Here is a 72,089-nt window from a genome sequence, read left to right as displayed (position 1 = left end):
AATTGCAAATTGTTATCACTACGATTCAAATTTCCAATAAGACATTCATTTGACGGTCAATTCCATTCATTTCACGGTCAATCCCCTTCACTCCACAGTCAATTCCACACATTTGTACGGTTAATTCCATGCGAATCCCCCTAACCTCACGGTCAATTCATTTCATTTCGCGGTCTACATTGGGAAAGATGTGGTAATTACATAGGTAAATAATTATTACTTGTAATTACATGGTAAATACAAGTGAGCCCAAAAATCAAACAGGACCTTAAGTTCACTTACTTTGCAGTCATTTTCAATCCTTTCAGGATCGAGAATTGAATGATAATTCATCGCGAAAAATGCGAACCTTCCCTGGATGTGAGTAAAATTGACTGTGAAGTGAGTAAAAATCATCGCGAACTGAGTGGCATACATCCTTGTAATTTAAAACTTTGTGAATCTGACCGATAAGCCTATCATATTTGAGCTGGTACAATGGTGGATTTCCTACTACTCGGTCAAATCCACCATATACATGTGAACACTAAACGAGTTATATTATTGTGTTTGTTTTCAGGAAATGGCTTCGATAATCATCCTATGCTCATATGGTGGGGAGTTAGTTTGTGAAAATGATCGTTATACGTACAAGGGTGGAGAATCGAAAACTACAGCCGTATGTGTTGACATTCCATATGAACAGCTTCTATCGAAAATGTACAAAATTGCGAAGAATAGACCTGAGGATTACAATATAAGGTTGAGCATATTGTATCCTTGCACAAACCAATCAGTCCTTCCAGCTGTATTTGAAGACGATGATGATGTGAGAATGTTCTTGACAGCACAACTGAAGCACCCGGATCACTACATCCCTTTATTCATCGAGACAATGCAGCGCGTTAATGAACCAGTACTCGAAGACCAGGTCGATTATAGTGGGTTCGAACATGACACGCCAGCAGTAGGAAGTTTGGGTGAGGAACATATCTTCACTTACAAATATAAGTGTTCACCTTTACAGGTTCCTCTAAGCAGCACTCCGGTACCCGTGCCGGCTCATACACCAAACTTAATGACAAGTCAAGGTCATACATCAAACTTCATGACAAGTCCAGTGAGGCTGTCGGCTGACGTGAACCTCAAACTTGAATATACGGTAACACCTTCATTTACGAGAGTAGATTTGCCCTCAACATCCAACATCGAAAATGTGAGTAGAAGCGACATTCCATTGCCTAAGCAGGGTCGATCATTGGACTTCACCACCAGGCTTTCCATCGTGCCTTTCGATGATGTTGGTTTCACCAATGCGGACCTGTCACTGTATTCATGTCCTGTTGATGACCCGATTGATATAGTCGTTAACCAAACGTTCGAGGATAAGAGCCGGTGTCAGTATATTTTGAGCCAATTTGTAATCCGCAACAACTTTCAATACAAGGTGTTGTATTCCACAAAGAAGAAATTCACCGTGGCACGTATGGAAGATAAGTTTGAATGGAGGGTGCACAATCTAGGGTGAACGATGCGGGGATATTCAAGATTAAGACCTACAAGGAAAAACATACTTGTGGAATGTCATGGATGAAGAGCGATCATCGGCAAGCAAGCAGTAAGCTGGCCGGCGAACTGGTTGTCAATCGCATTGAGCAACGCATGGGGTTAAGGCCGAAGGACATAATATTCACAATGCAAGAGATGTATAATATTGTTATTAGCGATAATAAGGCATGGCGTGCTAAAGAGATTGCAATCGATCGCGTAATGGGGTTTTATGAAGACTCTTACAAAGAACTCCCAATGTACTTTCATGAGTTGAGGATGGCGAACCCGGAGACTTTGACTTCTCTGCTTGTGAATCAACAGACGATGAGGTTTGAGAGATGTTTTATTACGCTTAGACAGTGTGTCAGAAGTTTTCAAACATCTCTACGAAGGGTCTTGACCATTGATGGGACGCATTTAAAAGGTAAGTACAAGGGTGTTTTGTTTGTTGCTATGGCATTGGATGGTGACAATCACATCTTTCCAGTCACTTTTGGTATCGGAGAATCAGAGAATAGCAACAGTTAGAATTGGTTTCTTACATACATCAACGATTCATTAGGGAATTTACCTGGTCTTGTTATCATATCAGACCATCATAAAGGTCTGATGAAAGAAGTTCCACAGGTCTTCCAGGCAGCAATCCATGAGTACTGCGCCTACCATATATACCGAAACTTGGTGGATATGTTCAAAGACAAGTCATTGGAAATCTACTATTGGTAGGCTATAAAGACTTATAGGAGGGCTGATTTCGATAAATTCATACATGATATCGAACTTGCCAACCCCCCGGTACATACATGGCTAAGGAAAATAAGTTATGAAAAGTGGGCATCTTTGCATTTCCCAGGAAAAAGGTTCAATTTGGTGACTACAAACATAGTTGAGTGTGTTAACGCTCTATTCAAAGAAGCATGAGAATATCCAGTGACTATGCTAATAGAGACAGTCAGATTGAAAATTCAAGAGATGTTTTATAAAAGAAGAGAATCAGCCTCATCATTCGTTGGACCGTTGACACTGTGGGCCGAGAAACAAATAAAGGATCTCATACCGAAGGCACGAGATGTTCGTTGCCACGCAATTTCCCAAGATGAATACTATATTGTGGGAGACTACAATGATATCGTCAAACTCAATGAGCTTTCATGTACATGTCGCGAGTTTGAAGTAAAGGGTTTGCCTTGTTTTCATGTTCTTTCAGCATATATAAACTACAATCTTCTTCGTTACTCGTATTGCTCCCCGTTGTATACGGCGAGGACGAGGAATTATCAAATCACCTATGAAAATTCGGTGTACCCAGCACGGGACAAAAGTCAATGGGAAATTTCTCCTGCATTCAAAGAGTATTGTTCGAGAATCCGACCCCCGCTACAAATGAGGTCAGCTGGAAGACCAAAGAAGGCACGGATCCTTTCCCGTGGAGAGGAACGAACTACAAAAATATGCAGACGTTGCAAACAAATGGGTCATAATCGTTGGAGCTACAAATTTCCAATAACTTCAAAATAATACAATTTGAAGTGCATTTTTTGTAATACGACTGTAAATGTTGTATATTGAATACATCTGTTGCTTTCTTTGAAATTGTTAGAGTATATTGAATTATGCCCATTCACTTCATGTTGTGAGGGCACTTCATGGTCATTTCAATACATATCACGGTCATTCCTGCCTATTCCGTATTGATTCACAGTGATTTCGACACATTTCATGGTCCACTCGCCTCACTTCATGGTCAGTTCCATGCATACCATGGTCATTCCCGCCTATTCCATGTTGATTCATGGTCATTTCGATGCATTTCACGGTCATGCCCCTTCACTTCACGGTCATTCCTGCCAATTCCGTGGTTGTTGTATGATCTGAAGGAACAACAAGCATGGTTACTGGTTATCTAGTAAACAATTCCGTGTTGATTCACAGTCATTTCTAGGCATTTCAGGTTCACTCCCCTTCACTTCACGGTCATTTGCGTGCATTTCACGGTTCACGGTCATTTCCAGGCATTTCACTGTCACGCCTCTTCACTTCACGGTCATTTGCATGCATTTCACGGTCAATTCGCTTCAATTCATGATCATTTCCATGCATTTCACGGTCATTCCAAACAATTTCGTGTTGATTCACGACATTTCCAGGCATTTCACAGTCACGCCCCTTCACTTCACGGTCATTTGCATTGCATTTCTCCGTCAATTCGCTTCAATTCATGATCATTTTCATGCATTTCACGGTCAATTCGCTTCAATTCATGATCATTCCCATGCATTTCATGGTCATCCCAAACAATTCCGTGTTGATTCACGGTCATTTCCAGGCATTTCATGGTCATGGAAGGGTATTGAAGTCAGATGAATTTGAAGGCGCCATTCTGCTTTTAGCAGCTCTCTCTTCATTTGCATGAATATCCACCATCCTTGTGGAATGATGCTTCTACCACATCAAAACTCTTTTTAGATCTAGTTTTGTACCGAGAGGATACTTCCAATACTGACTTCTGCGTATCTACAACATTGCATCTAGTCCCAGTTATTTCAACATCACACGAGCTCAAAGAAGCACTTCTACTTCTTGCAGCTCCAGGTAATGCACCTCTTGAGTTTTCAATGAATTACCTGAAATAAGATATGGATTTAGTCTCCAAAAAAATCAAGGACAAGAGCTGAGAGGAAAGATAAAATCAAATGAATAAACTTCAAAATCTATCATTAATTTAGATGTTAATCTAAAGCTATTTGTAGAAACAATCAAGAGATTTGTAGAAACAAAATTGACGAAAAGTCATGCCTACTACAAAAACCAGTCATTGAGAATAAATACTCTTGAGATCGGATCCAGGTTTGAATTCATGCCTTTTAGACTGTAGTTAGAAACAGACAAGCACACACAAAACAGTAAATTTAGGTTGTACCACTTTTCTTGAAGGGCCGTCCAAAAAAAAAAAAGATTCATTTATAAATAACCACCTCAATTCCAGCAAAGCTTGTACAGTAGCTATTCTAGATTTTCTTGCAACATTTGTAGCCCCATTGACCATCCTTCCACCACAAACCCCAAACAGTTGTGTGGTTATTGATACAAACATCTTCTTTATACTTACTCCTTGGAAGAGATCTCTTGCAAATACACCATACTAAATTAGCTCCTCCACGAAAAGAAAAAAAAGGTTCCTCATAAGAGGTTGACCTAGACCATCAATTTGCAAATAATTGAAAGAAATTTTCTTTTTTATGATGATATTAATTAAAAACTTATAGCACAAAGTGTTTGGGGGGTATAATCAGTCTTAATCGAATGAATGGCCTGTGACAGGGTGGCATGGAGGAACAAGATTCATGTAGTTGGCCCCAATTAATATGGTTAAGGCTCAGATGATGATGATGATGATAACACAAAGTTTGAGAAGTGTCGAAAGAACTTGGGAAGTAAGTGTAGTTGTGATTTGGGGTATTCTGCATATGGTTCAATGTGTAATAAAGTAACACTTTGATGATTTGGTACAATATGCCCAATTTGTAATCGTATTTTCTTCTTCACCAAATATCAGAAAAGATCTTTTTTATAGTAAACTTATGTTCTAATATTCTAATTAATCAACGGGCAGTTCAATATGGGGTATCAACTCAACCCTCCTCCGTCACTCCAGCGATCTTTGAACTATCTCTCCATTTACAAAGAGTTCAGCTACAGTTCAAAACAAAGTTCAAAAAACACAACATAGGAAATTTCATCAATCTCGGTAGGCCTTGGTTATTAGAAATGTCATAGAAAAAATTGTGGATCTATGATTGAGCCCGTAAATGGTCTCATTTTCAATTCAAATCTGACAACTGGCAAAAGTACCAATGATGCCTACATAAATGAATCCAGGGATTGAAATGGGCCTACTGGATGAGCTAGAGAGATGAGTCACGTGCCTAAAACCACTATTAAAATATATGAGACTGTTTATCACCACAGCCGTACATTTGTCCATTGAGTTACAAATCCACTCATCAGGCAAGTCACCGCATATGAGAACAACAGGCAGTTCAATATGGCCATTGAGTTATGTCCCAATTGCATATATCATCACCAGCATTATATCTTCTGTTGTAGGCAGAAGGATTATTTTACAGCTAAAATGAACTTCATTTTCTCCCTTCCACCAAAATGGAGTGTATATGCAATTTAGGCCATTCAGACAGTTCACTGAACCTGGATGAAGGGTCGGGCTAAAAATCAGGCTATTTTGAAACTCGCGAGGGCCCTAGTGCAAATCAAGGGAGGGTGTTCCTACCCATATTCATTCCCCGTGATGTTGCCCCGCCAGAGTGTTCAGCTCATGCATCTGGTGCATGGACTAGGATGTCACATTACATAGGCTCCACATTTGCCTGGTACCACCATAAGCTGGAGCACACCTCATAATACAAAGCTAAGGTGATATTGTTTGTGGTTACTACTACTTCTTAACCAAATTAAGGTCATTAGGATATTTTTTTTAAAAAAAAAAACCTCCATATTTTGAGCAGGGAAAAAAGATAAGATCAGGAAATAAAAAAAAGCAATTACTACAATTGATGTTTGCCTACATGAGATTCTCCAAGGGGTTGTGATATGAAGGAAAGCTGCACATGAACAGTCAATAGCATGGCATAGGCAGCTCACAAAAACCTTCTGAGTGGTTGAATCCCAAAGCCTTCACTATAATATTGTGTTGCCAATCAAAGCCAACCTACTGTTTGTTAGCCTCTCCCCTTGAAACCAAAGGTGCAGGGATTGAGATTGGCAGGCATATATAAAAACAAAAGGAAAAAAGACCCACACAAGCATTAGGATTGAGCTTTACTTAAATATTTATCATAAGTTGCCAACTCACCCATTTCCCTCCCCTACCTGTTATCTACCCAATAAAAATGCCTTAATTTGAAGCTGTTTGGCAGAAAGCATGATAATGCAATATTTCTCCCTTCCACCAAAATCCTCGAATGCATTTTGTACCTCCTAGCAAACAGTAATAATATTGCAATAGTGAACTGTAATACTAGGAAAATATGGCAATAGTTTTGTCGTGTCCATTCAAAGCGACTAGGATGTATCTTCCGAATGGATTGAATGGCATATAATAGATATGTTTGGGCCTCATGCTCTGCCTAAAATGTTTTAATGGTTGGGCTTTCCCACACTCATGATCTTCAGGTATTTTGTGAAGTTGAACAGGTGCACCTTATGGATGGCTTAGATATAGTCCTACACCACAATGGACCCCACACACCGCATTCTAGAATAATCGTATTATAGAAATGTGTTGGGTGAGATATGTAGATGGGAGAAAAAAGAGGAGCTAAATACGTAGATGAGGGACAAAATCATTTGCAATGCCTGTTTTACACATCACATAATATACTTACTCAGGCTCTCTAGGCATATGCAATGTTGTCTATTTGAAATCCATTTGCTCCATTAGGTGTACATGAAAAAGATCACCTAGATAGAACAATGTGAATTGTGCCTAGAGCCATTAAGTTTGAGCGTTGTGGCCCCACTCTGGAGGCAGCAAGGGTAGAGCAATGCAAGAAACACATCATTTCATAAGCCCAACAAATTGCTAGACCACATATTATAATCTATCACCTACACCCAGTAGCATGAATGAGGCACACCTACATAAACAGGGCATAGAGACTGCCCAAGCAGAGGAAAAGCAAGAGGCTGATGCTGGATGACAGTAGACCTATACTACCTGCAACTGGATTGTTTGCATTGATTGTGTGACAAAAGGATGAATTCATAACTTCTAATTCAAATATAACCTTGCTAATTATGTACCAATGGGTCCAAGGCATTGCCTATTCAATTCTTTAGCATATTCCACCACCACTTGCATGTCATCATGAAAAAATGATTGTCTTACGAGAAGGCACCCACTGCATTGCAGTGATAGATAAACGCAATTCATCTACTAAATGCGTCTACTACTGAGACCCAATCCATTGCATGGTCCAACCAACATTTTCAATTGCTTCCTGTGAGGTGTGGCCGCCTAGCTAGCTAGCTAGCTAGCCATCTCAAAAATCTCAAATAGTTGAAAACCAAAATTATCATCATTCATTCATTGATTCACCATAGTCACAAGCAAAATTACTACCCCAAGTTTGGGTAGTATGATCATCGTCCAAAAAAAGAATAAGAAGCCCTTTACGGGCATACAAAATCCAAAAAATTTCAATTTATGTAATTTTGCAACTATGCATCAGGCTGGGCTGAAGGACCAGCACCATGTGGCACGGTGTTATCTCGTCTGCATGTGATCATCGACATCAGGTCATGTAGCTTCTTCTCCACTCGCTCGACGGCTTCTTTCGTCGCAACTGCGATCTTCTCGATCTGCGACAATCGTTGATCGTGCTGGCGAAGTTGTTCATCTTTCTGGCGAAGACGGTATATAATCGATGTTCGACGGTCTCGGTGGCCAGCATGACGATGAGTATGTGGGACTGGTGAGAACATCGGGTCACTGTGTTGGGGCCTCTCATCTCCAGTGTCTGCTACCTCAATGTCCATCGCATCAGTCTCAACTCCTTCAGCTTCAGTTTCGGCCATAGTATCACGTGCAGCGGAAGAGGAAGCTGGTGTGTCAATTCATGGTCTCATTCTTTTTATGTTTGTTTTAGTAAATTTACGAGGCTGTCAGGGACGGTCAGTGGTGGGAAGCAATCCCACATGTCGAGACAATAGACAGATAAGATGAGGGAATGGAATGTACACATCTCTAGTGGATTTGATTGCCACGGCCAGCTGATGCAACATGAGAGTAGGCAGACAGTTTCACTTTTTGGCTGACGGCATAGAGAATCCCCAACATGAATGGGGTAAGATCAGACCTGTTGGTGCTCCTGGGATAGACGTTTGTGTAAAAAATTGCATGAAGAATGCAGAATTGTGAAGACATGTGGGATGCACGCAGAGAGTTGCCCTCTGTCCAAGGAATGTCTTCGTCATTGCATACATGTTTTGTAATTTCTGAACGTGCTTCAAGTAAGTCGAAGTTGTAGTCTGCAAAGCCTTGGGATTTACATGGAATTCCAATTAACTGACCGATAATGGCAGGAGTGATGTGAGTTGTGGTTTGGCCAATGGTGACATCTATTACTGGGGGGACAGATATGGGGGAATGACAGTAAGCTAAAAACCTGTATATTTGTTCATTCCGTGTCACTCCACCAAAGTCAAGCATACGAGACCAATCAATGGCATCGAGCATTGGTACAATCCCATATGGAGCTAGACAAGACCTATCAACTTGCCTTTCATAGTCCATCTTCCTTCCCAAAAACTTTTGATGTACATCCTCAGGAGGTGGTGGCACATTAGGGATTAGAAGTTCGGGTAGCGGAATGTTTGTAGGTGGTGGAGAGACAATTTGGGTTGCGGGCTGAGCATTTTTTCTCAAACCGTAAAGTGCTCCACCAAAATGGCTCAAATGACCGTAACCGACTTCTTGGAGAGGATCCATCGCAGAGGAAGAACAAAGGAAGATGAAAATGGAAGGAATGAAATGGAACGTCGGCAGTGTATTTTAAATAAGCTCACAAATTCGAGATATCGAATCACAAACGATATATCAACCGAGAAACCAACGGTCAGGCAAAGGGCTTATGCCTTTTCAAATATTTTTTCAATCGAGAGTACTTCGATATATACTAACAAGTTATTCGATATATCGAATATTAATCGATAAACTAGAAAATTCGTTTAAAATAAGCATTAATCCCTGGACAGTTTTTGGTGTTATTCGATATATCGATAGAGTATCGATATTATCGACAATTCGTTTAAGAAGAGCAGTTCGTTGCTGGACCATTGAGGTACATTTTTTATATTTCAATATTTACTCGATATATAATTACTTCGATATATCGAAATATCGGAGATATAATCGATAATTGCACTAAAAAAGTAGTTCGACGCTAGACATTTTTTGATAATTTCCGATATATCGAACTCTAGTCGATATATCGATACCCAGATATATCGACATCTACTCGATTATATCGATAATACAATTTAAAAAGCATTTTGTCGCTAAACAGTGTATGACCATTTTCGATCAATCGAATAATAGTCAATATATCGGTCGGTTATAAAGATGACTTACTACGATTATATCGACTAGATTTCGATATAATCGACAACTTACACTACGATTAATCGATTAGGTTTCGATTATATCTAAATGTACTGACTTTCGATATATCGTGTTATATTCGATATATCGAAGTGTAACTTTTCCATTTTTTTTTCTAATGTGTTTTTTTTATTTTATATATATTTTTTTTTTTGATTTGCTTTTTTAGGTTAGCTTGTTAGTACACGCCCATGTCGGTACACACTCCATGTTATCCAAGTTGTGTTCATAGTGTGCTTCTTCTAGTCTCTTAAGTTGCAATTGCATTCAGTGCTTTTGACTTGGGGCCAAAAATAAATGAAACTGCAATTTGGTTGGCACTTCCTCATTATAAATATGCTTGTTAGGAAACGTCATTCATCATCATCATCATCATCATTTCACGGTCATTTACATGCATTTCGCGATCAATTCCCTTCAAACCATGATCATTCCCATGCATTCCACGGTCATCCCAAACAATTCCGTGTTGATTCACGGTTGTTTCGAGGCATTTCACGGTCAATTCCCTTCACTTCACGGTCAGTGGCATGCATTTCGCGGTCAAATCGCTTCAAGCCATGATCATTCCCATGCATTTCACGGTTGTCCCAAACAATTCCGTGTTGATTCACGGTCATTTCAAGGCATTTCGCGGTCAATTCCCTTCACTTCACGGTCAGTTGCATGCATTTTACGGTCAATTCGCTTCAAACCATGATCATTCCCATGCATTTCATGGTCGTCCCAAACAATTCTGTGTTGATTCACGGTCGTTTCGAGGCATTTCGCGGTCAATTCCCTTCACTTCACGGTCAGTTGCATGCATTTTGCGGTCAAATCGCTTCAAACCATGATCATTCCCATGCATTTCACGGTCGTCACAAACAATTCTGTGTTGATTCACGGTCATTTCGAGGCATTTCGTGGTCAATTCCCCTCACTTCACGGTCAGTTGCATGCATTTCACGGTCAAATCGCTTCAAACCATGATCATTCCCATGCATTTCACGGTCGTTTCGAGGCATTTCGCACTCAATTCCCTTCACTTCACGGTCATTTGCGTGCATTTCACGGTCAATTCGCTTCAAACCATGATCATTCCCATGCATTTCACGGTCATCCCAAACAATTTCGTGTTGATTCACAGTCGTTTCGAGGCATTTCGCGGTCAATTCCCTTCACTTCACGGTCAGTTGCATGCATTTCACGGTCAAATCGCTTCAAACCATGATCATTCCCATGCATTTCACGGTCGTCAGAAACAATTCTGTGTTGATTCACAGTCATTTCGAGGCATTTCGCGGTCAATTCCCCTCACTTCACGGTCAGTTGCATGCATTTCACGGTCAAATCGCTTCAAACCATGATCATTCCCATGCATTTCACGGTCGTTTCGAGGCATTTCGCACTCAATTCCCTTCACTTCACGGTCATTTGCGTGCATTTTGCGGTCAATTCGCTTCAAACCATGATCATTCCCATGCATTTCACGGTCATCCCAAACAATTCCGTGTTGATTCACGGTCGTTTCAAGGCATTTCGCAGTCAATTCCCTTCACTTCACGGTCAGTTGCATGCATTTCGCGGTCAAATCGCTTCAAACCATGATCATTCCCATGCACTTCACGTCATCCCAAACAATTCCGTGTCGATTCACGGTCGTTTCGAGGCATTTCGCGGTCAATTCCCTTCACTTCACGGTCATTTGCGTGCATTTCGCGGTCAATTCGCTTCAAACCATGATCATTTCCATGCATTTCACGGTCATCCCAAACAATTCCGTGTTGATTCACGGTCATTTCGAGGCATTTCGCGGTCAATTCCCTTCACTTCACGGTCAGTTGCATGCATTTCGCGGTCAATTCGCTTCAAACCATGATCATTCTCATGCATTTCATGGTCGTCCCAAACAATTCTGTGTTGATTCACGGTCGTTTCGAGGTCAATTCCCTTCACTTCACGGTCACTTGCAAGCATTTCGCGGTCAATTCGCTTCAAACCATGATCATTCCCATGCACTTCACGGTCATCCCAAACAATTCCGTGTTGATTCACGGTCGTTTCGAGGCATTTTGCGGTCAATTCCCTTCACTTCACGATCATTTGCATGCATTTCGAGGTCAATTCGCTTCAAACCATGATCATTCCCGTGCATTTCACAGTCATCCCAAACAATTCTGTGTTGATTCACGGTCGTTTCGAGGCATTTCGCGGTCAATTCCCTTCACTTCACTATCAGTTGCATGCATTTTGCGGTCAATTCGCTTCAAACCATGATCATTCTCATACATTTCACGGTCGTCCCAAACAATTCAGTGTTGATTCACGGTCGTTTCGAGGCATTTCGCCGTCAATTCCCTTCACTTCACGGTCAGTTGCATGCATTTCGCGGTCAAATCACTTCAAACCATGATCATTCCCATGCACTTCACAGTCATCCCAAACAATTCCGTGTTGATTCACGGTCGTTTCGAGGCATTTCGCGGTCAATTCCCTTCACTTCACGATCATTTGCATGCATTTCGAGGTCAATTCGCTTCAAACCATGATCATTCCCGTGCATTTCACAGTCATCCCAAACAATTCTGTGTTGATTCACGGTCGTTTCGAGGCATTTCGCGGTCAATTCCCTTCACTTCACTGTCAGTTGCATGCATTTTGCGATCAATTCGCTTCAAACCATGATCATTCTCATGCATTTCACGGTCGTCCCAAACAATTCAGTGTTGATTCACGGTCGTTTCGAGACATTTCGCGGTCAATTCCCTTCACTTCACGGTCAGTTGCATGCATTTCGCGGTCAATTCGCTTCAAACCATGATCATTCCCATGCACTTCACGGTCATCCCAAACAATTCCGTGTTGATTCACGATCGTTTTGAGGCATTTCGTGGTCAATTCCCTTCACTTCACGGTCATTTGCATGCATTTCGCAGTCAAATCGCTTCAAACCATAATCATTCCCGTGCATTTCACAGTCATCCCAAACAATTCTGTGTTGATTCACGGTATTTCGAGGCATTTCGCTGTCAATTCCCTTCACTTCACTGTCAGTTGCATGCATTTTGCGGTCAATTCACTTCAAACCATGATCATTCTCATGCATTTCATGGTCGTCCCAAACAATTCAGTGTTGATTCACGGTCGTTTCGAGGCATTTCGTGGTCAATTCCCTTCACTTCACGGTCAATTGCATACATTTCGCGGTCAATTCACTTCAAACCATGATCATTCCCATGCACTTCACGGTCATCCCAAACAATTCCGTGTTGATTCACGGTCGTTTCGAGGCATTTCGCGGTCAATTCCCTTCACTTCACGGTCATTTGCATGCATTTCGCGGTCAATTCGCTTCAAACCATGATCATTCTCATGCATTTCACGGTCATCCCAAACAATTCTGTGTTGATTCACGGTCATTTCGAGGCATTTCGCAGTCAATTCCCTTCACTTTACGGTCAGTTGCATGCATTTTGCGGTCAATTCGCTTCAAACCATGATCATTCCCATGCATTTCACGGTCGTCCCAAACAATTCTGTGTTGATTCACGGTTGTTTCGAGGCATTTCGCGGTCAATTCCCTTCACTTCACGGTCAGTTGCATGCATTTCACGGTCAATTCGCTTCAAACCATGATCATTCCCATGCACTTCACGGTCATCCCAAACAATTCTATGTTGATTCACGGTCGTTTCGAGGCATTTCGCGGTCAATTCCCTTCACTTCACGGTCAGTTGCATGCATTTCGCGGTCAATTCGCTTCAAATCATGATCATTCCCATGCACTTCACGGTCATCCCAAACAATTCCGTGCTGATTCACTGTCGTTTCGAGGCATTTCGCGGTCAATTCCCTTCACTTCACGGTCATTTGCATGCATTTCGCGGTCAATTCGCTTCAAACCATGATCATTCCCATGCATTTCGCGGTCATCCCAAATAATTCCATGTTGATTCACGGTCATTTCGAGGCATTTCGCGGTCAATTCCCTTCACTTCATGGTCAGTTGCATGCATTTCGCGATCAATTCGCTTCAAACCATGATCATTCTCATGCATTTCATGGTCATCCCAAACAATTCCGTTCAAATTAGAAGAGGCTTTGCCATTTTTATACATTTTTGTAGTATAAATTAGCAAAGAACCCTCTTATATCTTTACTATTTTGAACTAAATGAAGGGCACAGATAACCTGATCTGTTCTTTATGTATAGATTTGCTTAATTGTGTGAGTGTACAATAAACGTCTCTTCATAAAATACCATTCATGAAAACAACTGACCCTAGATAGCTGGGACAAGACCATGATGATAAAGATCTATACCATCCATCACAAGTCATATTCTACAATTGCAGTCAATTTTATTTTTAGAGGACTGATCACCTGCAACCGAGATACATATGCACATACAAATTTCTAAAGGCAGAAACTAGGCTGTGGTGTACCACTGGTTGTTCGTGGTGATCATTCCCCCTATTCTCTTAAGATTATAGAATAATTGTACAAATATCGATATTGGTTTCAACGGCATCACCCTATCAAACACTTAGTCTGACCTAAGAGAATATACACTGGGCACTTCTCTTTCAAGTATTTCAATCAATTACTATGGGAATTTAGAACTACAAAAGGAGATTATTTCCATACCTTAGCTTTTGCTTGAATAAAATTGTCCAAATTCAGAGGCCTCAATACTTACGGTGCATTATTTGTACCTCCCTAAACCAAAAAGCAATGGCAATTTAGCATATGTGAAAAAGTGAAAGAGAGAGTAACGAGTAATCAAATGAATTGTAAAAATGCACAAGTGGACACATCAATGCCTGTCCACAAAGCCCAATGCCCATGCACTGGTCCATACATTTTCAGAAATGAAGTTATTCCTTAAAGCATACATAAATCTGGTTCGACTCTAACTGCATCCAAGGAAATAGACAGACATCAATAGTAACCTACAAGTCAAGGAACATACCCGCTTTTCTTCTTCTAGAAGTTCTTCCACTGGCCTATATGCCACTGCGATACAAAGGTTCTGCACAAAAAGAAAGTAAGAAATTGAGGAATAGATGGCCAAGAAAGACAACAGGTGTAGGTACTTCACCTTCAAATCACTCCCTGAATATCCTTCAGTTGCATTGGCAAGTTCATCAAATCAGAATACAAAATCTAGGTTTTCTTGGGCCAGAAATATTCTTAGAATTTTCATCCAATTCTCAGCATCTGGGAGGTTCACATATATCCTACATACCAAAATTTTAGTCACTAGAAGCAGAAGGAAAAGGAAATGGTAGTGAAAAGTAGAAATTCAACTATTTCTGATCAGAAACACCCTAGAATCATGAGACTGAGGGAGCAGATGTGCTAAGTATACTATTCATAAGTTAATAACTAGCCACAGATTTTTTTATTTTTTTTTTAAGTAAACAAGAAATGGGAAAGAGTGTATAAAGATGTTATATGGACACTTTAAATTGCTATGATGCCATGTAGCATGGCAGTAAAACCACGAATATGCATGGCATCCTCGGGTTCTGAACTTCTGTGAGTGGGACCCACTGTTCAGTCATCCAGTTCCAGACCATTGATTTGATGAGACCCACAATGGATGGAATGTTCCCCCAAACTCTCAATCTAAGGACTAGATTATTGGCGAGAAAGTAATTCAGCCATGGTGCACATTCAATGGGAAAAGGCCTATGGTCAGAATCTGAATTTTTGGTGAACAGTTCATCCAATGTGGGTCCCTTAGATCAACACTCTGGATTACCAAACAGTGGGTTTTATATGTGGGTCCCTTGAAAAAACACTACCTAATTGAAGGCACACATTCATGATATTCATATGCCTTTTCTGAAATGCCTGAAAGAGATTGAAAAAACACTACCTAATTGAAGGCACACATTCATGATATTCATATGCCTTTTATGAAGGTTGTCCACCATGATTTTTTTATACTAACCCTCCAACCAACCGAAAGTAATGACCATAGGCTACGACTAAATAAATTCAGTTGGATCGACACCTAGATCCATAGCTCAAGTGGTAGACTGAGTGAAAGATACCTCGTTTCAACACTTACGTCTTGGTATCGATTCACTAGAAGAAAAAAATAATAATAATAATTCAGTTGTATTATGAGGCCCTGGGATTCAGTTGTATTGTGATGTAGTCTATTACCAATTATGAAAAAAGGGCCTCAATAGCCTAGTTTTTAGATCGAGGGTTGGATCTCACCTATTTGTGGTCCTGCAGAACCTGAAAGGCGTCCCAGTCACGGCACGAAGTCTTCCCAAGGAAAAGGAGATCAATGTTCCTTGGTTGGATTCTACTTCTCCGAGCTTCCTCTTCTCTTCTCCTTATTTCCCCTCTTCAAATGCCCTAGGAAAAATTAGAAAATTCGTGCAAGGTAGAGAGGTGTGAGAAAATGGGGTTATATATAACTCCAGTTTTGATGTAAATGGCCCTAATGGCACTTGTACTCTCATACTAACCCTATATGGGTCAATTTTGGTCAGTGAGATTATGAGGGGAGGCTCACAAGGAAATCCGCACTTAGGGTTAAGGATTCTATTAATGGATAAGCCAAGGTACAAAGTGGGCCCTAAAAAAAAGACCGGAAAAAGAAAAAATAAAAAAGGAACAAGGTCCTGACCACAGTAGAGTTGAAACTGTGGGGAACTCGTACAAATGATTTCTGTATATTGAGAATTCCATTTCTCTTCTTTATTTTATTAAAATCATTGGCATTCTCTAAAAAATAATAAAATAAATAGAGTAAAAATAAAAAATGATATGACGTGAAGGGCATGAACATGAAATAAGCCGAAAGGACCGTGAATCAAGACGGAATAGGCGGGAATGACCGTGAAATGCGCCGAAATGACCGTGAATTAACATGGAATAGGCGGGAAATGACCGTAAAGAAAAGATATCATTTACTGCAAAATGTTGTCTTCACCATTCATAATGAAATCAATATTACGAATACATCATTTCCTTCAAATTTATGACAAAATATACAACACATTATTTACATCATTTCACCATGAATGTTTTACAGTACATCATTTACAACAGTTTACAACATTTCATAAAATTTTCCGATTCCTCTCATGCCTAAGACAAATAAATCATATTTTGAACTCACTAAGGCAATCATAGGCTATTGACTCCCTAAAGCTGGAAGTGAATGGCTGCAAGTCTCTCCCTGTCAAAATGTGATCGCTGCACAAAATGTCGATATATTTAATGAATGCCACAGTCATATTCATTCGTCTGCTTTGGTATAGAGGTATGTTCTCTGACCGTCCAAACATTTCCTTCCAGCGCAGCCCTATCTCCAGTGGCGTAAAATAATATAGGCAAGGCCTCCTTCATCAGATCAATATGTTGCCTGTATCGATTGAGTGTCCTCGAGTATAAACTGTCAAGTATAATGATTCATCGATCTCGAGGGTGGATGACCATCAGGTACCAATGACTGTTGGCGTGATTGATTGGTACATATGCCTGTCCATGTTTGGCAAGATAAGATATCAATATCTAGAAATTATAGATTTGGGTATACCTAGCATTGATAACTTGTAACGACACCAGTACCTCTTCATGTTGCCACATGGCCTTCTGCCCCTCATACAGCTTGACAATGTTGATCGAAGAGAGTTTTTCTATCCCTTCAAATAATAAACGCGAATCGTCACTGCCAACATCCCGATATATTCGCAATGTCGACATTTGCATGCCGATACATGGCTATTACAAACAACATAGTAAATTAGAACATATATCATATAATGAAATAGCATATTAACCATGATCCAAATCATACAGTTACCATGAAATATGTAGGACAGAACTTGCAATCCTTTGTATATAATAGAGGAAATGATTGGTGTCTTCTCTCCAAGAAATCGACGTACTTGTCAATAGCCTAATCAATAAAGAAGGAAAATTAATCTATACTCTTTTATATACAAATTCTGAAAAAAACCATTTATGTATGTCTGTGATTTTCTTACCACGCTGTCAACCCAAGCATTCTTCTCCCAAATGGTCTTGAACCATCGAAATTCAGGTGATTCTTTGTTTGCGTTGGCCTAGCTTTCCAATTCATGGAGTTCGTCCTGTGATATTACCCTAAGTGGATCGATCATGGCCTAAGGGGTATCGGAGAAGTCAGAAATTCTCTCTGTTTCTCATCGTCGGTGGTGTTGCTTTGAGTAGTTTGCACGGCAGAGATAGAAATGAATGAAGAACACTTGTAGACAGACGGCTTCAGCACCCTCTTAGGTCTTCTCGTATATACTGGAATGGATTGCAATGATTTCTCACGTATATCAACGCCCAACGCATCCTCGTCCTCCTTCTCAGACTCTTTCTTCTGATTCTCACAGTCCTCCTTCCAGAACCGAATCTTCTGTATACAAAATGCCTCCATCTGCTTCTTCAACTCCACTTTACCCTCCTCCAACTCTTCCCTCTCCTTCTTCAATTCTTCCTTCTCCCTCAGCAGCATTTCCCCCTCCTTCTTCAAAACCTCCATCTCCTTCAACTCCCTTCTCTAACCTCAAAGCTTCTTTCAGTTTCAACATTAGTTCAACCTCATTAAGTACTACTTCTCTCTCCCTCTTAATTGATTCTTCTCTCTCTTTTAGTGTGCGTTCGAGAAGCTTCAACTGTTCCCTCTCTCTCTCCAACTGTAGCCTCTACGCCTCCGGCTCCTCCCTATCTTCCATCAACTCCCCAGTGAGTTGCAACCCCGCTCCCTCTCCCTCTCCATCACTAGTACTGTCTTCCTCTCCCCCTTCTTCTCCCTCTCCACCCTCTTCCCCCTCTCCCTGTCCCGATTTCTCCTCCATATCTTCATCATCTTCATCTTTAGTGCTCTACAGAATAAAGCAATGTATGTATCAGTTATATAATATGTCAAATTAAACATAAAATATCAACATAAAGGAAGATGTTTCTGACATTTTACATCAAATATATCACGGGCTAAACGAACGGACTCCGTCTCCAACTCCTCTGTGGTCAGCTCTAAGTTAACAATGATCTCAACCTGCAAGAGAACATCTTCATTTTCATGCTACAGAAACACACACGCACACACACAGAGATACACACACACACACAAATATATATAGTTAAATGAGTGACCACTTAACTTCATAGAAATTGACTTACATCTTTACTCTCTATAATTTCATGAATCTTCTTATACCTCGGAAGCTTCCATCCCCGATATTGTATGATTCGTGGAAATTGGAAGGGAACGTATGAAATTATACATTGTTGGAGAGCTGGTACTCTCTCAACGGCCCATATCTGTTACAATGAAATAATAAGATGATGTTAAATAAATATAGTTTGCTATAAACTATGAATTAAAATAGACAAGGAAAGAATCCTTACCTGTAGGGGAAATATGCAACCGGTGACATTGTAATGAGGCCCTTGGGATGCCATGAAGACACTCTCGATCCCTTCTGTCATCGTTTGGTAGGCCAAATTACCCCAGGGGTAGATATTAAAGTCTTCCAATGAGTCGACAAGGTCAATAAACTCTTTATAGCATTTAATATTCATGTCGGTACCCCTAACAAACCACTCTATACATAATATTAGGGCTAACTTCACGACATCTTCGTGCTTATTGCTATCAACTATCCTATTGAACACCTCCTATACATGTTTCTTTAGGATAAGATATTTAGGGAAGTATTTATCTCTTAATGACTTCTTCGAACGATGGATATTGGGTATATAGAGATCACTAGTCTTCAGCCCTGTTATTAGGGTGAAGTCCATCTTGGTAAATTTTATATGGTTCCACTGTATCTTGAATACAAGGTTGCTTATATATCTGTTAATAAGTGCGTGAAAAATGGGTCCTATAAACCTAAATGATGGAATGTCTAATAAAAATGAGAATGGGGCCTGCCTAAATATATTTAATCTAGTGTTATTCTTCTCCAACCCCCTCTTCACACTATCAAACCACCATGTCAATGAACATCTGCATGAGATGGTAGGGGCCGACTCGCCGAATCCCTTATGCAAGGGTTTGTCATCTGCAATGATGAATTAGAAATTAAATCAACGATAACATTCTGTATTTAATGACACATAATGTGAAAGTTGACTTATTGTGGTAAAAATTCATAAAGTATGGTGTGACTGTGCCGAGTTAGCAGTCAGTTTTTGGCGAATTCCAAATGAAAGTACAAGACTTATTAGTGAATTTTCACAAGTTTTGGGCCTCTTTCACTCATTTGTCAGTATATTTCATATAGTTCTTGGTAAATTTATATCAAGGTTGGCAGTCAAAAAACTGTCAATATCAAGCAGTCATCGGGCATTTTGAAGAATTCCATGTCAAATGGTCATCTCATAGGTCACATTCAACAACCTCACGGCCAATTTCACTAAGATATGGGTCAATTTCAGAGTTATATGTTGCATTTTGGCCATGAACGTCATGAATTTGACCATGCGCGGATTTGTCTAAGGACTGTAATCGACCGTTAAGTGAAGGGGATTGACCGTGAAATGCATGGAATTGTCCGTGAGGTGAAAGATTGTCTGTGAAATGGGTGGAATTGAACGTGGCGTGAAGGGTATTGTCCATGAAAAGCATGGAATTGACCATGATGTGAATGGGAATGACCGGGAATGACCGTGAAATGCATGGGAATGATCATGGTTTGAAGGGAATTGACCGCAAAATGCCTTGAAATGACCGTGAATCAACACGGAATTGTTTGGGATGACCGTGAAATGCATGGGAATGATCATGGTTTGAAGCGAATTGACCGCGAAATGGATGCGAATGACCATGAAGTGAGGGGAATTGACCGCAAAATGCCTCGAAATGACCGTGAATCAACACGAAATTGTTTGGGATGACCGTGAAATGCATGGGAATGATCATGGTTTGAAGCGAATTGACCGCGAAATGCATGCGAATGACCGTGAAGTGAGGGGAATTGACCGCGAAATGCCTCGAAATGACCGTGAATCAACACGGAATTGTTTGGGATGACCGTGAAATGCATGGGAATGATCATAGTTTGAAGCGAATTGACCGCGAAATGCATGCAACTGACCGTGAAGTGATGTGAATTGACCGCGAAATGCCTCGAAATGACCGTGAATCAACACGGAATTGTTTGGGATGACCGTGAAATGCATGAGAATGATCATGATTTGAAGCGAATTGACCGCGAAATGCATGCAAATGACCGTGAAGTGAAGGGAATTGACCGCGAAATACGTCGAAATGACCGTGAATCAACACAGAATTGTTTGGGATGACCATGAAATGCATGGGAATGATCATGGTTTGAAGTGAATTGACCGCGAAATGGATGCGAATGACCATGAAGTGACAGGAATTGACCGCAAAATGCCTCGAAATGACCGTGAATCAACACGAAATTGTTTGGGATGACCGTGAAATGCATGGGAATGATCATGGTTTGAAGCGAATTGACCGCGAAATGCATGCGAATGACCGTGAAGTGAGGGAATTGACCGCAAAATGCCTCGAAATGACCGTGAAATGCATGGGAATGATCATGGTTTGAAGTGAATTGACCGCGAAATGCATGCAACTGACCGTGAAGTGAGGGGAATTGACCGCGAAATGCCTCGAAATGACCGTGAATCAACACGGAATTGTTTGGGATGACCGTGAAATGCATGGGAATGATCATGGTTTGAAGCGAATTGACCGCGAAATGCATGCGAATGACCGTGAAGTGAGGGGAATTGACTGCGAAATGCCTCGAAATGACCGTGAATCAACACGGAATTGTTTGGGATGACCGTGAAATGCATGGGAATGATCATAGTTTGAAGCGAATTGACCGCGAAATGCATGCAACTGACCGTGAAGTGAGGGGAATTGACCGCGAAATGACCGTGAATCAACACGGAATTGTTTGGGATGACTGTGAAATGCATGAGAATGATCATGATTTGAAGCGAATTGACCGCAAAATGCATGCAAAGGACCGTGAAGTGAAGGGAATTGGCAGCGAAATGCGTGAATCAACACGGAATTGTTTGGGATGACCGTGAAATGCATGGGAATGATTATGGTTTGAAGCGAATTGACTGCGAAATGGATGCGAATGACCATGAAGTGAGGGGAATTGACCGTGAAATGCCTCGAAATGACCGTGAATCAACACGGAATTGTTTGGGATGACCGTGAAATGCATGAGAATGATCATGGTTTGAAGCGAATTGAATAACTCAGTCGGTCCTCGATCTGTTAACTCAGTCGGTGCTCAGTCACTTTCATGCTCTTCATTTAGTTTCATATCTAATTTTATTCTTTATTTAAACAACTCTCAATGTGGGCCATTTGAGTCCTGATTTCGCTCATTTATCAGGACATGCCATACCATTAAGCATTTTTAAAAAATGAAATTGAATTGGGGACCATGCGCATATATACTATAATATACAGTGGGGTCCACCCAAACAAAGCTAATATTTAAAAAAATTGAAAATGGATTGTGGACGATGCGCATATATAGTAAAATATACAATGGGGTCTAAAAAACGAAAGCAGGGATTTCAATATACCTACCATTCGAGGCTTCTTAGCTGGGGGGACCATATTTTGTCCTATCTTGGGCTTAAAAAAGTCGAAAAGGACATCTGTGAGGTGTGTATTCTCAACCAGATAAAGGGGAAAGAAGGAAGCAGTAAAAGAAGGGTTTTACTGCTTCAGTGGACAATCACAGGGGGGGAGAAGTGATTAGAAATTGGTAATCTACGGGTAGGATGAACGATCAGAGAGAGAAAAAAGGAAAAAAGCTAGGATTTTTTTGGTGGAGATGCAGCTGGCAGTGGCAATAAAACCCGTCGTTTATACCAGGGGCATTTTTGACCTTTGGAAAGGCGTCCGTACAGCTGGGGCATATTCTTGCAAGGGAAAATGAGGTGGGCTTAGTCTCCTAAATGGGCCATAAATGGGTCGTACAGTCGTAAATTACTCGATAAAAAATAAAGTAGTTCTGGAGCTCAAGTGGACTACGCCATAGAAAACAACTTTGACTAAATGTGCCCCATTAAAAACTTCTTGAGGGCCACTAAAGTTTTAAATCGAACTGGTGTTTTGTGCTTTCCATTCAGGTCTGTGTGATCTTATCAACAGGTTGGTTTGGCAAATAAACGTTACATTGGGCTGAAGAAAGTTTCAACCATGAATGTCATTATTCCCACTCTTTCACGTGGTGTGATCCACTTAAGCTTCGGTTCTGCTTCATCTTTCTATTGATAGCATAAAATGAGCTGAAAAAAAGGATGGCCGGAGTAGATATAAAACACATAAATTAAAGTGAGCCCACATCACCCAACACATCACGGCACCAAATCGTGCAACCCTTGATACAATGATTTCCCAGTACATAGAGGTTTGTGGGGCCCACCGCATTACCTACGTAAAATCCACTCTGTCCATCAGTTTTGTCCGAACATGTTAGATGAGATCCCAAAAACAAGGTAGTTCCAAAGACCCAAGTGGGCCATATAACAAGAAACGGTAGTGATTGACGGTGGTAATTGAATAATCACTGTTTCATTTCGTGTGCCTCCCTTGATTTTTTCGTTTTAGGTGGCATGTCCTAAAATGAGATCACAAAACGGATGGACGGGATGGATTTCTCACAAACATCAGAGTGGACCCCACCTTCATCCCAGCGCATGAATTGCCTGCGAAAGTCTTTGGCGAGAATTCCACGCTCCTGGAAACACCATCCATAAACAAAGAAGACGACCCTTTCTTCCTAACCATATTTACTCTCTCTCTTCATCATCCAATTTCTCTTTCTTATCTCTTTCTCAACTCAAGAATTCAAGTGAGTACACAACACCAACCATGTCCATCGTTCAAGAAGACTCGGTCACACCATCCCATGCTAAATTCAACCCTTCCACCACCTTTGAAGATGAATTCGACATGTTCACTGCCATTGAAGATTACTTGGACATGTCCTCCGACGATGAATTTGATTTGCCCATTGATGAATCATACATGGTCCACAATGGAAATATCACCCGTTTTTATTGGCAAAGTGTCCATGAAAAATTGGATGAAATAGTATGTGAATCCCAAGTGCCCACACTATCCATAGAAATTCAGTTGAAAGAATACTACAGACGGATAGATGTAGAGGGACATCGATCCGAGGAGGAATTTTGTACAGTGGTGGAGACGTTCTCGAATGATCTCCACAATTTCTTGGAAGCCGAGACATCTAAAAGGCATGTTGCTGAGATGGTTTCCCACCTGCATGTTCATACAAATTGTGTTGAATCAGTGGCCTTGAATATTAGTGACATAGTGAAGAAGGCCCATGAAGTGGGAAGGAAGATGGTACACATTGTTGCTAACTTTGAAGTTTTGATATTGGTTGAAGAAGAAGAAGAAGACGACGATGACAAAGAAGAAGACGAAGACGAAGATGAGACACTGATTGAGGCCCAAAGAGAATCAATGGACTTGGCTTATGAAGGGAGAGCTAGTATAGTACCAGCATTAAGATCTTCAGTTGAAGTGTTGGAGAGGATGAGGTTCAACAAAGGAGAGTCAGACGAGATCAAATGTACAATTTGTCTGAATGAGTTGTGTATAGGGATGGAGGTCATACGTATGCCATGCTCACATATTTTTGATGTTGAATGCATAATTCAATGGTTTGAGATTAACCATGTGTGTCCTCTTTGCCGGTTCAAGATGCCTCAACAGTTGGAGGAGATTTGATATTCTTCTTTATTTAAATCTTTAAAAATCAACTAACCCCAATTCAATTTTATATATATATATATTGGAATGCTCACTTGCACACTAGTTGTCACCCTTTCTTGTGAGAACTTTTCTAGAACTCATCTCACGTGAAATGAGTCCAAAATCTGAACGGTTCATGTAATGCAGCACCTCATATAACCATTTCGGCCCAACTTTTACCTTGATCTAAAACTTCGGTGGGCAATGGCAAAAGAAAAATAGTTTCTTCCTTTGCATCTTTCTTCTTCCATAGACTACCAAAACTTTGGAATAAGGTAAAAGTTAGGCGGGTCCTTACTCTTGCTCCGGTGGTAGACTCTTAAGGAGTTTCAACGCCTAGTCAAGGGTTCGAGTACCCATAGGTGGTGAAATTCCACTTAGACCATTAGGGTTTCTTGGGGTGCTTCATAATGCATACCATCCAGATTTTTAAGTTTATAGTATGGGAGATGAGTTCTCAAAATATTTTGATGAGAATCCATGAGCACTAGTGCACAAGTGAGTATTATATTTATATAGGGTATACCAGAAAACAGGGAAACGTAGGCAGTTAAAAACCGTCGGAAATGACCTTCCCCGACGGATTTTAGCCGTCACAAGATCCATCTGGAAAGTGTGCTCGCCGACGGATTAAAACCGACCATCAGCGTCTTCAACGGGAAGAGCAACAGTTAAGGTTTTTAGCCGTCGGCAATTGTCATAAATTTTTTTTTTTAAATGCAATTTATATCATCCGTCAGCAATTGTCATGAATTTTTTTTTTATAAATGCAATTTATATCATCCATTGAATTTGGATGATATATTTCTTGCTTTTCTATTGTGTCGACTTACCTTCTCACCTTCTCAAATAGGTTGGTTCGTTCAGGGCTTTAGAGAAACGGGTATTTCTCAAATAGGTTGGTTCGTTCAGGGCTTTAGAGAAACGGGTATATCTAGAAATGGATGTGCGCGTTGATCAACGCACATCCATTTCTAGATATATCTATTTCTCCAAAGCCCTGAACGAACCAACCTATTTGAGAAGGTAAGTCTACACAATAGAAAAGCACGTGCATGGCATACCTTTGATTTATTACATTTGATTAAGGGTACAATGTCTCTTTACCAAACCTCAAAATGAATATAATCTCTCAAACTCATCACAGGTAGAGAAGAAATGACGAGCAATGAGGACCTTCCATGATGATAATTCAATCAAAAGACGTGTTTCTCAAATAAATTCCACATTTTCCTGACCATATCAGCACTTCAGCGAGGGTGGAGAAGGTAAGCATAGTTGTTATTCTTTTGTTGCATCTAATAAAGAAAGGCATGGAAGCTCACAGGATGAATAGATAAAATACCTGCTTTTGACAACTAAGATATGTTGCAAGCACTTGGTTGTATCTGCAACGAAGTGACAATTAAAGCAATTCGTTGATAACATAGTAGTTACTCTTTTGTTGACATCTAATAAAGAAAGGCATGAAAGCTTATAAGGATGAATAGATAAAATACCTGCTTTTGACAGCTAAGATATTTTGCAAGCACTTAGTTGTATCCTGCAACAAAGTGACAATTAAAGCACTTCATTGATAATAAAGGGAGAAAAAAGGTCCGTGCATGAATTCTTTTTCGGTACTCCAAAATTACAAATTCTAATCCAAAAATTATGTAATCACCAAATTGCCAACCGACCATTATCAAATGTACAAACTCATACCACCAAATTTCTGTAAGGAAAGGCGTGGTGTCTGTGTTCAACGCAGGCATAGAATTTTGATGTTTAAAAACCATACATATTGATAAGATATGGACCATTCATCAAATGGGCCTTTGCATGGAGAGGCTGTAGCACAAAAGTCATGCTGATTAAATAATCCTAGCCAACCAATTTGGCAACAGAAAATGGGCATCCAAAGGATAAAAACAAGAAATAAACCTGCAAATTTAACAAAGTTAAGATTGTCCTATCAGTCTATTTTTATACATGACCATCCACTTTAGGACCTGCCAGATTGATGAACAGAGGTCCGCAACCCATGCTAGTCTGCTGCATTAATAATTTTTGGATTTAGGTCACTGCACAATATCTATGGAAAACCAAAATCTGGAGTCCAAAATCAACAATCTGGACTACAAAAACAATGAAAAACCCAAGAATTGCATGATTTCAACTTCAGAATAAAAGACTCGGTTACATAAAAAAAGGAAAAGGAAAAAAAAAAAACAATTTATACTATGATTTTTTTTTTTTTTTTTTTTTTTTAAAGTGCATGAATAAGACATCAGGAGCTCAAAAATACCAATCTGAACTCAAGAACTGTGGGAAAACCCTGAAATTGCATTCATTTGACTCTAGAAAAAAGTATAAGTTACATGAAAACCACAATATCTGCTCTAATATGTCATATACCAACCTGAACTCAGAGAATGAAAAACAAAAGCCAAAAATCGAGTGTATTTGATTTTACAAAAACAGTCTCAATTACACACCCATAATTACATGTCCTTTCATAGCGTCTCTTGATTTGGTTTTAACTTTCCACCACATTATTCACTAAAAGACTAACTAGTCACTAAAAGGCACCATGAGACAACCAGGAGTCAACTGAAGACACAACCAAGAGAAAACAATCCTTTTATTTTGAAAATTCACAACACCCAAATCCAGGTTTAACTCAAAATACCTTATCTCACCTCCAACTGGCCCAGAGGTACAACCCTTTCTTTTATGCCTTTCGAATTTTTGTTTCTATTGCTATCCTTGAAAATTTTCTTGTGAAGATGCACCGTAGATTAAGTTAGCTGACCATGGTTGTAGTTGACCCATTCTCTAATTTTTCTGCAGTATGTTTGGAGAATAGCTCCATGTTACAAATTTGGGGTGGCTAGTGCCAGTTTGGTCATTTCTGCTTCACTGAATTGGGTTACTGCAATTCTGTTCCATCATAAAAGGCACCTTAGGCTTCTAGGAGACAACAGTCATTTTTATCTCCTATCTTGGGATTGCATTACATGTAACTGCATATGGAAGAAGACAAAAATAACCCATGTCAATGTTGATAAATAGTTGCATGAAGCGTGAAACAAAGCGGCAACAGATTCAGGTGCATGGGCAGGGAAGCATCTGCTTCAAAATGTAAACGAGTAGAAGGAAGCAGGAGGGGGAACAAGAGTCTGATGTGTGATTCGAAGTGGGTGTGACACCGAGTTAGAAGGATCCAGTTTATCATGTCCATCTTTCTCTCAATACATCACAATGGAATTACCATGAAAAATTCAATGAAGATGTAATTTGAAGGTAAATGGAACTAATGAAACTCAAGAGATGAGAAGAAATTTTTCAATACTGACTTGCGTACATAATCTGCAACAATGAAATAAAAAGATTGTAATACTAACTGTTGAGATTTCCCTTGCATGGATTGAACGGCAAGAACGAGGTGTTACTGGTTCCTCATACCCACTGAATGTATACCAGCTATTATACTGAAGAAGAAAGAATAGAAAAGACGGGGGAATAATTACATCATTTAGACTTTACTGTTCAAAAAGAATTGCTTAAGCAAGAAGATAACTCAGGAGGAATAATGAAGTCTGATGCACCAGGATGTGAATATCCTAATGCAGTAAGTTTATACGAGTGGGCCCAGGTTGGGTGATCCCAAACTACTGATCTGATCAGCCCAACCATGGATGGGAGAGAAGGCATTTTTTTTCTAACCATCTATTTGTAGGACAATAATCAAAGGATTGAGACCTTCCAACATGGAAGAACCTTGAGGCATCACATCCATGACTTGCCCCAAGATCAATGGTTTGCATCTTAGAACAACCATGGGCCTGGCGCAACAGGCCTATAAATTCTACTCTTTTTTTTTTTTTTTCTGGGCAACTTCCCTACAGTTTTCATAATTATAAAATACCATAGAAAGCAATGAAATTGGAATGAGGTGCATTTGGTTTTACCTGGTCAATTGCAATAAGGACAGGAACATCTTTCACCGATGATAACTCCTGCCTCAAACAAACTACTACTCCAACTGCAGCACGTGTGTAAGCAAGCCCTGTTTGAATCAGGTAAAACAATGTAGAACCTTCAGGCATTGCCATGGAATCAACCCCTTTCATCCACCCGACACCAGCACCCTCCCCCAACGGAATAGGATCATAGATTTGGCAAGGCAATTGTTGCAAGCGAGATTCATTGCATTTAAGAAAATCCTGGAGATGAAACATACTGCAGTAAATCAAATCAAAGTATAGCTGAAAAATGGAGCAACGTCAGTTATGTGCAAAACTTCCTGTAAAGAGGATGAGAGGAAAACCAAAAAAGACTTGGATTGAGGTAGTGAGAAGGGAAATGAAGGCTCGTTCACTTATTTTTTGGTATTTCCTGATCTTATTTTCATTTATCATCCTACAAGGCACCTCATGACATTACTAGGAAGTATGGGGCTGTTAAAGAGGTTGATGATTCTTCTACAAAGGTGTGGCTTGAAAAGATGCGGACACTATTTATCAGGAAGGGATCAGGGTTCTCTTCTCGTAGTGTGATTACGGGGAATGCATATAAAGGGATTCATGAAATCGGTTTACCATTAGAAATTGCTCAAAAGATCACATTTGAAGAGAAGGTCACGGCATACAACATGGATAATTTACAGAAACTAGTGGATGACAAATTATGTGTAACATACAGAGATGGTTCAGCCACTTATGCAATTAGGGAAGGTTCAAAAGGGCATACATATTTGAAAGTTGGTCAAATCATAAACAGGCATATTATGGACGGAGACATTATTTTCATTAATAGGCCACCTAGTACTCATAAACATTCATTGCAAGCATTTTCTGTCTATGTGCATGACGACCATACTGTTAAGATCATTCCTCTTATTTGCGCTCCCCTAGGTGCGGATTTTGATGGGGATTGCGTTCATATGCTACTTCATAGATCATATTCCAAGATAAAAGGTGTCAATTATATAAAAAATTATAGTTGACACACACATCCAAAACTAGATATACCCATTTCTCCAAGGCCCTGAACGAACCAACCTATTTGAGAAAGTAAGTCTACACAATAGAAAAGGAAGAAATCAAATATCATCCAAATTCTAAATATTTGGATTGGATATTGAGAGAGAGAGAGAGAGAGAGAGAGAGAGAGAGAGAGAGAGAGAGAGAGAAGCTTTGGATATCATAGAAAGCCTTGCAGAAATTTTAAGTCATACCAAAGCGGCAAGATCAGCCCCACTTAGATTTTCACATGCCTTGCTCCGTCCAATGGTATAGTCCCCAAAAAGATGCATTATGTAACTGTATAGGAGTATACATCTACATGCAAGGCTGTTTTTTGCATGACCCTAAACCTGACTCCAGGAATATCTCCAACGACATGACCTTTACGGCCAAATCCAGCAATCAAAACTTCATCCTGGAAAGGGGGAAGAAAGGAAGACAAAAAAGTTAAGGCGAACTTCGAAAAAATAATTTAAAAAAAAAAAAAAAAAACATGTATGGACCAATTCACACATTTTCCTCAATGTAGTTAAGGCAACCATCATTGGGGACGAATGCTGCTATCTTCTTTCCGTTCTTAATCAATTGAACTCTCGCACACTTACCGATAGCAGAGTTGGGCTGCTTAGCTTCAAATTCCGCTGCATACAAATTTATTGATGAACTTTTAATAAAAAGGTAAAGAGTGTAGTGGTGAAGGGAAATAAAATGGGTGTCAGGAAATAGATGATACATCTTCTCAAGAACGATTCCCTTGGCATGGGAAGAACCTGCAAATGGTTTATTCCATTCATTTCCAAGATGGCTCTACTTGTATGATTTGTCAGCCCATTTTTGTCTCCTCCTATGTGTTTTGAGCTTGCGCCCAGCTCCCACACCACAAGTCTTCCTGTCATAAACAAGATCCTATACCTTATAAGAATACATAAACACACACACACAAACACGCAAATCCTAAAAAACATGTGTTGTAGAACATGCTTAAGCAGGTCAGTGTAAGCACAAAGCACAGCCCAACCCAATTATTAATTGGGCCATATGGTTTGACAGACCCCAACCAAACCCAATTATTAATCCATAGCTTGAGCTCTCCCATACCTTATAAGAACACACACACACACACACACACACACACACAAGCGCTAATGTATTAACTATAAATATGTAATCATACAACGACAAAAATGTCACGAAAATAAGGTCTTTGAAGAAGAAACAAGCTAGGTCCATAGTTTTTTTTTTTTTTTTTTTTTTGTCTTGAGCATGATATAGAATTTTCCTACACTCAGTACTACATGCAGAAAATGTCCATGCTTTAGTATGTTTTGTGATGGACAACAACCCATACACCAAAAAGCCCCACAACAATTAATAGGAAACTTCATATACATCTGTAAAAGAAACCAAAACTACACTCCAACATGGATGGTGGCCATTGAGCAGCACGCACTCAAATGCTACCAAAAAGAAAAATATAAACATTTTGCTTAGCCACTAGAAAATCTGCAACAGGTCCTGGCTTTATAATCATTGTTGTAGACACATCTGCACATGGTAGTTGATGAAAAAGTGATGAAAATGATATTGTCAAACACGTGTTGCAATTAAGAAACACATGGATATCAATAACCCCACATCCACAAACAGTCCAAGGAGATGCCAATATTCAGAGACAAGCCTCATTGGGTAGTGCAGAAGCTAGAATGGAAACCTCGACAGCCAACAACACCACCTCCCATGTCAGTGAAGTTGCGAGGCACATTGTTGAAATACGATTGCCTGCGAGGCTCATTGTTGAAATACGATTGCCGTACAAGTAGGCATCCTCTAGAATTACCAGCTATGTTAACAATTTTATGAAAGGAAAAAAAAAAAGAGTGATGCCAACAATAAAAAACTGAAATTACTTACTGCTTTGCTGTGTGCTGCCTTGGTATGATGTCAAGCACTCTTAAAGCTTCTTGAGAGCTCTCTGAATCATGACCTCGCAGAGCATTCGCTATGGCTTTCATTGGGATTCGAGCGGCAAAATGAATCTCAACCTTAAATGTCTTCAATTGATATAGACGTCTCGATCTCTTCTGATCTCCTTCCCTAGGGCTGTCATTGCCACTAGGGCTGCCATTCCCACTAGTCCTGGATAAGGAACACTCACAGAGTAGACATCATGGGAGCATGTACAAAAACAGACTAAACATCGGCATCGGCTCTCTCTCTCTCTCTCTCTCTCTCTCTCTCTCTCTCTCTCTCTCTCCTTACAAATTTGCAGCTTCAATTATCATTCAGCTTCTTTCCATACTCAAATAGACTGAAAAAACTCCAATGAAATCCTTAAATTTCAACATTATAGGATCCAAATCCTCAACCAACAACAGGCCTTTCAAAAATAAATAAATATATATAACAAAATAATAATAAAATAAAAATCCTGGCAGGTTTATCATTTGCTAGTTACATTGGGTGTTCATTAAGGCACACCGAATTCTGGCAAGAAATCCTGTGAGCGGCTAAAATTGGCAGCATTTACTGATGGCGAGTGGGTAAAACTGAGCAGTATATGCCATGGGTAGAAGTTCTAAATGCATTCATATCAAGCACCATACTCTGTCCTTAAAAACAAAAACAAAAAAAAAAAAAGAGAAGGCACCAGTGTCTGTCAGATTTTCAAATTACTCTCCTTTTATGCTTCTCCACCTGTCACCCACATCTTGCAAACTTCTTCCACTATTCGCATGCATTTCCTGGATCATATGTATTAGTATATCTCTGATATATATAATGAAATAAACCAGGGAAAAGGTCTTCACACCATTAGTTTTATGGATCACTAAAATTATGCATTATTTAAGGACATGGGAAGGCTTTTAAACTAAATGTAAGGGCATTTATGTAATTTGGAGGTGCATCTGTGTTGTCCCCCAAATCTTTTATTGGTATCATGCAAGCAACTTGCTAGAAATAACAACCTATCAACCAAAACAGTGTAGAATAATTGAAAATCTAAACAACAAAATCAATGGATATTCATCAAATAACTTGAAACACCCAAAACTTCACATCTCTCAGCACAAAAATCACTGAAAACAAGTATCCATCACACTAAACTCCCATAGATTTTCATCAAATAATCAAGAACATTTCAAAAACAAATAAAAGTAACCACATGAGATTTCCTTATATACAACAGAAAAGATGTACAAGTACTTTGTCTTTAAGTATTCGAAATTCAAAAGAAGATCAAAATCACTCAATGTGCAGCAAATAATTAAAAACAGAGAAGAAAAACCAATAAATTCCACTGGGTTTTTGTCCAAAAAACACCTGAAAACGAGTACACATCATCCTAATCTATCATTGATTCTCACTGCATAATCACACAAACTACAAAAACAGACAAAAGGAGAAGTTTTCACATTAGATGTCCTTTTAATAACAGAAAGCCCATATAGAACTCCCATGTCTTCAAGTAATCAGAATCTGAAAAACATTAAAATCAATCAACGTGCATCAGATAACTAGAAAAAGCCCCTAATTACCTTAGTTCCAATCAAAACACCTGAAAACAAGTACCCGGCATCCTGAACTCCCATTGATTTTCATCAAATAAACACAAACTTCAAAAACTAATAAACAGAAAAGTATCTACATGACCACTCCATCTTTCAGATAATCCAAGTACGAAGAACATCTGGGTCAATACATATGCATCAAATTGCTTGAGAACATCTCAAATTCCCTTGATTTTGGTGCAAAAAAAATCCCGGAAACAAGTACCCATCATCCTAAATTCTCATCAATTAATATAACATGATCACATAAACTTCAAAAACTGCCAAATGCAAAAGTACCCACATGAGCATCACTTACATGTAACATAAATGATGTGTACAACACTCCATTAATTATGCCAAGTCCAAATAACACTAAAATCAATCAACTAGCATCAAATAACTTGAAAGTGCCCCAAATTCCATTGGTTTCAGTCCAAGATCACCCAAAAGCAACTACTAATCATCAAAAACACCCATTGATTCACATCAAGTAATCCCACAAATTTTAAGAATTGATAAATGCAAAAGCACCCACATGAGATTCCATCGTCTAAACCACAAAAAATTATAATAAATCTGCATAACACTTCATTTTTCAACCAATATGCATCAAACTGCTTGAGAACATCCCAAATTTCATTGGTTTTTCATCACAAAACAATTGAAAACAGCCCACACATCATCCTAAAGTCACATTGATTTTCACCAAATCAAAGAAAGTTCAAAAGGAGAGATAACCATATGAGATTTCCTTCTTGACAATAGAAAAATTATTACAGTAGAATCCAAATGCATTCACATCAAATGATTACACAAACTTGAAGAACTGATAAATGCAAAAGCACTCAAATGAGATTCTGTTACATATAATAGAAAAAACCCACATAATACTCCTTTTTTAAACTAATCCAAATTTGATGAACATCGAAATCGAAAAATATGCATAAAATTGCTTCAAAACATCCCAAATTTCACTGATTTTCCAAAAAGCAAAAAAGAAAAAAAGAAAAAAAACAACTACACATCTACTAAAATCAAATTGATTTTCACCAGAAAAAATCAAAGAAACTTCAAAAACAGAGATACCCATGTGAGATTCCCTTCAGTAAACAGAAAACTAATTGCAACAGAATCCAAACAGATTCACATGGGTGTAAAAAAAATTTTATATAAAAAAAAAAATCCAGCCAACCGTACTAAATCCTCATTGATTTTCACCAAATAATAAATAAATTTAAAAAAGAGGTACGCCCATATGAGAGTATAAGAGAAAAATAATCTGCAATAGAATCCAAACCGATTCAAATCTAAATTACCACAAATAACCACACAGACTTCAAGAACTAACAAATGCAAAAGCACCCCACATGAGATTCCCTAAAATATAACATAAAAAATAAAAAATAAAAATCAAATAACACTCCATTTTTACAACAAATCCAAATCCCAAGAACATCAGAATCACTATTTTCATCCAAAAAAATCATAGAAACTTCAAAAGGAGATATACCCACATGAGATTTCCTTCTGTGCAACAGAAAATTAATCTGGAATAGAATCTAAACAGATGCAAAAGAAATATTCAAAAAGCATATACCTTATGAACAAAGAAAATTCAGGATTTTTTCTCTTCTTTTTTAATTTGGAAAGATGAGATCTTCAATCATAGCTGAAAGCGGTCATTGCCAATCCAGCTTCAAGGAAGGAAGAAGTATATGAAATGGACCCCAGACAACATGCCCAGCATCACACACGTTTCGTTTGGGCCCTACAAATAGAAGTTTAAGAAGAAAACCTAGCAAGGAAGGAAGAAGTATATGAAATGGGGGAAATTTCTGTTAGATAGCTTCAAGCTTTCAGTTAACAATGGTGAATCTATGATATTCTGTAAAGATGAAGGGCTAGGGAACTATCCTCTAGCAGTAAGGTTGACAATGGCCCGGGTCCGTACCCGGGCCCGGCTAAGAGACATGGGTCATTTTGCACACGAGCTTGATATCAAGGTCCGTCTTGCACACGAGTGTGTGATCCAGTCCATCGATCTTGAGAATCCCACCATGTAGATGCCTTGGCCCAAAAATCGGGATCGCCCTCACAAATGGTCAGCATCATCAACAAAAACGTCTAAAGTATAGCTGAGATGTGTGTGTGGGGCTAGTTACAGAGGGCCATCATGATGTATGTGTTTCATTAGAGCATCGTCTTTCAAATCCAGATTGAAGATTGAGAGTGAGGGAAAGAGAAGCTCACCTATTTGAAGATGATGCTCGGCAACAACGCTCGACGGAAATGGCCTTCGAAGATGATTTTGGATGGAAGATGAAATGGCGCTCATCCCAAATCCTCTTTGGGATATGATAAAGAATTTTAATCCGAATTCTGTGAGTTTTCCATTATTTATAACACAACCTATATTAACAGTCGTATATGCATGGGACCATTTTCTGGATGGTTATGATTATATACAATAAAATTATAAACATTTACCATTTACAACTAGACCGATTATTTGGATGGCCTGGATAACTCTATTATTTGGATGGTCTGGATAACTCTAAATCTTTGCCACTATTGTTATGAATAAGTCACCATTATTTTCAATCAAATACAAAACTCACATTATTTCAAAACAAATTCAAAACAGTAACTTGATCTTTGGATCTGGTATAGCTCTGTGGGACCCACCATGATTGATTTGTTTCATCCACGCCGTCCATCCATTTCTTAACATTATTTTATTTCTAGGCTAAGAAATGAGGCTGAACTAGAGCTTGGGTGGACCACACAATGCGAAAACAATAGTGAATTGGACGTCCACCGTTAAAAAATTGGTTTCACGACAGCTTATTTGGTTTTAGCTGCGGCTAAGCTAAAATGGCAACTAAAATCCGTTGCAAAGCCTTCCAAGATCCGCCGGCTTCGCCCTATTTTTTGGTATCTTGCCCGGGTGGTAAACGCTCAGGAATTTCACCTCCCGGTCAAGGGTTCGAGTACCAATAGGTGGTGAAATTCCACTAACGTGAGTGTGTGGGGTGTGTGCACGTGTACAAAAAAGAAAAACGTATTATATTTATATAGAACACCATCATTGGGTGCTTCATAATGTATACCGTCCAGATTTTTAAGCATATAGTATGGGAGATGAGTTCTCAAAAAATATTGGTGTTTGACACGCATCATGTTGGGCCCACGCAGCTCCACCTTATGGAAACTTTCCATGAGGTCGACTGCATAGAACCATTTCATATATGTGTGTGTGTGTGTGTGTGTGTGTGTGTGTGTGTGTGTAGAGAGAGAGAGGAATGCGCACATGCATACCTTCTTATGCGAGCACCCATGCACACCTTTACACACGTGTCGTGGGCACATAATTTGAATGGTCCATGTGAAGGTGTGTGGCCTTTCTTAAGTGTTTGGCTATTTTATGTAGAGGGGTGTGAATAAGTAGCTTTTGATATATAGCTTGTCATGCCGTGATGATTATGTCACATTCATTCCCTACATATATTGAGTTTAGAGGAAACAGTAGTGAATTGTATAACTAGAATATATATATATATATATATATATATATCACACAACAAGTTTGGATTAGTGAAACCATGGTCTCTTACTTCCTTATATGGCTGCAACTTAAGTGGAGGTCAACCTTTAGCTCACACGGTCTATCAAAGTCCTTGGTTTGGGTTTGGGTTGAAAAATATGAATCCTTTTAATTAATTCAGCTTGATCAAGTTTAGCTCACACGGATCCTTACTCTTGCTCCGATGGTAGACTCTAAGGAGTTTTAACACCTGGTTAAGGGTTCGAGTATCCATAGGTGGTGAAATCCCACTAAGGCATGAGTGTGTGGGGGTGTGAGCATGTAAAATAAAAAAATATGTATATAAAAAAAGTGTCAGCCCTGACATAGGCAGAATTAATATACCTCACATTTTCAATTTCTATGCCAAAACATTACAAATAAATAAATAAATAAATAAAAATAATTAATTAATTATCTTAATTTAATTCAACGGTCGTATGGTGGTTTTCTGACGGCTAAAAGCCACGCCAAATCACAAAATGCTGTTCACAAAAGCCACCACCAAAAATAAGTGCTCCTATGGGGCCCATCGTAATACACATTAGGGCTCAAGTGAACCACACCATAGAAAAAAAAAATAGAGATTTGTCTGTGGTGTGATCAACTTGGGGCTTCAATCTACCTCCTTTTTGGTACATGGCCTAAATTGTACGGTCAAAATTGATGGACAGAGTGGATAAACCTCACGATGGGCCCCACGAGCCCCTTGACAGGACCGTCCATCTCCGTCAGTGCCGAAAAAATAAAAGAGAGCCCGTGATAATTATTTTTTTATATCATCGTGGGCTCCCAGGTCTCTCTCTCACACAGTCATACACGCTCTCCTCTCATCTTTCCTAACCTTCCAAATAGGAAAAAAATGCATTCTTTGGCTGGAAAAGGTTTTCTCTCATTTCTGGGGTTCTGCTTCATATCATCTTTGATCCATTAGGAGTTCAACAAGAAAGAAAGGATTTCCGCGATCTGTTAGGAATTCGACAGATGGGAAAGGATTTTGAGATATTTTACGGTTTATTCACCTTATTTTCTATTCTAGGGGATGTTGTGGGATTCAAGATTGAAATCCATTGGGATTTGAGGGATTCTTGGGTTCTCCCTCAGATCTAGCAAATTTCTGAAGAGAGCTAGAATTTATAGCGAAAAGGGAAGGGATTTTGGCTTCCCTATGTTCGATCTGCAAGAGAAAGGATTCTAGGGTGTCAATTTGAAGGGAAGATTGAATTTTTTTTAGTTTCTTTCTTGAAAGAAGAAATTCAATGTTTTTACTCTGATGTCCTCCACAACGTACACTTCTTCAGCTCTTAATACTGTTGCTCTGAATTTTTAACTGTTGCCATCTAATACTCAATTTAATTAATTTTTCCATGCAGCCGATTACTTTCAAGGCATTTCTTTTGATATTGTATCATCCTTTCATGTATGTATATTTATTTGCTAAGATTCGCCTATGTATACTTGAACAGCTTGTTCTTTTATGAACTTATCCATCTATTGATCTAAAGTTTACATGCCAACCTTTAAATGTTTGCAAGACACTTTCTTTTCTTTTTTCTTCAATTCTCTTCTTCTTCTTCCTCTTTTTTTTTTTTTTGTCTTAGATGTCATGAATATTTGCTTGGCTTCTATTGGCAGCAAGTCTGAAGTGGGCGTAATGGGTATCCTATTGTCCATTGCCAAAACCTAGCACATATTGGATGAGATGCCCAAATTTCAGTAAAAAAAAGTCTTGTAAGTCCACGAAATACATTAAAATATGTTAATAAACATTTCTAAATACTTCAAATTAGGGCTAATAATAGGTGAATTTGGAGGTTTTAAGTGAGTTGTGCTCCGAAATGAAACCCATATGTATCGGGCGATACTTCTTGGTTTCGGATGCTACTCCAAATCTTTCTTGGAGTCATGGCAGCAGCTGGTTAACTAATGTAGTGCCTGATGTTCTCTTCTTCTTTTTTATCGTGATTTCCTCGTATATCCATGTGTGTTGTTATTCTGTATCTAATGGCATGAAGCAATGCTATCAGCTTTCCTGTCCTGTTGATTTAGTGAAATGCTTCAGCTTCATTCAGTAGCCCCAACTTGGAGAAGTAAAAGGTAGGCTGGTTGTGTATGCACCAGAATTTTGATAGAAAAACCATCTTGGATTGTACTGGTACAGCTTAGCTTATGTATACAAACTCGATCACGGTTTGATGGTGAAGACCAAAGACAAGCTCACATTGTGGCCAGCCCACTTGCACCAAGAACTAGACATGCCAATTGTATTTCGCCCTAACGTTTCCTAGCCTAGTAAATCTTGGAGCAGCTTCTTGATGATCCTTTACCTCTTTATATGGTGGTGTTTAAACAATTGCTAGAACTAAGCATATAGTTGTGTGGCGAATTTGATCAGTTTACTTTGAATACTTTGAAAATCAACTAATCTGATGTCAAGAAAAAAAAATGCAAATGATCAAAGAAAGAGGGGAACAGAAGCATCATTGCTAACTAGTCTCCTTTCATGAATAATTTGAGACCTGTTAATCTGTCTCCCCAACCAGACTCCACACACTTCCAATTTCATTGCCTGAACCAGTATTCCCTCTCCATTCCCAATTTCTGATGTGGTGGCTCCTCCACCGGTGAATCTTCCACTCCCTTCCCCTGCCTTTCTGGGGGCCCTGGCTCTCAAAATGATAGGATATATGCACCTGGAAGCTCAACCTATCCAGCCCCTGCCACCCCCAAAGAAGCTTGAAATTCAACAATCAGATCATCCTGATTAACAGGTTGAACGTTGTTCAGCTGCTAGACCAACAGGTTTTTATTGCACTGCACCTGTTCCCCACTGCTGACAGGGCGCTGTAAAAGCTGTTGGTAAGTGGACTCTCTAGTGAAGCTTTGTAGATGATCCATGGTGGCTCAGAAATCCTCAGAAATCCTTTCTATCTAGAGTATGAGAACTGCTGCTAGCCAGATGGGTCCCAGGATCAGCAAATCCCCTTTGCAGGTGATCCACAGATGCCTGAGCAAGAGCATTACCATTCTAGAATAATCTCGTACATCTAGGAACAGTGTCAGGCCTACACTCCTGAGAATCACTGTCACAGCAAACACATTTGGACGCTATGTGTATGCCTGCCTATTGAAGAACCACATCAACCAGCACGCCTTGTGCATAACCTTCCATAAGAACACCACCAGCTTCTGTGGAATATACTTATTACAGGCCCAGCGTGTCCACGACTAGATAAGACGCTTAGCCCGAACATGCTCCTAACCAGACTTTAGGGAGAACTTACCTGAAGATTTCAAGGCCCATATGAATCAATCATCCCTGTCCATGACCTTTATATTTTTCCCCTGAATGCACTGAAGAATGTCAGCCGGCACTGCATCCTCAAGATCCAAGAAGTTCCAAGCTCCATCCTGAACCAAAAAATAGCTACTATGGCATCCTGGAGATGCTCCGGGATTCTAACTTCATTCGCACCAGCCAAAAGCCCAAGTCCTGTCAAATTTTGAGACCAAAAATCCATCTCACACCGGAAAACCATCAATCTAAAATGTTGAAAGGTAGTCAGAAGCTTCCAGGCTAGGTCCTTCCACAACTTCAGTCCCCCCAGCCTAAGAGATACAATCAGTTTTGATAAATTTGTTAAGATACTTGACCGCAAAAAGGATTTGCCCAAAGAGATTCATGCAACGATAAGTTCCAACACATCTTAATGCGGAAGCTTTGCATCACATCCTCCAACCTTCTTACCCCTAAGCCTCCTTCTGACGTTGGAAAGAAGATTCTAGCCCATTTAACCCAATGCCTGTTTTTCTTGCCCTCTGATTCACTCCAAAAGAAATCCAAGACCACTACCTCCATTTTTTTATGGATGAATATCGGGATTTTAAAAGCAACCAAGACATGCATAGGATAGCTAGCTAGCACATACTTGATGATTAGTGTAATTCTCCTCGCCAACGACAGCAGCTTCGCCTTCCATCCTTTGATTTTTCTTGGTCATCTGAACAAGGAAGAGCACGTGGCTAACCCGAAGCCTCCCCTTCAAAAGAGGAACCCCCAGATAGGACATGGGCAAGGCGGTCTGCTTGAAACCTGTCAGTTGAGTGATGCTCTGAGCATGAGAGCCTATCACCTTGTCGAAAGATAATAAGTAGCTTTTCCTGGCACTAATCCTTTGTCCTGATGCCTTCTCACAATTCACTAGAAATTTCTTCATTTCCTAAACCAATTGAGAGAGAATCATGTCATCAGCAAAGAGAAAATGGGATATCAAAGTGCATAATCGGGGCAGGTGGAACGGTTAGCATGCACCGGATATCATGAGGTTTCTGACTCCCCTACTCAGAACTTTCGCTGTTAGGATAAATATGCTAGAAGAAATCAGATCACCTATCTCAGCCCTCGGAAGGACATGAAGAAACCTATAGGTCGACCATTAATAACAATACAAAACCAGCAGTCATTCCAACGCCTTTCCATCATATCTATGCAGCCCTGAGCAAAGCCAAACTTTTGGAGGACTAAGGAAATGAAGCTCCATTCAAGTAGATCATACGCCTTTTCCATATTCAGCTTCAAGATGAGATTATCCCCACAAACCTTCTGGTCAATTTCATTCACCATTTAACTAGTTATATTAATGTTCTTAGCAATCAATCTTCCTTGAACAAAAGTTCCATGTTCTTCTAAGATGATATGGGGAAGGATGCTTGCTAATTACATAGCAACAGTCTTAAAGAAAACCTTGTATATGCATTTGCAAAGACTTATATGGTTGAAGTCTATTAGATACTTCGGGTTAGCTGTTTTCAGGACCAAGCAAATCAATGTGTATAAAAAGGACATGAAGATAGGACCACTTGAGAAAAATTTGCAAGCATCAATAGAGATATCCTCTCTAACAATATCTCAAGCATGAGTAAAAGAAGCTTCCGGAGAAGCCATCTGATGCAGGACATGAAAATTAAATATGATATGCAAGATCTCAGGCTTTAGATTATACTAATTCAGAAACAATCACATGAAATTCCACATCCCACACAAAAGTTCAAACATTCAAGCAAGGGGAATTTGTGCGGGTCCAGGCCTACACAGGCTAGGGCTGGATCAGTAAAATTATAGAACAAACGATACTCAAAGGGAAGTAAAAAATCATCTACACATGCACAACAATCAGTCCCTAATCCAAGAGATTCACCAATTCCAATTCGGAGAACCCTAGGGTAAAAAAAGGGACAAATAAATTGAAAGTAATGCAATCTATGGATAGGGTTAGAGAGAATAGGTATGAGAGGAGTAAAATAGGTGGAAATCTGAACCTGGAGATAATCCCCGCGCGCGGACAGCGGGTCAGGCCTATCGCACGTGCGAGGGGGCGCCGAACGCGGAAAGCGCTTCCTTGGCTCTGGTCGGCTAGGAGAGGGCTTCAAAAACCCCAAGTTTCGTGTCAATCGGATGCACGGTTTGTGCGTAGTACTCCGCCGAAGTTTCAGCCATCCTACAGGGCCAGAATCTGGAATTCTGCTGTAAAGAGGAAAATCGTTGCAATAAAGGATAGATTTGAAGCGCGGATGGTGGTAGGAGATGAGAATTAGAGATGGTAGAGGATGGAGGCGAATCAGGATCGATGTATCTTCGCACCACGGTAATTAGCCCTTCGATGAAAGGAGAGCTTCGCACCCAATTGGATTTCTACAACTCGAGAACTCAGAAGAGTAGAAAAATGCAGAATTTTTATTAAGCTTCAATCAATAAAAAAGCTACAAGGGGTGCCTATTTATAAGAAAAAACCCATACCCCAAAACTCGCGCCATGTGCGCAACCTATTACTTGGCGATGAAGTAAACCAAAATAAAAACTAATCAAAGAAATTTAAAGCGTCCATGATACTCTAAATAACATTAATAAGCAAAATGTAAAATATAAGATTAATCCGATTAGTGGGTCATGATCATGAGATCCCATGATGGGCTTTTCTTAACCACCGGGTCTACTCCAACGAACTAAAACTCAGTCTTCTAGCTAGGAGGCCCTCCCTGGATGTCGTCATCAATCCGGATCGACGGTGAGGCCCTCCTCCTCCTTACGTACGTACGTGGGGGGGCGGCATGTGTGCATGTGCGCGCTTGATGTCCCCATCAACTCTCCCCAGCTGTGAAGATTTCGCCACTGGCGAAATAAAACTCCTGAACCACTCCAAGATGTCAGGATCAAGTCTCTGAAACTCCTCCTCAGTGAGCCACGTGCTGTCTGAAGCTGGGCATGACTTCCATTTAACCAGGTACTTCTGAAACCCGCCGTCCGACGTTGAAACTATCTGATGGTCCAAGATATCCTCTATTACCTCTCTGAGTGTGGGAATGGTAGGTATGGGAGGTAAAGGCTGAGAAGATGGGTTAGGACGGGTAGGTATGGAAGGTAGAGGCTGAGAAAATGGGTCGGGAAAGGTAGGTATGGGACGTGGTAGCTGGGAAAATGGGTCAGGACGGGTAGGTATGAGAGGTAAAGGCTGAGAAGATGGGTCGAGAGGGGGCCATGGATCAAGGGAAAGATCTGGGGAATCAGGATGGTTAGGTGATAGGCTGGACAATGTATCAGTGGTCCCCTGAAATGCAACTAGATCTTCCTCGTTGAATGTGGAACTACTTCCCATGGAAGGTGGAAGATCTACCACATACGCATTGAGACCGTTTCGTTTTATAATTTTAAATGGTCCAGCGCTACGCGCATGTAATTTATGAACGGCTCCTTGAGGGTACTGCTCTGGCCTGTTGTGGACCATCATAGAGTCCCTTACTTTGAATTCCTTGAAACGTTTTTGTTGGTCTGCAGAAAGTGTGTAATGTTCATTACTAGTCATGTTCTGCCTGATTTCTTGATGCCATGAATGAATGTGATGCGCAAAAGACTCTGACGGCCTATGGGACAACGACATAGGGACAAGATCAATAGGTTTCCTAGGTTTATAACCAGTAACGACTTCACAAGGACTTAGATCTGTGGTCCTATCGACAGAACTATTAAACGCAAACTCGGCTATAGGTAGTATGGTGTCCCATGTTTTGGTGTGCCCTATATCCATCATAGGGGAAACTCATCCGGTAGATCATCAGGAAAGACATCACGAAACTCATCCACTACCAGAATGGCCTCAGTGGGTAACACTACACTAGCTTCTGGTGCACTCTTCCCAGTGGTGGGGTTTGTCCTGGCGGATGTCTCTAGTTAGGTATTGCGCACATTAAATTGCTCAAAGCATTGGTCTATATGTTGTTCCCAACGCTTATCCAAAGACTCAAACTGCTAGAACAGCTTGTTTAGTGACTCTTGCAAATGTTCCATGTTTTTTTTTTTTAAGAAACAACCTAGTTTCTAAAAACAAAAAAGGAAAGTTTCTAAAAACAAATTAGAGAAGTTTCTAAAAAACAAATTAGAGAAGTTTCTATAAAAAAACAACCTAGTTTCTAAAAAAAAAGAAAAGTTTCTAAAAATAGAAAGTAAGTTTCTAAAAAAAGAAAAAGGAAAGTAAACTAGTTTCTAAAAAAAGAAAAATGAAAGGAAATTAGTTTCTAAAAACAGATTAAGAAAGTTTATAAACCTAGAAATAGAAAGCTAAGTTAATTTCTAAAATAATTCAAATAAGGGGATAACAGAAAATTTCAGCGGCTTATGTCATGGTTTATGGACCTCTAAACAACCATATATGATGAGAATTGATGTGTAATGGACATAAACAACTAAACCCTAAACACGTAATGCATTCCCCTATAAGAACCCTAGGCTTTGATACCAAATTTGATGTAGGACATGAAAATTAAATATGATATGCAAGATCTCAGGCTTTAGATTATACTAATTCAGAAACAATCACATAAAATTCCACATCCCACACAAAAGTTCAAACATTCAAGCAAGGGGAATCTCTGCGGGTCCAGACCTACACAAGCTAGGGCTGGATCAGTAAAATTATGGACCAAACGATACTCAAAGGGAAGTAAAAAAATCATCCACACAAGCATAACAATCAGTCCTTAATCCAAGGGATTTACCAAATTCAATTCATAGCACCCTATGGTAAGAAAAAGGGCAAATAAATTGAAAGTAATGCAATCTAGGGTTAGGGTTAGGGAGAATAGGTATGAGAGGAGTAAAATAGGCGGAAATCTGAACCTGGAGATAGTTCCTGTGTGCGGACAACGGGCCAGGCCTGTCGCACGTGCGCATGGGTTTGGCCGCACGTGCGAGGGGGATCGAATGCGGAAAGCGCCTCATTGGCTTTGGTCGGCCACGAGAGGACTTAAAAACCCCCAAGTTTCGTGTTGATCGGATGCGCGGTCTGTGCGTGGTGCTTTGAATTTTACTGTAAAGAGGAAAACTGTTGTAATAAAGGACAGATTTGAAGCGCGGATGGTGGTAGGAGATGAGAATTAGAGATGGTAGAGGATGGGGGCGAATAAAGATCGATGTGGCTTTGCACCACGGTAGTTAGCCCTTCGATAAAGGGAGAGCTTCACACCCAATTGGATTTTCACAACTCGAGAACTCAGAAGAGTAGAAAAACGTAGAATTTTTATTAAGCTTCAATCAATAAAAAAGCTACAAGAGGTGCTTATTTATAAGAAAAAACCTATACCCCATGTGCGTAACCTATTACTTGGCGATGAAGTAAACCAAAATAAAAACTAATCAAAGAAATTTAAAGCGTCCATGATACTCTAAATATCATTAATAAGCAAAACCTAAAATATAAGATTAATTCGACAAGTGGGCCACAGTCATGAGATCCCATGATGGGCTTTACTTAACTCAGTTTTCTAGCTAGGAGGCCCTCCCTGGATGTCGTCATTGATCCAGATCGACGGTGAGGCCTTTCTCCTTACATATGTACGTAGGGGGCGGCGTGCGTGTGCATGCGCGCATGATGTCCCCATCACCATATGGCATGGAGTACTATCCACCGCGATAGACGAAACTGCTTCTCCAACTTCTTCCAAAAGAGGCGAAGGCATAGAAGGGCCTCATTCATTTGCCCTGTCACCAACCTTGGAACACAATCAAGGATATTCCCCACTTCAATGCCTTCCAAATAAAAGATGTTCTTAAAGCGTTTCAACTTCCAATGCAATATCATCAATAGACTCGAGGATGACGACTGCCTTTGTCTTAATTCTCCACACCATGGATCTACACCTTTCTACAATCGAGCCATAGAAAAATCTAGTGTTGCAGTCTCCCTCTTTTAGCCATATATTCCTAGCTTTTTGTTTCCAAAAGATTTCCTCTTGAAGTTGCACTTTTGATAGTGGGTCTTGGCTCATCTGATCTCGATCTGAGAAACCCCGATTAACATCAAGTGTGGGCATCTACTCCATGGTTCTGAATGATGGTATCGGTCACCGTATTGACCTGGCGGAAAAATGATATGAACAGCGTCGCTTACTGGTATCGAGGCCGTATTGGGCCATATCGGCTTGTATTGGTCAGAATTTTTTTAAAGCAAAAAAAAAGTGCGAAAATATATTAGAAAATAGGAAAATTGAGATTTTCAAGAATCTATCTTTTTTTGTGTGTTTTGACAATGTATTGAATGGTGTATCGCACCGTTCTTTGGTAACAATGTTATCCTAACAGGTTAACCTACTATAAGGTGTGGTGTTGATTTTATTTTATTTTCTATAAATTGTTGATATGCGTTAGAACTTGATATCATATATTGCTTATATGATTATCTATTAACTAATATAATTTTTCTAAATTTATTTAAAAAACCGAAAACACCCAAAAAGTAACTTTTTTTTTTAAAAGACGAGCATTTTATTGAAAGCCAAATTTATATTTAAAAAAAAAAGAAAAAGAAAAAGAAAAAAAGAAAAGAAAGCTACTCCATAGTAGCTAGAAACCCCCTAAACAAAGAGAAGAACTGCATAACCCAATCTCTAAACAAAATTAGAACCCTCGAAAACACCCCCACCTTGGAAACTCTACAATTGTGGAAACAACGGTTGCTTCTTTCTGCCCAAACTGCCAAATGGACCGCCATAAGGATAATCGTCCACTTCTTTTTCCCTAGGGCTACTCAAAAAATTAACTTGAAACTAGAAAAAAAAATGTAGAAAATATTTTTTTAAATCAAAGCATGTGTGAAATAATTAGATCCATAGTCTTCTAATACTCCTCATGCATCATAACAAGAATTTATAAAATTAAAAAAAATAATAATAAAAAATTAAAATTAAAATTAAAAAACGACTTAAAAACTTTTATATGAAATTTTTAGAAAAAACATGTGTAAATAAAAAAGAAATTAAAAAAAAAAAAAACTCAAATCTTCAACAAATCAGTAGATCCATATTCTAATATTCTTCAAGAATCAGAAAAATAAAGTAAAAACTAATTTAAAAATCTTTTTGAAAATTTTAAAAAATACCTGTGTAAATAATAAATAAAAGAAAAAAGAAAAGGCCCCAAATCTCTAATAAATCAGCAGATCCATGGTCCTCTAATACTCCTCAAGGTCATAACAAGAATTGGAAAAAAAAAAAACTAATTTAAATTTGTTTATAAAATTTTCAGAAAATACCTAAATAAATAAATAAACCTCCAAATCTTCAACAAATCCATAGATCCAGTCTTCTAATATTCCTCATGCATGACAATAAAAATCAGTAAAAAAAAAAAAAAAGTACTTAAAAATGTTTTTCCTAAAATTTTCAAAAACAAAAAGGGAAAACACCTCAAATCCAAATCAAATCCACCAATATTTAATCAAAATAATTTATATTGTTGTTTCGATGTGATTCCAGATTGAAAAAGCAACCAAAAAAAAGAAAGTATTTTTTTACCTTTTCTACGATTTTTGTAAAACCGGACCCGGGAGGTTCAATTCTTTGATTTGATGCAAAAAAAAAAAAAAACAAGTTTCGATCTTCAAATTTGATCTAGATTTGGTCAGAAATGCCTTTAAAATAATCCCTCTCTATAAAGAAATTAAAAGGAAAAGAGGGGGGAAAAACAAAACAAAACAAAGAAAACTTTTTTTTTTTTATAGTCATCTTTAGGCTATCAAATATCAATGTTAATACAGCTCGATACGGAAAATACGGGCCGATGCAGCACCATTTTTTCATAACGGGAAGGTCACAATGTCCCTTTAGGTTCTATATATCCTTGATATCATAGTCCAAAGACAGAACACCATTCCTAGATCAAGCTATCTACAACCTTATGCCTTCCTGCAATTGTCCTTTTGAGAAGGTTTGAGTGAGCCATATCAATAATTGACTATTGAAGATATATTCAACACTTACGAGGTGCAAATCTTCGTGTTGAACTTTGAATTTGTGAGTTCATTGTATCCTAAAGACAATTTGTCATCTCCCTTCTTTTGCACTTGATGGAATACCCAACAACCGCAGCAAATATGTCTTAAGATATTGACTATTCAAGTCAACTCTTGAACACACAAATCTGTTTTTTCTTTTTTTCCTTTTTAAATTTCTTCATTTCTTCCATTGCGTGCTAGTCCCCATATTCCAACAATTATGAATAGAATGAGGCTACCTTGCCACTCTGGTTTTGTTACTCTTTATGAATTGAATCAAATTATTACAATTCAGTTCATAGAGCATCCAAAAACAGCTAGATGTTGCCTTTTCCAATAATTTACATATTCCAATTCTTTTGCATATCCAAGCAATCTAATCACTATCTTTCCTTTTCAAGAAAATTGAATTGCAAACGTGAGACTCTAAACCAAAATGCTGAAAAGTTAAATCATTGTTTTAATTAGACCCAAAATCTAGAAGAGAAGATAGTATCTGAATAAACATCATGGACATACCAATTCATTTCAACAACAAACTAAGCAGTGGAGTCCAGAGGAGCATCAGAGATCATCTCAAAAGTCATGTTAATGGCACGGTCTTCCAACCTGTAAGCAGCTCCGTTACTGACGGAAGATGTGACTGAATTTCTGCCCTTACCTGTAGATTATAGTATGTGGATCATTGAATGTGATTGATCATGGAAGCTTTCTCTTGGAGTTGCATTGCACCAATTATCAGCTGAGAGTCTACCTCAATCCACAGTTTCTCAATAAACCATAATCTTCAATGCTGCAAATGGTTCTCTCTTTCTTGGAGACATTGAGAAGCCTCCTCAAGGAAAACATAATTAGATTGAAATTGCCTTCAAGAAGACATGAGAGACCAATGTTGCCTAAATCACCAATCCCCTTATGTTTACCGTTCCAAATACCATGATCCAGATTGTGGGTTATTTGCAACCTGGATGCTACTCTTACCGATCCAAAACTATGGTTATATACTCCCAGTGTGGATTGAGTCATAATGTCAATGTACATTGAGAACGTAGAGATTTATACTTGTATTATGGATGTGAGACCACTAATAATAATACCATCATTTTATACATAAATAAGAATATTGATTCATATATTAAACTGTACACATACCTAGTGTATGTACTGGGGTGACCCAAATGATCTTACCCTAGTGTACCACATATTGGAGGTAGTAGTGTACCATATACCTGTTCCAGCATCAGCATCACATAGAGCAACCTGAGATCGAGTTAACCTTGTGACAGACCCTAGAGAAAAGGCAAAAGAAAGTGACTTCATGATGAAAACCTTTCTTGCAGAAGTAACAATAATGACTTGAAAGTAGCTTTAGGCTGTGTTGACAAGTTCAACTGAATCCAATTGCAACAATGTAACTCGATAAAGAAACAACAACCAAAGTCGGGCTTGCACTACTCTGTACATCCTGAGAGGCAAACCCAAAGTTGAAAGTACTTCTGCTTCATGTCCAAACTAGAAACATGTGGAATTGCAATTGGGGGTTTGGTTGTCACTATGAATTAAAATGGTGCCAAACCCTGGTTAACAAATTCGTGTTCAAAGGACTTGAATTGCAGTCAGTTCAATTGAGCATCCAAACACGCCCCTAATTATTTTCTTGAAACTAAAGTGACCATCAATGGCATAAAAATGCAAGCTGCACACAAAAATATCTCCAATAAATATGAATGGTGGAGAATTGAAAGGTGAGCTTCAATAATTTACTAAAGAGCTTCTAAAGAGACTCAACAAATTGGATTTTACCTCTTCTTGCATTCAGATGTTTAAAGCCAACAACCACAGCATTCACTTTTGGAATGTTGAAGTTTTTTTCCTTTGCTTGTAATGCCTTTCTGAATCACCTGCAATCCAGGTGACAACAACTATACATTTGTTGGTATGCATCAAGAAATTATGCTGATTCCATTAGATTACATGCCTTCTAACTGACTTAGCATTTGGAGGTTCTGATTGCAGCTCCAAAAACAGGACAAATCCAAGACCTCTCCAAATTGAGAAAGGTAAAATAACTCAAGTTGTACTCATCCACCATACACATGGAATAAATTCCTACCAATCCGGATCATCCAACTAATGTACCCCAATTTGGATGGAGCTTGGCGCCAAAGATGCTCTAACTTGGTGATCACAAGCATCACATTGGCGACTATCACATGGAAGTTTGAAAGAAAATGATCAGCACTCCAAATTCACAGAGATTAAGTCAGTTAAGATCATCCAAACAGTGTGACTTTCATGATGTCCTCTATCTACAGTGAGACCTACAATTTGGAAAGTGCAAAACTGGATCAGTTGCCACACTGGAGAGAGGTCCGGTTCCCAACCATCTACCATATTTCGTCACTCTCCGAACCCTTCAAGCAATGAATCTCTTCATTGATTAATCATAACTCCCATTCCCTTCATCTCTTCATTCTCAGATCTTGTGGTTTGCATCATGAAAACTATGTAGTTAAATTTTTTGGATCTATGCAATTGGTATTGATCTTCAATCCTAGTAGGATCACAGCTCTATACTTCTGATCTAGCTATTACTTGACCTATTATGACATTACGTTAGTAAGTCTTACAACTACATTGTAGACATCTAGTATGAGATTAGGTCAGCATTACTATAAAGCAAATAGTCATCAGTTATCAACTTACTATAATTATCAGCCTTCCGCACAAAGTTAACCAGTTAATGGAGCCATAGTTATAAAACTCAGTGACTCAACTCAAAACTTGGCCTAATCAACTCAACTCGAGATATTTGAGTCCCTTGGAAACTTGCTAATGAGCTTGAATTGGTCAGGACTCAACAAGACACATTGAGTTGACACAAAAACTCGGTCAGCTCAACATGACTTGGAAACCGCGTGTTGGGTGGTCTCACAAGCAAGTGCACTACCAGTTTGCTATGACACGTGTTTGTGTTTGAATGAGTGGATACTTCTAAACTTAAATATCTAGTCAAGTCAACTAAAGACTCGTTGAGTCTTCAAGTTGACCCGACCCAGCTAGATATTGAGTAGAGTTAAGTCGAGTTAAGTTTTTGAATTATCGATGGAGCAAAGGTTACATCGCTAGCTCTAAAATGATGAGGCCACCAACAAAAATGTTTTTTTTTTTTTTTTTTTAAAGGAAATATCCTAACTAATTTGTCTTAACGAAATCTACAAATTAGAGCTAGAAAACTAATGGATGAGTAATTGGGTTATTTCACGGAATTTTGCCAAAATTTGGAATGAAGCAACTTGTGCAGTTCTCACTGACCATTTAGATGTCTTCACAAAATGTCGCGTGCAGGAAAGCTTTCAAGAAGATATTGGAAGATGCATATAGATATTCTTAGAAAGAGTAGCATGTAGGAAAGCTCTGAAGAAGATATCGGACGACCAGCAGCAACATTCATTACAGCAAGTAAAATGAGCTGATGTTCAATTGGTGTTCAACAAATCACCTCTCCTTCGCCCTAGGGGACAAATTTATTAAGCATTCCAAGGTATTCTTGACCTTTTCACCCTCTGTGAGCAAGCCCACTAACATAGATGTAGTGGATGCATCCGCAGAAAAATGTTTTTTAGCCATTTCACCAAGAAGTTGCATTCCCTTGACGGTCTCACTGTTTTGTAGAAAACCCCTAATTAAAGCATTGAAGGTGACACTGTCTGGTTGGCAACACTTCCCTTCCATTTGCAAGAATAATCCATTAGCTTCCTCCATAAGCCCTTCTTTACAGAGCCCAATGATTAACGTGTTGTATGTTCTAACATTATTCCCCAAGCCCTTGGCAGAGGCCCAACTGAAAAGCTCCTTCAAATATTTGAGTTCCTTAGCTTCGCACATACCATTGATAAAGACATCGAACACTGCATTATTTGGTTTAATTCCTCAAATTTCCATCTCATTGAGTAGTTTCATTGCCTCAACAGGACGCTCATTTTTACACAGCCCGTCCATCAAAATGGTGTATGTGAGGACATTCGGACATTGTCCATGAGTTTGCATCTCATTGAAGAGCTCTTGTGCAGCCACAACTCTCTGTACCCGGCACAGCCCACATATAAGAGTACTGTAAGTAACAACATTAGGCTCCAATCCCTTGCAAGGCATTTCTCGAAAAAGTTGCATAGCCTCGTCCACCATCTGATTCTTGCAATATCCATCGATTAAGATGTTGCAAGTCACGACACTAGGCTTATGGCCTTTAGACACCACGTTATCAAATATCTTTAAGGCAGCATCCATTTGGCTAGTAAAACAGTAGCCATCCATCAATGCATTGTACGTGATTACATTAGGCTCCTCACCTCTCTGGGTCATCAATTCTAGTAATCCACGGGCTTCTTTAATCATTCCTTCTTTGCAAAGAGCATTCACCAGTATGCTGAAGGTTGTCACATTAGGAGAGATTCCTCCATCCAACATTTCGTCAAGCAGAATCATTGCTTCTTTCCACTGCCCTAAATTGCATAGTCCATGAATTAAAGAACTGTAAGTGAAAACATCCGGCCGAATCCCTTTACCAACCATTTTTGAGAAGAGGTTAAGGGCCTCCTTTGCGAGCCCATCTTTGCATAGACTGTCGATGATTGAGGTATAAACCGTAAGGTTAGGCCTACATTTACCTGTGCCCTTCTCCATTTCCCGGAGCAACCCAAGCGCCATTCCATTATTCCCCAACTTGGAAAGACCATCGATAAGTATCCCAAACGTCACCACATCATAAGGATATCTCATTTCTATTGTCTTCAGAAAGAAACTACTCGCTTCCCCAATCCGCCCTTCCATACAAAACCCCTTAATAAAAGTAGCCAGAGTCGCAGCATCTGGCTCTCATGGCCACGTTTCAGGATGTTGCTGAGAACAGCAAAACCGAAACCGACGCCATTCAAGTGGTAGAAATAATTGAGAAGAATGTTCCACGTATAGATATCAGATGGGATCCCTAACCAATTCATCTCTCGATGAAAAGAAATCACGGTTGAATAGTGTCTCATTCTAGCAACCGTAGCTAACAGTTGATTGATGGTCTGGACGGAAGGCTACGGCTGCGAGCGGAGCATATGGTCAAAGAGGCCGACTGCATCCTCTAACCTCACAAAAGCACCGGCTCAGATCGAATTGGATAGATCATTCACCAAATGGTTGAATTTGGTGGGAGTAGGGATCATGTTTTTTATGATTTTAGAATCAGGGGCAGAAATGGTAATTTTAATAGAAGATGAAGAGAAGAGTTTTACCCCTTCGAGCAATGGCAACGACGGCTCTTCTCAACGACATTCTCCGAAATTGAAGATTTTTGAGAGAAGGGGTGCAACAGCCAACATGTAGTTCCTGTGGTCAGAAACTATGTGGGGCCTACATAGATGACCGTGAAAAATCCACACTGTCCATCAGTTTCACAGTACCACGATAGTGAAGAACTCCCAAATGAGTATATACAGAACTCAACTCAGATAAGCCACACCACACGAAACATCATGGTTGGCTCCAAGAAGGTCTCAACGATAGGCCATTCTATTCTAACTGTTTCATGTGGTGTGACCCAGCTGAGTTTTGAATCAGGATGATTTTTTCAATCTGAATCCAGTACTATTCTTGTCTTGAAAATTTGTTAGATGGAGTGGATTTGTCACATGCCTGTGGAAGGGGCTCATTTTAATAGGAAACGGACTGGCTACTACCCCTGCCCCCCCGCCAATGGCTGGTGGTCGGTGCTCTGTGGGCCCCACCATGATGTATGTGTTTCATCCATGACGTCCATCTATTTTTCTAGATCATTTTGTGATATGGGACCAAAAATGAGATATATCCCAATATCAAGCGAACCACATTACAGGAAACAGTTTTGAATGAACGTCGACCATTAAAAACTTTTTGAGGGACATAAAAGTTTTCGATCAAGATGATCTTTGTTTTTTCCCTTCATCTGGGTATGTATGACCTAATCAACAGATTGGATGTCAAATAAACAGTACATTGGGCCTTAGGAAGATTTTAATGGTGGATATCTAATCACTATTGTTTTCATGTGGTGTGGTACACCTGAGATTTACAACTATCTCATTTTTTGGATAAATCCCTAAAATGATATTTAAAAATGGATGAACGTAATGGATGAAACACATACATCATGTGGGGCGCATAGAGCACCTACCATCACCCACCGGGCTAGTGGCCGGGGAGTAGCCAATCTGTTCTCATTTTAAAAATGAGTCTAGAATTAACGGATATCCAAAGCTAAAGTGGACCAGAAAAAATAGGAATTCAATACCCACCGTTGAAATTTTTGTGGGGCGATGAAGTTTTAAATCAAGTTGATATTTATATTTTCTCTTCATCTGTGTTTATTTCTTATTAACATACTGGATAACAAATAAACATCGTTGTGGCCTATGGAAGGTTTTAACGGTATATGTCATTATTCCACGGTTTCCTTGGCATGGTCTACTTGAACTTCCATATGCTTCAATTTTGGGATCTGCCCTAAAATGATTCGGAAAAGCAGATGGACACCCAATCCAAGCTGTTCATCCGTTTTGCCCCCTCATTTTAGGGCATGAATTCAAAAAAGAACCAGATCATCAGCTCAAGTGGAGCACATCATAGGAAAGAGTGGTGATTGAACACTCATGGTTAAAAACTTCTTGGGGCCAAAAAAGTTTTGGATCAGGCTGATATTTGTGATTTTACTCAGGTATGAAGGACCTTATCAACAGGCTGGATGACAAATAACCAGGGACTAAAAAAGGTTTCATCGGTGGGTATCATTACCCCATATTCTTGTGTTGTGGCTCACTTGATCTTCCGGTCTACTTCTTGGGAGTTCATGCCATGAAATAAACTGAAAAAAAACGGATAGATTGTTTGAAAACAATCTGCGTGGGACACATTTGAAGGCATAATAAATAAATAAAGGAGACAGATCCAAACCTAAGGTGGACAACACCACAAGATACAATGGTGATTGATCGCCCACCATTAAAAACTTCTTAGGGCCCACTATAATGTTTATTTGCCATCCAACTTGTTGACTAGGTTAGACAAATCTAGACGAAGGGAAAAATTAAATATCAGCTTGATCCAAACCTTTTATGGCCCCCATGAAGTTTTTGATGGTGGGAGTTCAACCACCGCTCTTCCAGTGGTATAGTTCACCTGAGATTTGGATCAGCCTCATTTTTTAGCTCATGCCCTAAAATGAGTTGAGAAAACAAATTGATGGCATGGATAAAACACATACATCATGGTAGGGCCAACATAGTTTGCATTGAGGTGGATCCTAAGGGGCACTACTGAATCGAAGTTCATGTTAAAGAGGTTGCATGATTCAATTTGGCATTAGTAAAGCTATACATGAGTCGAGTTAGCTCAGTCAACTCACTCGACTCAATTAAAAAAAGCTTGACTTGCCTCGGCTCCAAACTGGATTGGACCGAGTCAAGCTGATTTTTGAAGCTTGAAAATATTTCGAGCTTGCTTGAGCTTCACTCGACTCAGTTCGAACCCCAACTCGGATTAAATCGGCTAGGTGATTCAGTCATTTTGATCTTGATGTTGCTCGCCGAGTGTTTAATGAAATGCCTCAATGAAGTGTTATTTCTTGGATTGCCATCATATCAAAGTATCTCGAAATGAGTATTCAAATGAATATTGAACAAACAAATCCCAAAAAAATAAAAAAATTACATCGTAGGACTACACTTCTATCTTGACATTGATGTTGTTCACCGAGTGTTTGATAGAATGCCTACAAAGCGCTTTTACTGATTTGTATTCGAAGTGTGGGAGATTGAAATTGCAATATATGTATTTGAGAAAATCCCACACAAGCTTGAACTCGCTCAAACTAGCCCAAGCTGCTGACTGAACTAAGCTGAGCTGGCTAGTCAAGCTCGAGGACTGAGCTGAGCCGAGTTCAAGCTGGGGTTGGCTGCTGGCCAAGCCGAGCCATGCTAAACTCGACTAGGTTCGACTCATGTACAGCTCTAGGCATTAATAATCTTCTTTTTTTTTTCTTTTTTTCTTTTTTTCTTTTAATTAAAAAGACTTTGACAAGATGAGTGATACAAAGTAAGTCAGAATTATTTGAGTTGATTAAGTGAGTCAACTCATCAAGTTTCCATGTGACTCGGCCAGGTCATTGGCAGATTCGAGTTTCCAGCAAAAATCATACCAAGTAAAGTTGACTCGGCCAAGTTTCAAGTCAAGTCAGCAAGTTTTAGAACTGTGGTTGGAAGTTATTCATTCAAACAGAATAGACTGGAGAGGTTCTATATTGAGTTTTTCATCTACTGAGGTCAACAGGTTGAGAGAAAGTTATTATCTTGTTACCTTAAATATAAATAAATAAAGCATCCGCCTGTGGAAGATGATGATTAATTGTTATCATTATTCTTTTGAGTGATGGTTAACTGTTATCATTGTTCTTTTGAGTGATAAAGATGGATGATTTAGTGATCAAAAGGATCATTTGGAAATTAGTCAAAGTTGTTAGATGTTTAATTCCATTTTGTACTCAGCAATTGCATGTAGATTCTTTCACGTTCCTTGGTACCACTAAGACTTCTTCACTATTTTCTTAATTGAGGTGGTCAGAAAAACTAGATGTTATATGCTTGGAATTTTTCTGTTAGGCTACATGGATTCTGTTGGAGGGTGCACTTTGTTGTATGCATGCAGCTTGCTTGGAATTTTTCTGTTAGGCTTCATGGATTCTGTTGGAGGCATGCAAATGCACGCTCAAATCAGAAACATCTTTGGTCTATGCATGCATTAGGAATGATGAAAGCAATACAAAGGTGGCACAGATGTGAGCTGAATTGAGTCACAAAGCCGTATGCATTCGTCACGAACAGTTCATGATTGGACTCATAAGGGTGCTTGAGAAGTTGGGATCTCTTCGAGATCAATCTACTCCAATCGCCATTGAAGTGGGCCATGCAGAGTTCCCTAGAGCAATCAGATGGGCAGAGCAAACTGATGTGAGATTGAGTCATTTTGAATCATCCATCACTACTTATGACTTGTTAACTAGGAGTTAGTCACTGGCAGCCACAGCAGTTGTGTTTAATTGTAAAATGATAGTAAGAATGAGTATTTTTCTTCCCCATGCTTGCACCTAATTCCACATGCTACCAGCCCAGAATATAAACCTACACCAAGGACATCGGAAAAGCTTCTTACATGAAGTTTGCAAACTGACAATGCATAAACAAGTGACCTACTTTGATTACTCAAAGCTAGACAAATTGCCCATATCCAATACATGACCATACCAACATCAGAAGGCCATGAATGCACAGAAAATTGGACCAAAATCAAGTTGCTACCTGCCAGCACCGGATCTCCATCAATGAATCCACTGCAAAATAAACCATCCAATGCAGACAGCAACAGCTAGCTGCTTATGCATAGATAGACCTTCACATTGGACATCATCTGCGCTGAGCTACTAAAAAAAACAATAAGAAAAGAAGAAGCAAGAAGGAGAAGGGGAAGAAAGAAACCAGCTCCGGCTGCATCAATTTGAATACAAAATGAACCCATGAATCACTGAAAGACTGTATGACATCTGAGCAACCCATACAAATAGCACAAGGGGCCAGCCCATCTCATTAAAACAACCAAATTCTATGAATCAATCAAAATCAGAACAGATCCTTGGGGCTGTTACTGGCCTGCAATTCTGCACTACAACTTTAAAAACCTTGGAATTTGATAGGATACTGCCCAGCAAAACCCCACTGCTCATGACAAGCAAAGTACCACGAAATTCACTCCCATGAGCTGAAGGATTGAAGGATAGAAGCCCATAGCGAACAGCAAACCAACTGGGCATATGAAGAATAGAAGAGCAACTCCTGCAAAAGGGCAATTAGAGCTCTTAATTGTCAAAATGAAGAAGCTGCAAATCATTTGATGGATCCTTGAACCAAAAGCTACATTCTATATGCATCAACACAAACTATAACACCCTGGTTCTCAAAACCCGAGGATAGTCGCTCATCGTCGAGAACCCGAGCATTACATTATGAAGTGGACTAACATCCGTATTGATTTAAATCTCTGTATAAAATCAGCCAATGAGCAACACTCAAGAAATGTAAGAATAATGAAATGAATAGAAAGCTGGCTTTGATGTAAGCTAAACTGAGTGACAAAGCTGTATATATTCATCACAAACAGTTCATGATTGGACTCATACGGGTCCTTGAGATGTCAAGATCTCTTCCAAATCAATCTGCTCCAATCACCATGGAAGTCGGCCATACAGAATTTTCATAGAAAAATCAAACAAGCAGAGCAAACACATGTGAGATTGAGTTGTTTGAATAATCTGCCACTACCTATAACTTGTTATTATTAGGAGTTGGTCACTGGCAGCCACAACAGTTGGGTTTAATGGTAAAATGACCATATGCATAGGAATGAGCATTTCCATCTCCGTGCTGGCACCTAATACCACATGCTGCCAGCGTATATGATGCAGAGCGGGTCACAGACACTTTCATGGCAAAGATGGACCAAAAAAGGCCTGATCGGAGGCAGAAATGATCCGGACTGTCAGAACCTTAAAACAGTTGTGTCTCACAAACCTGGATGAGTTTTTGGACATATTATATGATTTTGAGGTAAGAGAACCAACTTAAGCCAACCAACCCACTATGCCGGGTTACCCACGGCGGATTTGCAAGATTCAATCATATCGACGGTCAAAATTCCCATTTAATTTCGTTTTTACTATAATAGTAAGTTTTAATTCAAGTATAACTTTTGATCATTTGAGTTGTAGAAGTCCTGCCCAACATGAAAAGGGCATAGAAAAATTAGGAGAATAACGTGGTTGGGCCGAATTGGACACTTGCTATTTTTAGCCAAAAACCATGGGATCTAGTAGGAATAGAGGTCGTCTATAGATAGTAAGCTTACTATTTATAATAAGTCACGTTTTTAGGGTGTTTGAGTTGGAGTCTAAGTCTAAAACTCTAGCCTAGGTTGACTTCTTTATTTAAAGAGTTGTAATTTCATTTTTTATCATCAATCAAGTTGTTTTGAATTTATTAGAAATTATTTCTACTTTTATCCCTCGTGAATTTGAGGAAGCTCTGTTAGGAGTCCAAAGAGCTCCATGGATTCGGAGCAGATATCCCCTGAGGAAGATGGTGATCGACCTCATCATGTCCCTCCCTGCATCAGTATATAAACCTATACCAAGGAGATCGGAAAAGCTTCTCACATGAAGTTTGCAAATTGACAATGCATAAACAAGTGGGCTACTTTTAACTACTCAAAAGTTAGACGAATTGCCCATATCTAAGACATCACTATACCAACATCAGAAGGCCACGAATGCACAGAAAATTGGAGAAAAATCAAGCTGCCACTGGCCTGCACCTAGTCTCCATCAATGAATCCGCTGTAAAATAAACTATCCCGAGCAGACGGCAACAGCTAGCCACTAATGCATAGATTGACCATTAACATTGGACATCATCTGCACTAAGCTAATAAAAAAAGAAGACAAGAAAAGAAAGAAACCAACTAAGAAGAAGTAAGAAAGAAACCGGCTCCAACTGCATCAATTCGAAAACAAAAAGATGCTGCAACGCATGAATCACTGAAAGGGTGTCCGACATCTGAGCAGCCCATACAAATAGCACATGGGGCCATTCCATTTGATGATAACAACCAAACTCTATGAATCAATCAAAATCACAACAGATCCTTGGGGCTGTTACAGGCCTGCAATTCTGCACTACAGCTTAAAACCATGGAATTTGATATGAAACTGCCCAGCAAAACCCCACTGCTCATGACAAGCATAGCACCACCAAATTCACTCCCATGAGCTGAAGGATTGAAGGATAGAAGCCCACAGAAAACCAACTGAGCATATGAAGAATAGAAGTGCAAACTCCTGAAAAGGGCAATTAAAGCTCTTTAATTGTCAAAACAAGAAGCTGCGAATCAAATATGGAGCCTCAAAACAAAAGCCACATTCTATCTTCATCAACACCAAAACTCATGACTAACATATATTCAGAACTTCAAGTAGAAAATCCAATAGCAGCAGAGGTCATCATTGTCGTCGTCGTCATCTAAGCCTTATCCCATGGCCATTCCACTCAATCAAGGGCCTGACTTTCATCATGAATCTGAAAAATAATGGCAGTAGAGATAAACAATAAATGATAAATTCCAGCCACTATATACAATTCCAACAATTGATCACACTCAACATTACCAAGGCCATTCCACCCAACATGCATATCCCAATGCTACGTTCTTCATCATAATCTGTTGTTCAACAACATTACCACCAGACTATAACTTCAAACTAAACATGCAAATCAATTGTTTGTCAGATTGAAGGAGATAAACCATGCATAAACTAATTAAAACAAACAAAAATTACAGCAAACAGAAGGAGAAGAAACCCGCATGCATCAATTATGTTAATGTTGACGAATGTGGGTGTACAATCATATAGCACACCTAGATAATAGTAATAAGGACCGTAAAGTTGTACGGCCCACCTAGTCTCTTTATTTATCATGTAGCCTCTAGTCATATTTGGTACACTTACAATGCACATGTTAAATTGCAATACGTGGGAGGTATTTATGTATCTCTTTTTTCTTCTCTCTTTTTTTTTTCCTTGAACTTTGATGATTTTATTGCAAGGAGGTAAAGCCTAAAGAATTACAAGAAAAAGTAAAAAAAGAAAAAAGAAAAAGAAACTACAAAAATCTGCCCAATTTTAAGGAAACTGATCTGCCACAATAGCCTTTGGTTTGATCACCCATTCCATGATAAGCTCTTTAGCCATGTTGATCTACCCTTTGCCCCCACCATGCCAAGACAAAAAGAAAGAGTCTATGGAACACAACATGACCCACCAAGAACCAAACATGCCAAGAAACCCCTCCCATACTTTCTTTACAACTACGCAATGAAGGAAAAGATGATTCACTGATTCCTCATCCTGGTAACACATAAGACACATTTAGAAGAATCATTTTTCTCTTGCACAAATTGTTGACTGTAAGCACTTTGTTACTTCCCACTAGCCAAGCTGGAGCAGCCAACTTCAAAGGAGTGCCATATCTCCAAAGATTAAGCTGTGTGACTAACCTCGTTAACATTTAACCTGCAATTGATCATTTGGTAGAGAGATTTAACTGAAAACTTGCCGGACTTTTCTTCTAACCACCACATCAATTATCTTTGTAAGACCAAAGGGCATGCCTTGCCCAACATTTCCAACAATCTCAACAACTCCTCTACCGCTTCCTCATTTAAGTTTCTCCTAGGCTCCTTGGAAAGAATAACACCTTGCCACGGACACGTTAACCTATTGCAAAAGCACTGCTAAAAGGGGGAGCAACTTCCTCAATTTTTTATCATGTAGCCAAACATCCTCTCAAAATCTACACCCCTCACCAGTACCCAAAGAAATCCCCACTCCTTCCCAAACCTAATTTTTTAGCAAGGTCACCACTTTCCAAAGAAACAATGCCCTATACAATGATGATGCCTTAATCCACCAAGAAGCTTCTTGAAATCCATACTTTCTTCTCACCACTTCTCTCCATAAACTATCATCTTCGACACCAAACCTCCACACCCACTTACCCAATAATGCTAAATTCATATCTCCCAAGACCCTAAGACCGGGTCCTCCTTGATCCCATGGCTAACATACTTCCTCCCACTTCAAAAGATGAAACTTATGCTTTTGTTTTGCCCCCTTCCACAAGAAATCCTGCCTAATTTTGTCGAGCTTCTCCACCACCGCTTTCGGATACTTAAATAAGGACATGTAATAGACTTGTAAGTTAGACATCACCACCTTAATTAGCATTAACCCTCCTCCCAAACACAAGTGCCATCTCTTCTAACTTATAACTTTCTTTCAAATCTCTCGATTACTTTATCATATAGGTGTTTGGCCAGCTTCCCTATACATACTGATACCCAAGATATGTAGTCATAAATGAACCTTCCCTACACCCAAAGATCCTAGCAAAAGAACCTATTCTTCCCTTGTCAAACCCACTTCCAATAATTCATTTTTACCGGAATTAACCTTCAAACCCAATACCACCTCAAAACATACTACAATCATCCAAAGATTATCAACCTTTGATTTGTTTGCCTCACACATTAGCAATGTATCATCCGCATATTGTAAGTATGATATTTGAAACTGAGAATTATTAAATTTAAAACCTTTCACTAGGCTAATTGCTACTCCTTTGTCAATCATCCTGCCCAACACCTCCATAACTACCATGAACAAGTATGGCAACAAAGGATCTCCTTGACACAACCCTTTTAACGCTTGAAAAAGCCCTTTGGAGAACCATTAACCAAAATAATTTAAAAAGTAAAAAATAAAAAATTCTGATTTAACACAAACATGAATCCACGATTGCCATTTCTCTCTGCACCCCAAATGACCCAACATATGATAGAGAAAGTCTAAATCCATGTGATCATAAGCTTTTTTAATATCCAATTTGCAAATAACCGCTTTATACCTTTCATGTTACAAGAATCAATAACTCATGAGCTATCAACACGCTATCCATTATCTAATGTTAATCTACAAAGACCCTTGTGACCTGGATATCACTTCTCCTATGACTACTCGAAACCTCGATGCTTGGATTTTGGCCAAAATCTTATTAGGGCTCCCCAAAAGACTAATTGGTATAAAATCCCTCAAGCTTTCCGCCCCTTCTGTTTTTTTAGATTAGTGCAACAAAAGTGGCCCCTAAGTCCGCCGCTAATACTCTTCTTTTTTATTTTTTTATTTTTTTAATTCGTTTACAAAATCAATCACGTCCACCTTTAATAGATCCCAAAACTTTTGATAAAATGCAACCGGATAGCAGTCAGGACCAGGGGCTTTTCACTCACCAAATCCGAAATGGTTGCCTCTATGTCCTTAACTTTGAAAGCTTCCTCTAGAGACTTTACCGCCTCCCGCAAAATAGAACCCAAAGGGAGATTATCAAGTGTCGATCTTTCCCAATCTTCCCTAGACAAAAGCTCCTCGTAATTTTTTACTATCGATGCGCATACCCTTGCTTTCCCTTCAACCCTTTCCCCCCCAACCACCACACTTTTAATTTTGTTGTTCCGAGCTCGCACACTAGCCATTGCGTGAAAGAATTTCATATTTTTGCCTCCCACTTTTAACCAAAGAGTCCTAGAATATTGTCCCCATTTGATTTCTTCCTTCCTAAGCTCGCATTGACCTTCGCCCTACGAATTTTTCTCCATGCCATTTCATCAACTGAAGGTTCGCCTCCCTCTTCTTTTACGTTATGCATCTGAATTTCTTCAAGGATTCCTCCTCCGGTTCTCCAAAACCTCTTTTTCCCAAAAAAAAAAAAATAATAATTATTATTATTATTATTATCTTTCCCTTAAGCAAATTTAATTTCTGGAAAAGAGAGAGAACGACCCCACCCCAAACTGAGAAAGAAGACCCACATACTTTCACCATATCCAAGAAACCCTACACCACTAAGGAAGCAAGCTCGAACATAAAAGGACGCAGGCCCCAATCCTCATCTTTCATCTCTAAAAAGATCGGGCAGTGATCGGATACTGGCCTAAACAAAACTCTTTGACAAACTAAAGGAAACTTTTCAACCCAATCCGTTGAGAGCAAAAACCAATCCAGCTTCGACTTAACTGCCCTAGTCTGACCATTAAATCATGTTAATTTTACTTCGCCCATTGGTAAATCTACCATGTCATTATAGACTATCCATTTCGAGAAATTCCTCATGCTTCTGTTTTACGGCTGCCACTTGATTCTTAAAAAGAGAATCTCACAACATTGAAGTCTCCTCCCACCACCCATGGCGACTATTGTTTACTCTGGCATGAATCCAATTCAGTCCAGAATAATTGTCATGAGCTCAGTCTATTTGGCTTGTAGACAACTGTAAAAACCCACTTAAAACCTGATAAAACCTCTTTTAATAGCAGAAATAGGGAGAAATGCCCCTCCCAACTATTCTCCTTTGACCACAACTTTGAGTTCTAGATAGTTAAAATTCTACCTATTGAACAATTTGTGTTTTACGCCACCCAGCCTTTAAATTTCCCCTATACAACAAGTCCACTATCCTCTGATCATATGACTGCAGCTTTGATTCCTGGAAGTAAAGTGTTCTGTATTTATTACGATATGGCCATAAAGGCTGATACGTATACGTAATGGCAATGACCATTACACAATACAGGGATGAAACAGGGCAATTGGCTTTTTTGGGGCTATAACGGCCATTATTGAGCATAACAACCATTACCCCCATAACGGTAAAAAAAATGACAACTTTTTTATATTTAAATTCATTTTTTCACTTTTCTCATTCTAATAGCTTTCTTAGATTATTCTTCAGCAGATTTCCACCACTCTAACCATATTTTTTAAGATTAAAATCATAGATTGAAGCGATTTAGGCGAATAGAAGCTCCGAGGGTTTTTTTTCTTCTTCAAAAAACATGTTATTTGTCCCTTTTTTCAATTTATAGTTCTAATGCTTGATTGTGATGTGTAAATATTAGAGACATGTAACCATGTTCATAAATTCACCAAACAACCAAATACAACACTCTCGCCAAAAGAGTAGACTATTACACTACCATAAACATGTTCAAAAAAAGAAAGAAAAAAGAATACATATTTGGAATATTTATATTATTCTAGATTTTTTAAATATTATTCCAGAACTTTTCAGGCAAAAAAATAAATTCAACCATTATGGAGGTCGTAATGGTCATTTTGCCCCTCGTATCGGCCGTTACGGCCGATGCCCATATTGGTAACGGTGGTGGCCGTTACGGCCACCATTACCTATACGAAATACCTTGCCTAGAAAGCTACTATCTAAGCCTTGTATTGTTTACAATTATTCCTAATATGTGCCCTCTTTTACGGACACCCAGATGACGCACGTTCCAACTTATTATCTTCATAGAGAAATTATGCTTTCCCTTCTCTTTGTTGAGCTCCTCTCTTTCTTCTATACCTCATGAGAAACTGTCAGATCAACCATTGCCAAACTCTATGTCGATGCCTCTTCATCATCCTCTTGCCTCTATAGATCTAACAATGACGACGGAGTACCATTACGAATCATCCTCATTTGGTCGGAACTTTCAACTAACTATAGCTTAACGTGGACCCCATTGCACTCTCCAAACTCTATCTAATCCTCCAATAATCTCGAAATGGAAACGTTCCATTGCTCCTGAAGATATTTTCTTTCTCCTAGCAATTCGAAGCCGGAAAAAAAAAAAAAAGAAAAAAGACAAACCACCATATAGTTATATTAATTTCAAGCATGTGCCGTCACTACTTTCCCCCATCTATGTGAAGCAAACCACACAAGTGGCTCCCAGTTGTGTTAACAGAACCACTCGCGAGACACCTTCCACACGCAATGAGAGGCCCACATTAAAAGTTCCTTTCAAAACTTCACTTTTTTTTTGTGTGACATCACCACCACATGTCACCATTCTCTTCTCCTTCATTAAAACAAGAAAAGTACCCTACGCTTATTGCTTGACCTCTCGTTCGAAGCGTCTTCCCCCCCCCCCCCCCCCTCCCAATAAAGAGACCCACACCCGTTGAAAGCTTCGGCCATAATTGACATTGGTATCATTACTACCACGCATCAACACCTCCTCTTTTATTCCCCCCACCTTTCTGCCCACCAATGAGGGACTTACAACACAACAATTTATCATCCATTGCTCGATATGGTGTTCCATCATCTTCAACATCCTGATTCACTATCAACGACGAGCTCAAGCTATCTTTCTCTACACCTATAACCAACTCCTGAGATTCCTCCTGCAACTTTACGAAAATGCTATCATTTTTTACTCTATTCAAATATTTTTCGGCACCATTTGCAGATTTTTCTTCCTTAGATTCTAGCAAAACGAATTTTCTCACAATATTCAAACAACAGAACAATCTCTGCTACCATTTTGATACAAGCCCCAATTTCTGTGAACACTTTGTTTATCCAAAATTTGAAAGGGAGGTTCCAAATTTCGATACAAACTTTGTTTTATGATTTGAGTAAATATAAGCAACAGGGTGGGGGACGTCCAACAATAGCTCTCTCTTCCTTTCCCATTCTCTCTCTTCCCTTTTCCACTTTTTCTTCTCTCTTGCATTAAACTAGATGGTATTAGAGTGGTAATCGATCAAGTTCCAATCACTTTCTTTTCCCTTACCTATTAAAAACCTTCTCTTCCTTTCCTTCATCTCCCCTTGTGCTAATGTCTTGTTAAGAAACTTAGGGTTATTTCTAGTGCACTAGCCTCTTCAATGGCCTATGTGTGAATGGTGGTGGTAATGTGTACGTGATCATAGTTCTTTCTAGTATTTAGTTAAGGTGTATGGGCTGATTGGTGCACCCTGTATTGTGTATGCATTGTGTTGGATTGTGTGGCTGAAGCATTCTAGTTTCCAGAAGCATTAGTCCTTCTATAAGCATTGTACATCCATTTCTTCTGGTTTTTATTGCCTCTATTTGTAATGGATATGAAGAGAACGCAAAATCAGGTTCGTAAATCCATATGACTTTTTGAGGGTTCAAATATCCACTCTCAAGTTAAATGGCCAGTATTCTAAATCTATACAAGTCTTAACAACCAAGGGGAACAATATGAGAAACTGGATGAAAAGAAGTAAATATGATGAATGGATTTAGGACAATGCTCAGATTGTCACATGTTTGTGGAATAGTATGGAAATGTTTGTTAAAGATATTTCTAGATATGGCAAACAAGGTTTAGGATTCTCCATGAGTAGAGTTGTAAATGAGTCGAACCGAGATGAGCTTGGCACAACTCGGCTCAGCTCAGCCAGTAGCTAACCCCAGCTCAAACTCGGTCGGCTCAGTTCTTGAGCCTAACCGGCCAGCTTCGCTTGATTCAATCAAAAGCTCAAACAAGTTCGAGCCTGTGCGACATTTTCTAAACACATAGAGTGCATCGTCAATTTCACACGGAATGCAAAACAGTGACAGCACTTTACAAGTATTTCATCAGACACTTAGTGAGCAACATCAAAATCAAGATATGAAGGCAGTCTCATAATGTAAAGTTTTTTTTTTTTTTTTGTAATGATTTGTTTCACATCCATTCCTTCCTCACCACCATCCGATCATGTGGACAATGTATGCACCAGAAACAACACTTCATTGAGTAATTTCATCAAACACTTGGCGAGCAGCATCAATATCAAAATAACCGAGTCATTGAGCCGATTCGATCTGAGTCGATTCGAGTTGAGGTTCGATCTGAGTCGAGTCGAGCTCGGGCAAGCTCGAACTCAACTTGAAATTTTTTCGAGCTCTAAAAAAACTCGACTCGGTCCGAATCCAAATTCGAACTAAGGCGAGTCGAGCTTTACCGAGTCGAGTCGAGCGAGCTGACCGAGCTAACTCGACTTGTGTACAACTCTATCCATGAGAGATGTATTCATAAAAAATAAAATAAAAATAAAAACATCACTCAATCCACACCAATTTTTTGAAGAGGTTTTTTGCTTTCCAACAAGGAGATAAATCGCTAGGTGAATATTACTGGAAACTCAAAGGAACATAGGAGGAGTTGAATGTGTATCAACCTCTTACAAGCAAGGTATTCCCTAACGGTAACAGTGGTCAGAATAGATACTATTGTTACAATTATGGTATGGGCCATTACAACTTGAGAGAAAGAGAGAGAGAGAGAGAGAGAGAGAGAGAGAGAGAGAGTTGATGCTGAATCGATGTTCACCAAATCACCTCTCCTTCGCCCTAGGGCACAAATTTATGAAGCATTCCCAGGTATTCTTGACCTTTTTCGTCCTCTGTGAGCAAGCCCACTAACATAGTTGCGGTGGAAGCATCCACAGAAAAATTTCTTTTAGCCACTTCCCCGAGAAGTTGCATTGCCTTGAGGGTATCATTCTTTTGTAGAAAGCCCCTAATTAAAGCATTGAAGGTGACACTGTCTGGTTGGAAACCCTTCTCTTCCATTTGAAAGAACAATCCATTAGCTTCCTCTAAAAGCCCTTCGTTACAGAGGCCATTGATTAGTGTGTTATATGTCCTAACATTATTCCCTAAGCCCTTGGTGGAGGCCCAACTGAAAAGCTCCTTCGCATATTTAAGTTCCTTAGCTTCACACATCCCATTGATAAGGACACCAATAAAATTATTATTTGGTTGAATTCCTCTAATTTGCATCTCATTAAGTAGTTTCATTGCCTCAACAGGACGCTCACTTTTACACAGCCCATCCATCAAAATGGTGTATGTGATGAGATTCGGACATTGTCCATTAGCTTTCATCTCATTGAAGAGCTCTTGTGCAGCCACAATTCTCCGTACCCGGTACAGCCCACCTATAAGAGTGTTGTAAGTAACAACATCGGGCTTCAATCCCTTGCAAGACATTTCTCGGAAAAGCCACATAGCCTTGTCTACCATTTGCTTCTTGCAATAGCCGTTGATTAACATGGCATAAGTTATGACACTAGGCTTATGACCTTTACACACCATGTAATCAAATATCTTTAAGGCGGCATCCATTTGGCCAGTAAAACAGTAGCCATCCATCAATGCATTGTACGTGATTACATTAGGCTCCTCACCTCTCTGGGTCATCCATTCTAGTAATCCATGGGCTTCTTTAACCATTCCTTCTTTGCAAAGAGCATTCACCAGTATGGTGAAAGTTGTGACATTAGGCGAGATTCCTCCAACCAACATTCCCTCGAACAGACTCATTGCTTCTTTCCACTGCCCTAAATTGCATAGTCCATGAATTAAAGAACTGTAAGTGAAAACATTCGGTAGAATCCCTTTACCGACCATTTCTGAGAAGAGGTTAAGCGCCTCTTTTGTGAGCCCATCTTTGCTTAGACTGTCGATGATTGAGGTATAAACTATAAGGTTAGGCCTAAATTTACCCACACCCTTCTCCATTTCCCGAAGCAACCCAAGAGCCATTCCGGTGTTCCCCGACTTGCAAAGACCGTCGATTAGTATCCCGAACGACACCACATTATAAGGATATCCCATTTCTACCATCTTCAGAAAAAAACTACTCGCTTCCCCAATCCGCCCTTCCATACAAAACCCCTTAATAAAAGTAGCCAGAGTCACGACATCCGGCTCATGGCCACGTTTCAGGATGTCGCTGAGAATAGCAAAACCAGAACCGATGCCATTCAAGCGGCAGGAACAATTGAGAAGAATGTTCCATGTACAGATATCGGATGGGATCCCTAACCAATTCATCTCCCGATGCAAAGAAATCACGGTCGAATAGTGTCTCATTCTGGCAATAGTAGTTAACAGGCGATTAAATGTCTGGATTGAAGGCAGCGGCTGCGTGCGGACCATACGATTGAAGAGGCCCACTGCATCCTCTAACCTCACAAAAGCACCAGCTCGAATCGAATTGAATAGATCATTCACCAAATGGTTGAATTGGGTTGGAGTCGGGATCTTGTTCTCTATGATTTTAGAATCAAGGGCAGAAATGGTAATTTCAATAGAAGCTGGAGAGAAGAGAGTTTTACCGTTTTGAGCAGCGGCAGCGGCAGCTCTTCTCGACGACATGTTACGAAATCGAAGATTATGTGGGTGCCAAACGACTCCTGATGAGAGAAGAGAAGAGGGGATGGTAGTTGTTGTGGTCCCGTGGAGTGCGGCTGCCACCCCGGAACCATTGATGTGGGTGCGACCCTGACTGTAGGACCCACTTCGATGTATGCATTGTATATCCACGCTGTCCATATGTTTTGTAACTTTGCAGAGGAAGCAGCCGACAGAATATGATAAGAGAGTATCCAACCCGTCCATCTGGCTCTATCCTCAATTACAGGATGGGGCAGAAAATCAGTGAAATACACGAACTAGGTGCACCGATGGGTTGGGATGCCACCCATGGTTTTGTGTGGGGTCACCATGGTGAATATCATCAACAACCGTTGTTTAACCGATGGGTTGTGTGTGCCCCATAAAGGGTGTGCTCCAGTGGTACCAGTACCACCGTCAGCTTATGGTGACACCAGGCAGATGTGGGGTCCATGTGATGTATTCACACCATCCAACTCATCTATCAGATGCGTCACCTCAGAAAAAGCCAAAGACCAAAATTCAGCCTGATTTGAAACTAAGGTGTGCCACAAGAAGGTGAGTCTGGTTCTTATCTTCATGAAATCCATCCCATCCATCAGGTAAGTCGCCTCATCTTAATCTTGCAACCTTAAAATTATGATCATCTAAAACTCATATTTGCAGGCCCACCTTGGTGTGCATATGCCATCCAATCCATTCATATGGCTGTGTCTCATTGGGACAAAAGAATTCCCTAAAATCACATTATTTCAAAAATTATGAGTATTAGAATATGCCACGTGAATATCAAACTCGTGTGGGCCGTGAATTTAGAAATCCATAAGGGGTGACCCACCTGAGCGTTGGATCAGACTGATTTTTGGGTTCAAGCCAAAAAAAAAGTGGGGGTGTAGCTGATGGACGGAGAGGATTTCATTAAAGTTTGACAAGTGGCGATATGTTAGCTTTATGCAGTAACGAGAACAGCCCTTTATACTTATCCCGTACAGCCATATGTATGGTAGAGCCATATTACTTCATCAATCTTGCGGTTAGGATTATCCAGGACTCGTTATGGATGGAAATCGATTCCAGATATGCATAGATTGGATGATCTTAGCCATCTAAATTGACGGTGGGAATGAAAAAAACAGTTAACGGTCAATAACAAGCCATGGAAAGTAAAAATATGGTCTTTTCAAAAAGTATGATTCTCTAAACACCGTACATCCATATAAGGCCCATTAACTGGACAATTCGGATTGGTAGACAATAATCTGAACCGTCCAAAGTATAGCAGAAAATGGACATTGATCATGAATGAGTTAATTTCGTATCAGCATGTGTAAGCCTTCTTATGTCCACCTATAAAGATGGTCCCACAATAGACCTGTCCATATACTGGATGCTACATGAAACTTCAGGTTAACGGATGATTATAACCGTTGACATGTAGGGAGATCGGGACCGTCAATGAGAAATTGTTGGACAGACATCAGATGATCCTAGCCATCTGATAGGTGACTTTCAAATGCGGTGAATAGATTATCTAACATGTGGGTCCTTCCTCTTACTCCGGTGGTAGACTCTCCGGAGTTTCAACACCTGGTTGAGGGTTCGAGTACCCATCGGTGGTGAAATCCCACTACGGCGTGAGTGAGTGTGCCTCTAAAAAAAAAAAACCTAATATGGGTAGTTTTGAAACACAAACCATCTATGGATGGAGAAATGAAAAGCCACTGGAGTCATCCTTCCAAGAGTGGAGGGTTGTGATGGGCATTAGCTCATCAATTTGGAGCCCACTAAATTGACGGTCAAGATCCTTCGGCTTAGTGCTCTGCTGAAGGGTTGTGAAGTGATAATTAGGTAGAGTTTGTATTCCAGATCAGAATGGTTAATCAAGCGAGCCCCACTGTATATGGACGGTGGCCAAAACATCAGCTTGTATATAAAATCATAACCGGTCAATTTGATCAAGAAAGGCCACTTTGTACTTTTGGCCCTTGTCCCTGATCCAGCAGTTACGATTGTTTGCCAGCCTAAGTTCTGAGTCACGGCTGGCATATCATGAGGTCCAAATGAGTAGTTTGCATCTCATTTGCTTTTGACCGTCCAAAATGAGCACCGTGAATTTCATCAGCCGAATCATTTGTGTATGGTCGATGGCCCAAAAATCAGACTGATCATACGATCTCAATCTCTTACTTTGTTCAAAAGGACCACTTTATACTTTTGGCCTTTGTTTCGATCAAACGGATAGGACTATCATGTCAGGGGACAGTTTGGCTACTCCCCCTGCCTACATCGCGGTGGCTCGTGGTTGGTGCTTTGTGGGCCCATCATGATGTATATGTTTCATCCATTCCGTTCATCCATTTTTACATATCATTTTAAGGCTTGGTTTCAAAAATGAGATAGATATAAATCTCA

At 39.6% G+C, this 72,089-nt stretch overlaps 3 protein-coding genes and 2 long non-coding RNA genes across 6 annotated transcripts; all 5 read right to left on the bottom strand.

The window, feature by feature from the left end:
- Positions 1-14,257: 14,257 nt before the first annotated feature.
- On the bottom strand, positions 14,258-14,950 carry LOC131249004 (uncharacterized). The gene is made up of 3 exons (XR_009172593.1): positions 14,793-14,950; positions 14,664-14,723; positions 14,258-14,410 (listed from the first exon to the last, which is right to left on the bottom strand). It is a non-coding gene; the product is annotated as an uncharacterized LOC131249004 (long non-coding RNA).
- A 2,089-nt stretch (positions 14,951-17,039) lies between these two features.
- On the bottom strand, positions 17,040-17,822 carry LOC131249006 (uncharacterized). The gene is made up of 3 exons (XR_009172595.1): positions 17,710-17,822; positions 17,526-17,621; positions 17,040-17,443 (listed from the first exon to the last, which is right to left on the bottom strand). It is a non-coding gene; the product is annotated as an uncharacterized LOC131249006 (long non-coding RNA).
- Positions 17,823-25,588: 7,766 nt separating this feature from the next.
- Positions 25,589-69,636, bottom strand: LOC131249003 (uncharacterized). Of its 2 annotated transcripts, XM_058249543.1 has the most exons (8): positions 69,620-69,636; positions 30,234-30,389; positions 30,014-30,141; positions 29,713-29,915; positions 28,445-28,699; positions 27,878-27,964; positions 25,991-26,034; positions 25,589-25,880 (listed from the first exon to the last, which is right to left on the bottom strand). In XM_058249543.1, exons 4-8 carry the CDS (start codon positions 29,788-29,790, stop codon positions 25,850-25,852), a joined length of 495 nt encoding a protein of 164 aa, XP_058105526.1. In that variant the 5' UTR covers positions 29,791-29,915; positions 30,014-30,141; positions 30,234-30,389; positions 69,620-69,636; the 3' UTR covers positions 25,589-25,849. The 2 variants fall into 2 exon arrangements, with proteins under 2 accessions (XP_058105526.1, XP_058105527.1); XM_058249544.1 differs by lacking the exons at positions 25,589-25,880; positions 25,991-26,034 and adding an exon at positions 26,907-27,496 and having other exon boundaries at positions 69,620-69,634.
- LOC131249691 (pentatricopeptide repeat-containing protein At1g62914, mitochondrial-like) lies at positions 51,307-63,171 on the bottom strand. The gene is made up of 7 exons (XM_058250467.1): positions 62,929-63,171; positions 60,903-60,988; positions 59,720-59,920; positions 57,710-57,863; positions 57,466-57,518; positions 57,279-57,364; positions 51,307-52,826 (listed from the first exon to the last, which is right to left on the bottom strand). The coding sequence occupies exons 1-7, from the start codon at positions 63,169-63,171 to the stop codon at positions 51,889-51,891; spliced, it is 1,761 nt and encodes a 586-aa protein (XP_058106450.1). The 3' UTR covers positions 51,307-51,888.
- Positions 56,605-69,659, bottom strand: LOC131249690 (pentatricopeptide repeat-containing protein At1g63330-like). Its single transcript, XM_058250466.1, has 5 exons — positions 67,836-69,659; positions 60,248-60,300; positions 60,037-60,158; positions 59,568-59,920; positions 56,605-57,863 (listed from the first exon to the last, which is right to left on the bottom strand). The coding sequence occupies exon 1, from the start codon at positions 69,657-69,659 to the stop codon at positions 67,848-67,850; it is 1,812 nt and encodes a 603-aa protein (XP_058106449.1). The 3' UTR covers positions 56,605-57,863; positions 59,568-59,920; positions 60,037-60,158; positions 60,248-60,300; positions 67,836-67,847.
- Between the last annotated feature and the right edge of the window lie 2,430 nt (positions 69,660-72,089).

Source organism: Magnolia sinica, chromosome 6 (genome assembly GCF_029962835.1).
Source record: "Magnolia sinica isolate HGM2019 chromosome 6, MsV1, whole genome shotgun sequence".
NCBI classification, from domain to species: Eukaryota; Viridiplantae; Streptophyta; class Magnoliopsida; order Magnoliales; family Magnoliaceae; genus Magnolia; species Magnolia sinica.
This window is presented reverse-complemented; position numbering and strand designations above follow the sequence as displayed.

Coding starts and splice junctions, on each gene's coding strand:
- LOC131249003 (XM_058249543.1), bottom strand. CDS start 29,790: ATGCATCTTTTTGGGGACTATACCATTGGACGGAGCAAGGCATGTGAA. Junction 28,700..29,712: donor GGGCTGATCTTGCCGCTTTG/GTATGACTTAAA, acceptor TTTCATCTCCAG/GATTTTCTTAAATGCAATGA. Junction 27,965..28,444: donor TCCTTATTGCAATTGACCAG/GTAAAACCAAAT, acceptor TTTCTTCTTCAG/TATAATAGCTGGTATACATT.
- LOC131249691 (XM_058250467.1), bottom strand. CDS start 63,171: ATGGCTAGTGTGCGAGCTCGGAACAACAAAATTAAAAGTGTGGTGGTT. Junction 57,519..57,709: donor GTATCCTATCAAATTCCAAG/GTTTTTAAAGTT, acceptor AAATTGATGCAG/CCGGAGCTGGTTTCTTTCTT. Junction 57,365..57,465: donor TTGCTTCTTCTTTTCTTATT/GTTTTTTTTAGT, acceptor TTTATTTTGCAG/TGGATTCATTGATGGAGATC.
- LOC131249690 (XM_058250466.1), bottom strand. CDS start 69,659: ATGTCGTCGAGAAGAGCTGCCGCTGCCGCTGCTCAAAACGGTAAAACT.